The 72,089-nt window shown below is 33.1% G+C and overlaps 7 protein-coding genes across 9 annotated transcripts; 3 read left to right on the forward strand and 4 right to left on the reverse strand.

Moving 5' to 3' along the window:
- The first annotated feature begins 3,508 nt into the window (after positions 1-3,508).
- LOC112802567 (uncharacterized) lies at positions 3,509-5,913 on the forward strand. The gene is made up of 3 exons (XM_025845832.3): positions 3,509-3,912; positions 4,428-4,570; positions 5,387-5,913. The coding sequence occupies exons 1-3, from the start codon at positions 3,597-3,599 to the stop codon at positions 5,519-5,521; spliced, it is 594 nt and encodes a 197-aa protein (XP_025701617.1). The 5' UTR covers positions 3,509-3,596; the 3' UTR covers positions 5,522-5,913.
- Positions 5,914-7,438: 1,525 nt separating this feature from the next.
- LOC112802568 (uncharacterized) lies at positions 7,439-10,389 on the reverse strand (the record flags this gene model as incomplete). The annotated part of the gene is made up of 5 exons (XM_072196106.1): positions 7,439-7,681; positions 8,965-9,089; positions 9,726-9,794; positions 9,905-9,995; positions 10,254-10,389. Coding segments are annotated over 5 exons (480 nt in total), but the record flags the coding sequence as incomplete, so codon positions are not given.
- A 15,399-nt stretch (positions 10,390-25,788) lies between these two features.
- LOC140173274 (uncharacterized mitochondrial protein AtMg00860-like) lies at positions 25,789-26,570 on the forward strand. Its single transcript, XM_072196108.1, has 3 exons — positions 25,789-26,250; positions 26,362-26,430; positions 26,508-26,570. Exons 1-3 carry the CDS (start codon positions 25,789-25,791, stop codon positions 26,568-26,570), a joined length of 594 nt encoding a protein of 197 aa, XP_072052209.1.
- A 1,397-nt stretch (positions 26,571-27,967) lies between these two features.
- Positions 27,968-33,542, forward strand: LOC112802570 (uncharacterized protein At5g50100, chloroplastic). 3 transcript variants are annotated; one of them, XR_003202442.3, is made up of 9 exons: positions 27,968-28,371; positions 28,865-29,010; positions 29,120-29,227; positions 29,631-29,687; positions 30,218-30,283; positions 30,445-30,505; positions 31,873-31,916; positions 32,923-33,016; positions 33,083-33,542. XR_003202442.3 is itself a non-coding variant. In XM_025845835.3 (8 exons), the coding sequence occupies exons 1-8, from the start codon at positions 28,209-28,211 to the stop codon at positions 32,959-32,961; spliced, it is 684 nt and encodes a 227-aa protein (XP_025701620.1). In that variant the 5' UTR covers positions 27,968-28,208; the 3' UTR covers positions 32,962-33,542. The 3 variants fall into 3 exon arrangements, 1 of the variants encoding a protein (XP_025701620.1); XR_003202443.3 differs by having other exon boundaries at positions 33,089-33,542; XM_025845835.3 differs by having other exon boundaries at positions 32,923-33,542.
- Positions 33,543-33,792: 250 nt separating this feature from the next.
- On the reverse strand, positions 33,793-36,713 carry LOC112802569 (UDP-glycosyltransferase 74B1). Its single transcript, XM_025845834.3, has 2 exons — positions 35,922-36,713; positions 33,793-34,651 (listed from the first exon to the last, which is right to left on the reverse strand). The coding sequence occupies exons 1-2, from the start codon at positions 36,558-36,560 to the stop codon at positions 33,923-33,925; spliced, it is 1,368 nt and encodes a 455-aa protein (XP_025701619.1). The 5' UTR covers positions 36,561-36,713; the 3' UTR covers positions 33,793-33,922.
- A 6,135-nt stretch (positions 36,714-42,848) lies between these two features.
- LOC112802572 (U-box domain-containing protein 38) lies at positions 42,849-45,549 on the reverse strand. Its single transcript, XM_025845837.3, has one exon. It carries the CDS (start codon positions 45,078-45,080, stop codon positions 43,461-43,463), a length of 1,620 nt encoding a protein of 539 aa, XP_025701622.1. The 5' UTR covers positions 45,081-45,549; the 3' UTR covers positions 42,849-43,460.
- Positions 45,550-63,912: 18,363 nt separating this feature from the next.
- On the reverse strand, positions 63,913-66,107 carry LOC112802573 (protein JINGUBANG). Its single transcript, XM_025845838.3, has 3 exons — positions 65,729-66,107; positions 64,915-65,252; positions 63,913-64,591 (listed from the first exon to the last, which is right to left on the reverse strand). The coding sequence occupies exons 1-3, from the start codon at positions 66,054-66,056 to the stop codon at positions 64,004-64,006; spliced, it is 1,254 nt and encodes a 417-aa protein (XP_025701623.1). The 5' UTR covers positions 66,057-66,107; the 3' UTR covers positions 63,913-64,003.
- Between the last annotated feature and the right edge of the window lie 5,982 nt (positions 66,108-72,089).

A 72,089-nucleotide genomic window follows, 5' to 3' on the forward strand; every position in this document is an offset into this window, starting at 1 on the left:
GACAGTTGACTCTCCAAAATGGTGATTTCCATTCCCTCGTTAATACCTGCTGACCTGAGTTCCTCGAGTTTCTTGAGAAGGTCATCAATTCTCTTATGAAAATTAGTTTTGTTCTATTATTGCCATTTAATCAGTTTAGCTTCTAAGCGAGACAATACATAGGAGAACCTTCACATCTTGTGCTCCATGCTTCTATCACTAACTTTTAGAGCTCTTCCACCCCACACTACCATTCTTGGAACTTGAAGCAGCGCTTAGATCGCTCAATTTGGGGATGGAATCTAGCATTAAAGGCGAATAGTCTGGGCCATTTTTGTCAATCTAATAATTGAGATAGATGGGTAGAAATCAGACCATCCCTAATTAGTCAGCACTCTATCCAACTTCTCTGTTATTAACGTAGCTTCTCTCCTTCGATTTGTCCAAGTGAAAGAGTTGCTAACCATTCCCAAATCAATAAGGTTGTTTCGGTTTATGAAATTTGAGAAAGTGGTTATGGATGCGATTGATTTTAGGCTCTCTCTCCCTTTTCTTCTTGGCTGAATATGGCATTAAAATCCCTTGCAAACACAAACGTTTGACTATATTATTTATAAAATTTGATTATACATATAACTATTTAGTCATTCTATATTTCAATATGCACTTTTAATACGAAGAGTTGATTAATGACTAATTTTTTTTGAGAAAGTATAGGGAGTCAATCGCCTAAGCGTACAATGTGTACAATGGAGGTTTAGGAAGTATTAGAGATATGACCATTAGTGTTACATTGTCCTGTCATGTTATGCTTTTGGGATGAGTGAGTTCATGACATGATATTAGAGTTCTAGATCCGAAAGGTCAAGGGTTTGATCCTTGGTGAACTCCAAAATCAGCTTAAGTTTTTAGGATGAGTGATTTTATGACATGAGATGTTTATTATCCCTAATATCCGGATGGTTATTCTGGATAGTATGGGTGATGTTCATTTTATTGATGGACCAAAGATTTAGCCCATTGTACACGTTGTACGCTTAGGCATTTGACTCTCTAGTAGTACCTTTTTTTTTATGTCCAATGCAAGATGATGTTATTCTTAAATTGCGTAACGTGCCATGATGTTCTTGTAGCATGCATATTCGGATTCGAGGCATTATTATGAAAGAAGTTGGAAAATATTCTCACAAGTAGGAACAGGAGTGATGGATGAGATTCTCATGCAATTCAAGATTTGGTGATAATCATTGGGGCAGTGCATGGTGCTCGTGGTTGTCAAACATGGTGATGATGCAACTCACTACTAGTACCACCCATTATGCCTCTTTTGACCACTCTGTTGCACCCTCCTTCAGACCAAAAGCAACAAGCAATAATTGATGAGAAACCATATGATTTAATTCAAAAATTAACATGTCATAAAAAGGACCACTTAAGTCAAAATTTGCATGCCCAATACTGCGAGAGTCGCTATATTATAATTTATAAAGAAATGGAAAATAATTAGCTATCTTCTTTCATTTGGTTTTACAACCTTTCTTTAAAATAACCATCATTGGTGCTGCTGCCATGACTGCCACAATATCGACAAATAGCAGCCGTGTCAAAAAAATCGCCGCTATCTATCAATTTTTTTGTAGTAATTAATGAAAGGGGATAATTCATGATGACCGGGATGGAGATAAGAAAATAAAAACTAAAAGTCATAAGGTAAATATGATTAATATACTTAAATTGGTTTCTCACAATTTTTGTTTTTAATAAATTAGTTTCTAAGAAAAAATTGACAAATTATTCCTTAATCTTTTAAAATATGATTTGACAAATTAATCTCTAAAAAAATAAAATAAAAGTTTAATATCTTATTTTAAAATTTCAAAAAATTTAATTATTCTACCATATAACTTTTTAGAAAAAAAGATTACTTTGTTACGCTTTAAAGAATATTAAGGATTAATTAATCTTTTTATTTTATAATAAACAAAGTTGACTAATATTTTAAAAAATTAAAGGTCAAGTTGTAATATTACCCAATAAATAAAAAAAAAAAACTTCACATAGGAGATTATCTTTTCAGAACCTTAAAAAAAAAAAAAACTGAAATTCGAGTAAATTTTATATTAAAGTTTTCTTTGAATTTTGTTCTTTCAATTTTAAGTTTTAAACTTAAAACACCAGTTAATTAAGACATTAAGTTACCAACTAACCTATTTGACCAATCTTACAATTTATCTAGTCTTTGTCATAGAAAAATGATATGTTGGTCATCTTAAATTTTTGTCCATAGAGAGGTGTGAGGTAGTTGGGGTGATCAAATCCATGTAGTAGCACGTGAATATGAGGTATGAATGCCATTTACCCAATGCTTGAGGGAATTGTATTGAGTAAATGAGTTAGTGAGGGACAGAAAGTGTAATTCAACTATGTTGCCACACACTTGAGAACATCATTTAAAAAAACGAATTGAAATTATTAATTTCTCCATCCAATCACTTACTGCCACGTCAACCCTTGTTAGCTGTGGAAAAAATTAAGAACAACAAATTCAATAGTGTTTTTGAAATTTTAAATCTAACGTATATATAAAATAAAACAGTAACAATTTTTACATAAAAATTATTATAAAATGATATGGATTTCACTAGCTTATTGTGTTAGCAATAGGAAATTTTAAGAACGATTCTAATAAAATATTTTTGGAGTTTTAAATTTGATATATATATATATAAAGTGAAATGATTTTAATTTTTATTTTACGTTAAAGATTATTGATAAAATTTTTACAGATAATTTCATTTTGATGAAGAACTAATTAATTTTATCACTTTGTATAAAGTTTAAAATATATTGAAACTAAATATCAAAGTGATAAATTTTACATTTAGTCTTAAATCAATATTTACGATACACGATTTGACAAATGCTGATGTGATTTTTGTATGATGTAAAATGAAATTAAACTTAAAGTGAGCACTAGAGATGTTCTAAAATTTGGACAATTCTATGATAAAGAAACTTTTGTGTAGAGAGAATGAAAATGAGTGTATAATCTATTTTTAAAAATTAATAAAAATAAAATGATACATTTTTTAAAATAAGTATCTAATTATTTATGAAAGAGAATCTTCATCTCTTCACCATTTTTTCTTTTCATCTTAACATGCACCCTAGAATTTTATTTAACAATTCACTTAGTAGATTCTCTTATTGAAAAGTTTTTTAGAAGTTTTGCTATTCTTATCTCTTTAACAAGTGTACTTTTGATATTTTTAACTAATAAATCTTACATTTAATCATATATAAAAGATTAAAAAAATTTAATGCTAAATTAATTAAAAACTTTAAATATAATTTGAAGTTAATATTGTTCTCAAATGCATATTCCTTTCCGAAAGTGACTCATATTAAATAAAAAAAATAATAATAAAACTAAGAATACTAAATAATATTTGAAAAGAAGATGTATATGAAACATATTTCATTAACTATTGGCTTAACTTGCAGATGCAAATATAAATAGTCCTTCCAATAAGTGTCTTGTATTCAACAATCCACTTGAGTTGAACCTAATAGGCCTAGTGCATTTTCCTCTTCTTGATATAACTTCTTTTTCATTAATGGGGAATTGCCAAGCCATTGATAAAGCAACACTAGTGATACAACACCAAAGTGGGAAAATAGAAAGGTTTTATTCTTCTGTTAGTGCCACTCATGTTATGAAAACAAACCCTGGTCATTATGTTGCCCTTGTTGTCTCCACCACCTTGTGTGCAACAACAACAACAACCAAGCTCACTGACAAGAGTAGCAACAACAACAACAAAAACGTCAACAATAATAATAACAACCAAATTCGTGTAACTTGCATCAAGCTTCTCAAGCCCACAGATATGCTCCTTCTTGGCCATGTTTATAGGCTTGTTACTACTCAAGGTTAGATGCTATTCCTCTTCTCAATTTTTTCATTATTGAATTTTGCAACTTGTTAGAATATATTAAGATTAATTAGCATTGATTAGAATTATTTAACATATTTGAATATTTATTATAAAATATTACGTCTTTATTATTTTAATTCTTTTATTACTTGTAAATATTCTTCTGTATTGTATCATTATATACAACTTGAATATACATAAATCTTTTCTCTCCTATCCTTTCTAACACAACTAATCCCATTTGAACCGCTTAGAAAATTTTTTTATGATAAATATTGTCTTCCTCAGAGAAATTATTTATTCTTTAATGTCCATTCTAAGTTTAGGATCATATTATTTTTTGTTTCATTTGGTATTTGGGAGAATTTGTATGAAAATGTCTAAGATATCCATGATAAATATTAGTTATTTTAGTTGTTTAATGCTAGTGATTTTAATTTCAGAATTTCTTTTTAAAGTCCTTATTATGCATATTCCAAATTTGATGCACTAAATGCTTGTTGGATGCAGAGGTTATGAAGGGGCTAAGGGAAAGGAAGCACACAAAGAAGAAAAACAAGTCAGAATCAGCCCAGAAACTAGGTTGTGTTAGGAAAAAGAATAGGTTGGAAATGGAGAAAGCAGCAAGAATGTTTGACCCGGAAGACATCCAGGTAAGTCTCAACTCTCAACCAAAAATTATATATTTTTTTTCTTCCTTCTCTAAACTGTTTTTATCATTGTTCTTTTAATTTTTAACTTTCAAGTAATATTAGTTTGGTGCTTGATGTAGTTTTTTTCTGCATATTCAAAAGGAATATCATCGCACCCTAAAAAAAGTATAATGTCCAATAAAATTGTCCTAAATGAAAGAAGGGAAATGACGGTTTTATTCTCATTTTTTATATTATCACTCTTTATATGATTTTTTTTTTATTGTATCTTTGTATGAATTCGTAGAAAAGAAGAGTGACTATCAAAATAAGGAAACTGAATCCTCTCCAGTGAAAAAAAATTAGATGGTATCTAGTGTTTAATTTTACCTTTTATTGTTCTCTCTCCTATTTATTTTTGGTTCCACTTATAAAATTAAAGGTGAAAGATCACACTTTATTCTCTCCAATGTTAAAAAAAAATGGAGAGGATCCATTTCCCAAAATAGGAATGGCATTATCATGTTCTACAAAAGAATTACATTCATTATTTTGGAGTGTTATTGGAACTAAAATTATTTTAGTGTTAAATTTTGATTTTATTCAAATGTTATGAATGCTATGTATGGATATATACTATTAAGGCTTGATTTATTAGTTTCTTTAGGGTAATTGATATGTTCTTAGTAATAATCTTCCCTTCACATTGGAATGAGACATCTGCATAAAAAATCGTAGCTGACAAAAATCAAACAAATATTGGTTGTGAAAAATTATTGCAAGAAATTAGACATGATATATAAACTAATAAACTTCAGTTATATTTATTGTTTTCAGGGTACAGAACCTAAAATACATGGACCCAGGACAACAATCTCAAGTAATAATAATAATGGTGGTGGTGCCAGTGCCACAGCTAAGACAAGATTTTGGCAACCCTCTTTACAAAGTATTTCAGAAGTTGCCAGCTGATATGTGCTTTTCATTTTGCCCCACATAATAAGGTGTGAGGACAGTTGAGCAATTTTTTTTTTGAAAGAAAGAGTTCAACCCAATAAAATAAAGTTTATTACAATAGCTAAAAATAACAACAGCCAGTTGAGCAATTAGTATAAGGAAAAAAAAAAAAGAACTACATGATATATATTATATATATGGTAAAATTCTGCTTCAGGGATGCTAGAAATAATTTAGTAAAAAGGAAAAGAGATACAAAGAAAGAAATAGAAATAGACATTCTGTCTTTGTTGTAAAACAGAAAGAAATTTGTATCTCTATTTACAAATACCACTGTTTATTACTTTTGTGTCGGTAACAGAATCTAAACTCTGCCTACGAAATCATACAAGTGTTTGCTTCGGCCATGATTGGGTATAGTAAAATTTGACGGGTATCCAATATCCATGAATGCTACTATTCTCTAATTAAATCAAGTTCTACCGTTACAAATTCTTAGAGATGTCTACTTTATCTTAGGATCCATTTTAAGAGAATATGATCTAAAAAGTCTTACTGTTTTCAGAGAAAAAGAGGAAAACTATTCCACTACACCAAATGTGCATTTATATTGTGTATAAATAATTCAAAGATGGCCTAAAATATGACAAAAACAAAAGAGTAAAGTTTTTCTTACCGAACCAAATGGATGAAATAAAAGAATATCCTAACGAGTTGAATTTCTCTTTAAGTAGGAACTAAATTAGTAGAAATAGATTGGTTGAATTTGAAGTATAGAAAATGTCATCTAATTAAAAATAAACTAAACTAGATGTGTCTTTACTAATGTCACATATCATAAACCTAAAAAGACTATCATCTTCACCTCCGAGTGTCTTCTACCCTAGACTCGTCTTTCCCAAATGGCATTGCAGTTTGCAGAAAATACATCCTCTTTACCTCCATTTACCTCCAAGCACGGGAAGATTAAATTCAAAAAATAGAAAATAAAAGACACTAAAAATAAAAAGAAAAAATAAAAACACAAACCAAACAAACTCTTAAATACTCTTTAAAACTAATCTCTCTTTTAATTACTCCATCAAAACACATTCTAAGAACAATTTTGTGCTTGCCACTTTTTTCTATATTTGAAGTCATCTGTCATTGAATTTGTGTTAATAGTTACAACAAATCTCTTTCTTGGTATAAATAACTTTTTTTTTTGTTTCTCACGGTATCTTCCAATCCGACAAGTCAAAGATTAATCTGTCGCAGATCTGAGTTTCATTTAAAAGTTTGCCGCTGACCAATGGGTTGCTGTATGCACAAAGTGAAATTCAAACCCCCAACACTTGCTTAAGCAGACGACTGAACTTAAGAAACAACTTTTTATTTCTATGGAATCATTATACAAACTAAGAGGTCAAGAAACTCTTGTAATATAATAATCTAGACGTTTGTGAAATCTAATTAAGATGCCTAGTTTGGTATCATTATTAACACTCAAATCCATGCAACGAAAGTCGATTCACCGTATTATATATTTAAAAGATAAATAAATATAACAAAATAAAAAATTCATAAGAAAATCGTAAATTCACTTAAATTTATATAAAAAGAAAATAAAAAGAACATTATAAACTCACCTAAATTTATATAAAATGAAGATATCCATTTTATTTTAAAGTATTATTTTGACAATTCTCATGGCTAAATATTCTTTCCAATGGTACTGCGAATCAGTCTAATGAGCGAATGATATGTTCTTGATTTTCCTATTCCTATTGCTTTTGGTTTCGTTTAATTCAGATCAGTTCACGATGGTTCGGAAGAAAAGCCAAACCATGAGTAGCCAGGAGAACTAATCACCTTTGGTTAATTAATTCATCAGACCAAAACTATGTCGAGACTCTGGACTCTAGATACATTAAATTCAAGTTCATCAGAAAGTTTTAAATCTTGAACGATGAAGAAACTACTATTGATGCACAAGCATTTTGGGTTCAAATACATTTCTGCTTATTCCAACACGGCCAGGAATATAACCCAAATTGTTATTACCATAGAAAAACATTAAAATGGAACAGAAGCTAGTGTTCCAACAATATTCACTTCATTCTACAATTCTGGAATGTTACTGTCTCCGAGCTGCTTCTCTCATAGCTGCCTTGACATATATTTCATAGCAGCATCCTGAAACATCATAAAAGAATGCAAGACATCGATAATATGTCGGTATGCGGGGAAAAAATTCAGTGGAATTTGAATTGTCATTATCGATATTATCCGATATCTACTTGAGAAAATATTTCAAAGACATCACAAAAGGTATTCATGAATTTGAAACTAAACAATTTAAGAGATTCAACTATATGAGGGGAAAAAATTCAACGGAATTTGGATTGTCATTAATGATATTATCTGATATCTACTTGAGAAAATATTTCAAAGACATCATAAAAGGTATTCATGAATTTGAAACAAAACAATTTAAGAGATTCAACTACAAGCTAAATATTATCAAAATCTTTGGCTTTCGGAGCATCTTAACAACCAGAAAAATACTGCTGGAGGTTTTGTCTCAAGTAACTATAAGAATAGGTCTTAAAGGCCAGAGAGATGCAACTTCACAAGTTCAAATAATGTTAACTAGACTTCAAAGACAAGATAAGAGATGCTAAGATAGCTGAACATTTCTAGTATGAAAAAGCTAAGTGACTGTTGTTATTATCAAAGATGATAAGAATCGAAGAATGTAGAAACACACACATATTGCATAGTGAGTAAGACCTACCATCTTAATAACAAACAGACCTCAGAGAAATGACTATATGGAAATGCCCCAGACCACAAGGAAAAATAGAATAACATCTAAATTTTAGTGGCATTATTTATTGGACATTCCTTGATAGTATATTTTTCTCTTCTAACATCGAAATGTGAACGCAAATTTGAGGATTCTCAGAAAGGTGCTAAAGAACCCTGGAAATTAAGATTTTGTGTCTGATGAATCAAATACAATGAGGAGAGTTAGATCCCTCAACTCTATAAAACATTAAGACTACAAAAATGATTCTCTAGCTAACTAATCCTATGTTCTGCTATGTATCCCAACCACCCAGCAACAGACTTTCCCTCCCAAATTCTGCCCTTCCCTTTATTCTTATTCTGCCTATTAACTATTTCATAACGTGGGACTCCGACAGCAATGATATATGGAGTTGGCAGAGCTCATAACAATGACAACAACAAAGCCTTTTCTCACTATACAGGGTGAAAGGCAGGCTCATAAGCAACCATAAAATTTTCAACATATAGACAATTGCATTTTAAGCCTTAAGAGAGAACAAAGCATCCATGATGGTTCAATTAGTCAAAATCAAGGACATCAGAAAAAAAAAATGTTATTCTACTTCCACTCACGAATCAAAACAAAAACAGGAAAAAGAAAAAATAAAAAATAAAATACGACATACCTGCAACGACAACAATTGTTAGAATATCGCCAACCTTTTTGAGCTTCTTCACACTCTGCTTATATGACTTAAATGGCTTCAAAGCTGCATCTTCAGCCAAGAGCTGCAACAATTGAGTGCCATAACTATAAGCAAACATTAAAAAACAAAATTAAAAAAAAATCATAAAAACGACGACTGCCAAACCAAGGAAAATAAAGTTATCAGAAAGATCAGTGCATTAAATAAAGTTCTCTAATGTAGTCATAAAACTTTTGTGGGATTCCAGCAGTACTCCTATCAAATCGGGGGGTTCATACCCTTATATTGTGTGTCCAAGAAGTTGCCACTGGTTTTATTAACTAAAATGATTAAATTTTTAAAATTTATAAAATTTGTGATAAAATCTCAACCATTGATTAGATAAGAGGTACTGAAACCCTAGTTTTTATACATGAGCATTGCGCAGCAATACATCTACCCTAAGTCCCTAACGCTAACCCTATTCATTGAACCATTGGATTCAAGAGAACATTCCACACTTTGCTTTAATTCAGCCCAATAGCTTACTATATATTCAATTAATGAAACATTCGAGGGAAAATAGAAAACATTTCATTGATCAACATCGTTCAGTAATGAGGGAAAAGAAAGAAGAAGCAATTAATGAGTAAATTGAAGTAACTATAGATAAGTGAAATACATTACCTCAATTATTTGAAACCAGTACACTTTTCAAACATAAATAGAATAAGCAGAAAAACAGAGGGTCAAAAGCTTACCGCTTTTTCACGAGGCCCAGGTTCGATATGGTATTGACGGCGCGAGAGTGAAAGCAGATCTTGGGCTTTCTGCTCTCTCAAAAATGAAACGAAAAATCATAATCAGAAAGAAAATGATATTTTATATTAAATATTAATGAAAAAGAAAAGAAAAGAAAGAAAGAGGGGATTTGAGAAACCTGGGCCTGGGAGTGAGATCGGAAGTGGGAAGCAATGGTGGTTTTGTTAAGGAGGAAGGCCATTTGGTTGTGTTGGTCAAAGTTGAGAGTTCTGAGAAGATAGAAACGAGAGAGCTGAGTGAAAGTCGAAAGGAATCTTGTATATTTTTATTTTTCGTTCTAACTAGTTTCGACTAGTTTGTTAACAAATGTCTATTAAAATGCCAAGTTAATACCAAGGTTCCGAACAACAATTACAAAAAATAAGAGACAAAATAGCCATTACCGATAAGCAGTGAGCAGATTATGAATCTCAATAATCTAAGAAAGAAATTAAAAACAAAAATAAAATCAAGAAAACATAGATTACCTTCGGTCTCAGAAGTGAGCAGAGTATGAGGGAGAGGGAGCAAGAACGATGGCGGCGACGAACTGGAGCTGGCGATGCGACACGAAGAAGTTGGCGAATGAGCAGAGGCTTCAAATTCCTGTTTTTTTGTTTTTTTTATCAATTTTTAACCCCAAAACGACGCTGTTTGAGGCAGTGAGTGAAAACTGGACAGATTTCGGTTCGGTCCAATTAGCCGGTTTATTTCAATTTCTTTTCAAATGAAAACTCAGGTGAAGTCGACTTTACATGATGAAGTTGATATTTAAAAACCGTTAGACAAAAATTTAGTCAAATCAATTAAATCATCTAACAACTCTCAGATATAAACTTTACGTGAAGTCGACTGCAAATGAATTTTCATCTAATTTTCATATTTTAAATATGTTTATGACATATAGACACATAAAATATGAGTACACTAATTTAAAATATTTGTTAGACACAAAGATATGATATATATAAAAAAATATAAAAAATGTTGTCGATAAATTATACTCATATCTTGATAATTTTTTATCAATATACAAGTAAATATCTTAATGTATTTTTTATTTATATAAAACATTTTAGATATTTTTATATTAATAATTAATAATACATATTATTTTTAAATTTATTTAAAAATAAGGTCTAATAATAAAATTAAATGCGTAAACACATAATGATTAAAAAACATTAACTAAAAATTTAAATGAAGTCGGAATATTATAATTATTACCAGATTAATACTTGACAAAAAAATATATCTACCTCCATGTAAAAGAAATCTTTCATTAGTTATTGACTTATTGGTCTGTGCTGCAAGCAGACTGCAGACCCACAATAACGTCACAATCCAACAGATTGAAACGTATTTATTTATTAAAAAAAATGCTAAATATACCGTAAATTTTAATCACTATTATATAATATATATTTAAATATAAAATATACATTAATAAAAATAAGTTAAACAAATATATATATTTATATATGTATATATAGTGATTGATTTTAATATATAAATAATATTTTTAATATAAAAAAATAAGTTCAAATCTTAATTTTAAGTTCTTTTTATAGATAATTTGTATTAGTCCCGTCTCAAATAGAAGAGTAAAACTTTTTTATTTATAATTAATTCCTTTTGACATTATCATCTAGAAGTAACTATAAATTACAAGTTTTGTGAAACACAACTAACACATCACAAAGTCTCAACCACCAAAATATACAATAAAAAAACCTATATACAAATTAAATCAATCATCTCACGCATTATTCTTAGGATAATGCTCAAAGCGTTTTAACAATAATTTTCACATGAAAATAAAAGAGTAAGTAATTAATTCACATGGTTAATAATGCTCTAAAATTGAGTAATCTCAACAACAAGGTATTTCTAACTTCAATTTTCTAATAATCCGATCCAATCAAATAGAAAAACAAATTAAGAATTATATTCTATTTAAAATAATGTTAAAATTGCTCAAGTGTTGTGATAAAAATTATTGTAGATGTTCATTTATTATGGGAGGCTCACACATTCTCAAAACTGATTACATTAAAGAGATTTAAAAGTGTAAACACTTTACCTCTACAAATAATGAAATGTAATTGTATATTCTACACAAAAATAGCTTAAAATAAAAGTACTTCTCTCTCTTTTCTTTCCATATTCTACTAATACAATATCAATATATTATAATAGCATTGGTGAATATTAATATTAGTGTCTTCTATTTATACTTTGTTGTTTTTATTTTATTATCTCTTCCTCATTTATTTATTTTACAACACGTTATTAGTACGAGACTTTGATCAAATTTTAGGAAGATTCAGGTAACAAATTTTCATTATGTCGAAACTCTCTCATCTTGAATTTAATGCTCTTGATATATTTGGAAACAACTATTTATCATAAATACTAGATGCTGAAATCCATCTTGATTCAATGGGTCTTGGAAATACCATTAAGGCTGAAAATAATGTATCCCAAAAGGATAAAGCCAAGGCCATGATTTTCCTTCGTCGTCATCTTGACGAATGATTGAAAAATAAATATTTCACATTAAAAGATCTTGCAGATTTGTGGAAAGACCTTGAAGAGATGTATAATCATCAAAAGACAGTGATACTTCCTCAAGTCCGATATGAATGGACGCACTTGCGTCTGCAGGATTTTAAATCCATAAGTGAATATAATTCTGCAATATTTCAAATTACCTCACGAATAAAATTATGTGGCAAAAACATAACTGATAATTATATGTTGGAGAAGACTTTCTCAACCTTCCATGCCTCGAATGTGCTCCTGCAGCAGCAGTATCGAGAAAAAAGATTAAAAAAATATTCTGAATTAATTTCTTGCCTTCTTGTTACTGAACGTAACAATGAGTTACTCTTAAAAAATCGTGAAACGCGCCCAGTTGGTGCCGTCCCATTTCCTAAAGCAAATGTGGCAAATCATTACCCCAAAAGAGGTAAATGGCAAGGTTTTAGTGACAAGAACAATTATGGAAGGAAAAGAAATTATGTTCACAAGAAATGATCTCACCATAAGTGGGATAAAGAAAGAAACTCTGAACAAACAGAGGATAAGTGTTTCCGTTGTGGTGGAAAGGGTCATTGATCGCGTACCTGTCGTACCCCAAGGCACCTAGTCGATCTTTATCAAGCATCTTTGAATAAGGATGACAAAGGAAAGGAAACAAATTTTGTTTCAAATGATGCTAAAAATTCTACCACTCATTATGATGTATATGATTTCTTTGATGATTCTAAAAGAAATATTGGTCATTTGATCAATGATAAAATAGTTTAATATGTAAGATTGTTAAGTATTCATGTAAATAAATAATGTAAGAAACTTATTGTTAAGTTTTATTTTCTATGTATTTAATTTTCAAATATTATGTATATAAATAATAAAATATTAATGTTTATATTTAAGAATTTTGAAATAATTAAATGTGTCAAATTTTAAAAATAATAATAATAGTAATAATAATAAAATTTTAGTATATGAAATTATGTATAATGTTTCTTAGAAAAATAATTCTAATCAAGAATTTAATTTGACTGTGCATGTATTACTACTCATTTTATTATTATTTATCTTTGAAGAAAATAGCAAGGATATATAATGAAAATGTATGCCTTGCGGATAGTGCAAGTTCGCACACCATTCTTAAAAGCGATATATATATATATATATATATATATATATATATATATATATATATATATATATTATTCATCTTGTGCCAAAAGAAGAATATGTTAATACTATTATTGGCTCAAGTAATGTGATAGAAGGCTCCGAAAGAACTATAATTTTGTTTTCCGAAGGAAAAAATTTCATAATAAATAAGGCACTATTGTCTACGAAGTCTCTAAGAAACTTGTTGAATTTCAAAGATATTCGCTGAAATAGATATCATATTGAGACAATGAATGAGGAAAATCATGAGTACTTATGTATCACAACTCATGATTTAAATAAAAATGTTATATTAGAAAAGTTACCATCACTTTCATCTGAGTTATACTATACCAAAATTAGTGCAATTGAATCACATGCCATTGTAAACCAAAAGTTTACTAGCCCAAATGAATTCATAACTTGGCATGATAGATTAGGTCATCCGAGAGCAACCATGATGTAGAGAATTATTGAAAACTCCCATGGATATTCACTAAAGAACCAGAAGATTCTTACAACTAGTGAATTTTGTTGTGCTGCATGTTCTCAAGGAAAGTTAATTTTAAGGCCATCACCAATAAAGAATGGATTTAAGTCTCCTAAATTCCTAGAAAGGATTCAAGGAGATATATGTGGACCTATTCATCTACCATGTAGATCTTTTAGATATTTTATGGTCCTAATAGACACATCTTTGAGATGGTCACATGTGTGCTTATTGTCTTCTCGCAACCTGGCGTTTGCGAGATTACTTGCCCAAATTATTCGATTAAAAGCACAATTTTCAGAAAATTCAATCAAAGCAATTTGTCTTGATAAATGCTGGTGAATTTACTTTCTAAGCTTTTGATGCTTATTGTATGGCTAATGGAATAAGTGTTGAACATCCAGTAGCTCGTGTTCACACACAAAATGGGTTAGCAGAATCACTTATTAAACGCCTCCAGTTAATTGCTAGACCCTTACTTTTGAGAACAAATCTCCCAACCTGGGTTTGGGGCATGCTATTTTACATGCTACAACACTTATTCGTTTGAGACCAACGAGTTACCATCAGTTATCTCTTATGCAATTAGCTTTTGGCCAACAGGCAAATATTTTCCATTTAAGAATATTCGGGTGTGCGATATATGTTCCCATTACACCACCTTCTCACACCAAAATGGGACCCCAAAGAAAAATGGGGATATATGTTGGATATGATTCTCCTTTTATAGTAAGGTATCTTGAGATACAAACCGCGGATGTATTTAAAGCCCGATTTGCGGATTGTTAATTTGATGAATCAAAATTTCCAACATTAAGGGGGAGAGAATAAGCTTCCTGAAAAGGAACTTAATTGGAATGCATCATCCTTGATGCATTTGGATCCTCGATCAGAGCAGTGTGAACTAGAAGTTTAAAAGATTATACATTTACAAAGAATAGCAAATAAATTGCCTGATGCATTTTCCGATACAAAGAGGATAACCAAATCTTATATACCAGCGGAAGATGTCCCAATTCGAATTTATGTCCTAGTCGGATAAATTGCCACTGAAACAAATTCACGCCAGAAGCGTGGCAGGCCTGTCAGTTCTAAAGATAAAAATCCTCGAAAAAGAAAAAAGGTAAATATTATTCCCGTTGAGAAAGATATAAAGACACCTGCAATTGTCCAAAATTCTGATATAGTGTTAATGCCAGAAGACGTTCAAGTACCTGAAAATTCTGAAAATGATGAGATCTCGATAAATTATGTCTTTACAGGAGAGAAATGGGACCGAAATAAGATAATTGTCAATGAAATATTTGCATATAATGTGGCATAAAATATCATGCACGAAAGTAAGAATTTTGATCCAAGATCAGTCGAAGAATGTCGACAAAGAAATGATTGGCCAAAATGGGAAGAAGCCATGAAGGCTGAGTTAGACTCACTTGTAAAACGTAAAGTCTTTGGACTTGTAGTCCGTATACTAGAAGATGTAAAACCTGTTGGATACCGATGGGTATTTGTGAGAAAACGAAATGAGAAAAATGAAGTTGTGCGCTACAAAGCCTGACTTTTGGCACAAGGTTTGTCACAAAGGCCCGGTATAAATTATGAAGAAACATATTTTTCTGTAGTGGATGCGATAACATTGCGTTATTTGATCAGTTTATCTGCATGTCATAAACTGCATATGCATTTGATGGATGTGGTTTGATGGATGTGGTAACAGCCTATTTATACGACTCATTAGATCGGGATATCTATATGAAAGTGTTTGAAAGACTAAAGATATCTAAACCATCCAATGAATATTCACAGGGTTTATACTCAGTTAAATTGCAAAGATCTTTATATGGTCTAAAGCAATCTGGACGAATGTGTTATAATCGTCTTATTGAGTATCTGGCCAAAAATGGATTCAAGAATGATGATATATGCCCATATATTTTCATAAAGAAATATGCATCTGGGTTCATTATAATTGTTGTGTACGTTGATGATTTGAATATCATTGGGACTCTTAAAGAGATTCCAACAATTATAAAAACTCTAAAAGAAGAGTTTGAGATGAAAGATCTTGGACAGACTAAATTTTGTCTCGGCCTGCAGATCGAGCAAATAAAAAATGGGATCTTTATTCATCAAACAGCATACACAGAAAAGATCTTGAAAAGATTTTATATGGATAAGTCACATCCCTTGAGTACCCCAATGATTGTAAGATCTTTGGATGTGGAAAATGATCAATTCCGTCCTAAGGAAGAAAATGAAGATATCATTGGTCCTAAAGTACCATATCTTAGTGCCATTGGAGCGCTAATATATCTTGCTAATAATACACAACCCAATATGTCATTTGCTGTGAATTTACTAGCAAGATATAGTTCTTCTCCAACTAGAAGACATTGGAGTGGAATCAAACAAATCTTTCTATATCTTCATAGAACAGTTGACATGGGATTGTTTTATCCATATGGATCCAAGTCACAATTAGTTGGCTATGCAGATGCTGGATACTTGTCTGATCCACACAAAGGAAGATCTCAAACAGGATACCTGTTCACATATGGTGATACAGCTATATCATGGAGGTCCACAAAACAGACAATTGCAGCAACATCCTCTAATCATGCTGAAATACTAGCGATTCATGAAGCAAGTTGCGAGTGTTTTTGACTCAGGAGTTTGATCCAATATATTCTGTCATCATGTGGACTTATTGATCATAAGATAGCTCCAACTGTCCTGTTTGAGGATAATATAGCAGGTATTATACAACTTAAGGGTGGATACATCAAATGTGATAAAACAAAACATATTTCTCTCAAATTATTCTTCACTCATGATCTTCAAAATCAAGGGACAACTGATATCCAACAGATCTGCTCAAGTGACAATCTGGCATATTTGTTTACAAAGTCACTCCCAAAATCCTCTTTTGAAAAATTGGTACATCAAGTTGGGATGCGTTGATTTCGAGATATTAAATGATGTCGACAAGAAGGGGAGACTATACTCTTTTTTCCTTGGTCAGATTTTTTTTCCATTGGGTTTTTCTTGATAAGGTTTTTAACGAGGCAGTTTCCATCACAAAAGATATTGTACTCTTTTTCCTTCACTAAAATTTTTTTCTATTGAGTTTTTCTTTAGTAAGGTTTTAACGAATCATAATCCTAAATGGTCATCCAAGAGAGAGTGTTGTGATAAGGATTATGATGTAGATGCCCATTCATTATGGGCGGCTCACACATTCTCAAAACTGATTATATTAAAAAGGTTTGAAAGCGTAAACATTTAACCTCTATAAATAGTAAAATGTAATTGTACATTTGTACACAACAACAGCATAAAATAAAAGCACTTCTCTCTCTCTTTTTTCCATATTCTACTAATACAATATTAATATATTATAATAGCATTGGTAAATATTAATATTAGTGTCTTCTATTTATACTTTATTAATTTTATTTTATTATATCTTTCTCATTTATTTATTTCACAACATCAAGTATTTTTTTAAGAATTGTTGACTCTAATCAAAATATTTTTGGAAGTTTATAAAATTCATACTTCCCATTTTATTAACGGTCGCTAAATCTAACTTTTTAGTATAATTTATTCATTTGGAGGTAGTAGAACCTCGTTCAAAATTGTTATACTTTTTATATCCGTCAATAAATTAGTTATCTTATAATTTATGTATAAATATATGTATTATTTAATTTTGTTGATACCAACTTTTTTCATAATAAATTTAAGCCAATTTTTTTTGCTAATGATATCATATCAACAATTTTAATAACTTGACAAAAAATAAAAATCAATCCATCGTCTTTTAGTAAAAATTTTTAAAAATTTTAAAAAATCTTATACTTATATATTACTATTATTCAATTAACATATAAAATACTAATTAAATGCAACAAACCTACATTACAAGTACCATAATAATAATCATTATTATAAAAATATTTTAATTATAAATATTTAAATTCTATAACTTATATATATTAAGACTATTAAGACTTTTACAGTGACAAATACTTCTTTTTGAAGTTAAAAAATTATGGTTAAAACACAAGTTTATTATTAATTTTTAAAATTATTAAGTCTATATTTTAGTTTGCTTTATTGTCAAGGTTTATTAGAAAATTTAATTTAGTTTTGATTTGCTTAGTATTATTTTTAAGAATTTTAAATTTAAATAAAATATGATCTAATCTAATGAGATCAAATCTGATTTTAAATTAGTTATCCTATCTTTAGAATTTTAATATTTAAATAAAATCTGATCTAATCCAGTAAGATCAAATTTAATTTAAATTAGTTATCTTATCTTTAGAAAATTTAAATTAAGCTATCTTATCTTATCTTTTAGTTAATTTCTTACGAACCTATTTAAACATCTTTGGTGAGACAATTTAGACAACTTTGATGAATAAAATTTTCAGTTGCTTTATAAACGTTTTTTTAGTGTGAAAAAGTGAGGTGAGTGATTTGCTTCGCTTGTTGCATAAAGAAGACGGAAGGATCCAACACTAAGGTAATTTTGTGTGTTAGTCTCTTTCAATTTTCATCCTTCTTGTCTAAGTTGTCAAGGACAAATTTTTTGAAGGTATAATTTTTGTGTCGTTCTTTTTCTTATCCCCTTCCAACCCTTCCGTTGAGACTTTAATACTTCGAATTTATTAAATCCCCTAAACCTCCAATAACTTCTTATCATGCCTCCTATAAAATCTCATACACTCAGAACAAAATTGTTTCTGATATGAAAAGCTTACATATTAAATTGAAAAATAAAAAGTTTCCTCCAAAATTTACACAAAGAAAATTGTGTTCATAAATACATAATCACTTCATTCTTTGGCAAAGATATTGTTGTCACCTCTTCCTCTTGCGTCTAGTGTCACTTTTTCTTCTTTTTTATCTACCAATACAAAAAACTTCAATTTAATCCCAACTATTAACACAGGTATTGAATTAATTGATGATGTCGTTATTTCTTGTTCGTTGCTAGAGTTGTGTGTTTGTGTTAGTAAATTTAGGAGTTGTTAATGCTCAATATTACCGAAGTGTTGGAGACAAAATCCTTCTATTCAGTGAAATTGTTGTCGATTCTTTTAGACATAGCAACTTCTCTACAATTCAATCTGTAATTAATTCTATCCCTCCCAACAATGAGTATTAGATTTTAATCTTGATCAAACCTGGTATTTACAGGTAATAAATTTAATATTCTTTTTAAATAATTATTCACTTGAAATATTTTATATAAAAATAATAGTTAAAAAATAAAAATTCAAATATAATTAATTTTATGTTAAATTAACTATACATAAATTTTTACTTTTGAATTGTATTGAAATTGTGGCATGTAACTCATTTATTTGACTTAAGAAATTTGGTGGTACAGGAAGAAAGTGAGAATTTCAAATGATAAATCATATATAATATTGAAGGGAATTGGAAAGAAGAAAATGTGGGTTGAATGGGGTGACCATAATTCAACCGCTCAGAGCCCCCACGTTCCAATTCATGGTCGATAATATCATTGTCAAATTCATCTCTTTTAGGGTAACTAACTATAATTAATTAATTATACCATTCTCTGTCTATTTTTATTTCATCTCTTAAATATTATTTAATGTTTGAATATCTTCTGTCTCTAATATATATGACATAACATAAGTGACCTTCTTATTACGTTACGATGATAGATCTTAGTGGATAACAATCTCTTATTAAATTATTAAAAAAATATATTTTAATTCTTTTTATTTATTTAATTATATCTAATGTGGTTTTTGTTGTAAAATTCAGTTAATTAATAACTAATTAATTCATAAATTAAATTTTATTCTAGAAAATTAAAAATTGTTATTTTTATGGCTTAATATAATAGAAAAAATTAAAATGAGAATTTTAACACCAATTTTAAAGAAATCGACTCAAAATTGGGCCGAACGGACCAAACCGGACCAACCAGACCTATATTGGGCCCAAGACCCAGCCAAGCCACATTAGACAAAAGGGTTCAGCACCCTCTTCTTCTCCACATAAACAAAACATGCTGAAAAGGGGAAGGGGGAGCATGAAACCCTTGCCTTCATTCACTTCAATCTTCATTTGATCATAAATTCTGATTCGGAGCTCTCATTGGTGCACCGTTTGCGGTCACGCGATCAGGTTGCCGAACTCTACAAATATAACTTTGTTTCTGAGGTAAACTACGTTTTCATCTCAGTTCTTCCAGTCTTGATTTTCAAAATTTATGGGTAAAAATGTTGAGATTTGTGAGCTTTTGATGTTATAGGATCCAACTAGCTTGAAGTAGAGGTTTAATCTTGTCTCCTTAATCCTTGGGTGTAGTAAGATTCTCAACCCTAGTAAAATTTATTAGGTTATTATGTTTAGATATTGAGTGGGTATGTTTGGATGTGATAATTGTGGTTTAGGTAACGTGTATGTGAATATTGAAGCTTGATTGAAGTCTTGGAGAGCTTGGAATAAGCTTTTGGTGCTGAAAATCTGTTCTTGGAGGTGTCAAAACCTTGAGAGCTTGTGAAAAAGTGAAATTGGAGGTGTTCCGGGTTGAACGGGAAATCAGCCAAGGTATGGTTTCAGTTTCCTGTATCTAAAATGCAATATGGTGTGAAAAATTAGGCTAGAGACCCTAAGATAGGATTTGAGCTATTGATGTTGTTGATTGGTTGAGATGAATTATGTTGTTATGTATGTGATTAGTAGATTTTGGATGTTTTGATGGTATGATGTATGAGAGACATGCATGTTTTGATATATGCTTAATGATTGGTTGAGATTGAATTGTGGGTGAAACCATGTTGATGGTGAGGATGATATTGATTGTATGTATTGATGGTTGATAGATTGGTATTGTTGAAACTTGGGATGAGGAAAGATATATGATATGATATTTTATTTGAAATTGAATTATTTGATTGAGATTGGTTAAAATGGTGGATTGTGAATTTAATAAAAATGTTAACATATGAGTTGAGGAGGCTTGAGGTTGATTTTTGGCAAGTTTTGGTTGGTTTTGAAAGGGGGTTGAAATTAGTTTGTTTTGAAATGGAATTTTGTGGGTTTGTATGAAATTGTGGTTTTTGGTCTATTTTGACGGAGCATAACTTAGTCTCCGAATCCTCGATTTGTGTCAAATTTGTTTAGAAACAAAAACTGGAGCTGAGATGTTTATGCCCTTCGAAGAACAAATGGAAAATGATTTGAAACGAAAAAGTTATGCCCGTTGGAAGTTTGGGGTTTGAAAATGTAATCCTGCAGTTTTTTAAACTTAGTAAAATATTTGGTAAATCGTACTCCCACGCACACACGTGGCCAACGCGTGCACGTCACTTACAATTTTACTCCCCTACGCGTGTGCCTGGCCGACGCGTACGCGTCGCTGTATTGATGCAGGTGCATAGTAGAAAAACCAGAGAGTTGTGATGGTACAGTGCCAGTTTTGTGCGAGGAGCACAAAATGCACCCACGCGTACGCGTGACTGACGCACACATGTCACTCTACCTCTCTACTTCCCATGCGTGCGCATGGGCAACGCTCATGCGTCACTCTACTTTTTCCACTTTCCACGCGTGCGCATAGGCGACACGCACGCGTGATCCTGTTTTCACCAAAAACTTATTTTTGTGTTTTTAAAGCCAAATTTCAGACTTCTAAACCTCCATTTTCACTCTTTATGTCCTATATCGTTATAGTATGCCTAGTGATAAGAAGAGGCTAGGAAATGTGGTAGTTTTTGGATGAAGTAAGGGGAGAATTAATGATGAGTGATGATTAAAGATAATTGTATGAGATCCGGAGGATGATGGTGGAAGTGTTGTATATGCCATGACCTGAAGGGCTGTAATTGTTAATAAATTGTGGCTGGTTATGGATTGTTAATATATGCTTATTGAATGAAATGAATGTTGCACTTCCACTATCTAAGGTACAAGTTTTCCTGGGTGAAAGTAGTAGCTATCCACCCCGTGCTCCAGGTGGAGACTCGATACTCTGCTGACCCTATGTCGTAAGTGTGGCCGGACACTGTGAAAGTTCCAGATGAGCTCGCCCCCGTGGATAAACACTAGTGTGGGTGTTGTGTACATGTATTGATGATTATGATTGAGAATAAGTCGAGTTGGGGATGCACGATAGAGGGACAAGAATGGTTAGCTACCAGGACTTGTCGTGTTGGCTTTATAACCGACAGATGAGACTCATCAGCCACTAGAACAGGCATACATCATATGCATTATATGTGATTTGTTTGGAATGCCTAATTGACTGCATATTTACTTGCTAATCGTCTAACTGCCGTATCTGCTTCCTATTTGTGCATTTCGTTGTTTGATATAATTGTGTTTGCGATATCAAATTACTGATGGCGGTTGGGAGGTTTAAAGGATTTGGAAAGGGGAGTTTTAGTTAGACTGAAGATCCTTAGTTAGTTGCCTATTTTTGTTTCTCATTGTTTAGTTATGCTTATACGCTTTAATTATGAATTTGGGAGTTCTAGGATTGCTTTCGGCTTTTCCAAGACATTATATGTTAGATATTTAGGTACTGTTACCATGCTGAGAACCTCCGGTTATCACCCATGCAGATTTTGTTACAGGCATGCTGGAGACTTCTGTTTTAGTGAAGATCCTTAGCTCTCGGGACTCTATTTTGGTTTTATATACTTACTTAGATACTTATTATCTCCATTATGTATATGTGTGTGTATATATATATATATATATGTATGTATACTTCTATGCTCGGATTGGTTATCTTCGCAAACCGAGTCTTGAGTTTTGATATCCGTATTTTTTGCACTCTCTTGTATATATACTCGCATTAGCTTATCCTTTATCTGTTTCGTTACGTTATCGATCGGAGTGTTGCGCTTTTCAATTTAATGATTTTGTTTTACCCCTTTTTCTTCAAAGGCTCCTAGTTTTATAAACATTTTTCACCCTACTATATATATTAAATTTTATTTTTAGAGGTCGTAATGCCTCGCCACCTCTGTTTTATGACTTAAGCATAGGACTCTGTGTGGTAGGATGTTACATTATAGTATCAGAGCAGTTCGTTCTTGTAATAGTCCAGACTACCCGCTAGCATGATATTGTCCATTTTGGCACACAAGGCCTCACGATTTTGCCTTTGACGATAGGGATGATAGCCGAAACCCCCCACAATCACTCGTCAAAATGCGTCATGCTAGGGATAGGTATCCACACCCTTATAAGGCATGCTTCGTTCCCCTCTCCAACCGATGTGGGACCTTACAATCCACCCCCCTAAGGGAGCCTAGCACCCTCGCTGGCACATCGATCTGGGTTCCAGCTCTGATACCATCTGTAACAGCCCAGATCACCCGCTAGCACGATATTGTCCGCTTTGGCACACAAGGCCTCACGGTTTTGCCTTTGACGATAGGGATGATAGCTGAAGCCCCCCACACTCACTCGTCAAAACGCGTCATGCTAGGGAGAGGTATCCACACCCTTATAAGGCATGCTTCGTTCCCCTCTCCAACCGATGTGGGACCTTACAGTTCTTGTAGGGCCTGAGGGACGGACTGACTATGTTTCTGTGCATTATCTGTATGTGTGTTTATGTGCTATTAGGATATCTAACTGATATAACTGGCATAAACATTCATGAGCATGCATTTGGGACTTTGAGGTACTAGACTTTCGGTCTTGAGACTGATCAACTTGATATCGATTGTTTGGTGTGTATAGGAACCAGATGGCGCCTCGTGGACGCGATAGAGGCCGTGGGAGAGGTCGTACTAGTACTCGGAGACCGGAAACTAACCCGAATAACTTGGTAAACTTTATGGCGGTATTGGAGAACATGGCTGCTGCTATGAAGGTCACTGCGGATGCTCTTGGGTAACAGATAAACAGTAATAGCAATGGCGGAAGTGGAGCTCATGGCCCGATGACACTGGCAACCTTCTTAAAGGTTAATCTACCTAAGTTCAAGGGAACCACCAATCCGACTGAAGCCGATACCTGGTTTTAGGCTATAGAGCGAGCACTACAAGCGCAGTTGGTACCTAAAGAGTAGTGTGTTGAATTTGCTACCTATCTGTTAACTGGAGAAGCATCGCATTGGTGGCAGGGTGCCTAACGTCTCTTGTAGTAGGGTGATGACCCTATCACCTGGGATGCCTTCCAGGTGGAATTTTATAAAAAGTACTTTCTGAATTCTACCAAGACGGCCAAGGAACTTGAGTTACTGCAGCTAAAGCAGGTGCTATGTCTGTATCTGAGTATACCGACAAATTTGAGGAGCGATTCAGATTTTCCCGCATGTGTCAGGGAGCTCCGGGAGACTTCGAGAAATGGAAGTGCATTAAGTATGAAGGAGGGCTCCAGAGCGATATCTTAAGTTTAGTGGGACCAATGGAAATCAGAAATTTCTCAGAGTTGGTGAATAAGAGCAGGGTTGCTGAAGAGTGTGTGAAAAAGGTGGCTGTAGAGAAAGGAAGTCATAGGAGACCTTTTCAACAGAACCGAGGGGGAAACTTTGCTCCTAGGGGTCAGACTTTTAAGCGTGGAGGCTTTGCACCACGACAGACTCAGGGTCAGAATAATTTCAGAAGGTCCAACAACAACAACTTCCAAGGAAGAAGATTTGGGAAGCAACCTCATAACGAGCAAGCTTGTGCTAGGTGCTGGAGTTACCATCCAGGAGTCCCATGCAAGGCTGGATGGGGCTTGTACTTTTCTTGTGGTAAGGCGGGACATAAAGCCTCAAACTGTTTGGAGAAGCAGAAGCAAGGTGCCGGGAGAGCACAGCAGTCTGGTCGGGTGTTTACCACCTCAACTGTAGGTGCCGAGGGGTCCGATACACTTATTCGAGGTAAATGTGAAATGGCTGGTCAAAATTTAAATGCTTTATTTGATTCGGGAGCAACACATTCATTCATTGCATTTGAAAAAGCTAGTGAGTTAGGATTGAAGATTGTGGTTTTGGCTACGATCTTAAGGTGTATAATGCCACCCATGAAGCCATGGTGACTAGGTTAGGATGTCCGCAAGTTTCATTTAGGGTTAAACAACGTGATTTTGTTCATAATTTGATTTGCTTGCCATTGACCGGTCTTGATCTTATCTTGGGGTTGGACTAGTTGTCTAAGAATCATGTCTTGTTGAACTATTTTGAAAAATCATTGTATTTCATGCCTGAAGGGTCGGAAGGACCGGTTGTAGTGAATGGTTGTTATTTAAACTACGTGGTAGTAAACTGTTCAGGGTAGGAATGTTAGTGTGTTATGTTGTTAGCTGCGAGCGTGTCAGGTGAAGAATAGAGATTAGAGCAAATTCCAATTATTCACAAATTTCCTGAGGTGTTTCCAGATGACATTGAGAAATTCCCTCATAACCGAGAGGTTGAATTTGCGATTGAGTTGGTGCCGGGGGCGAGACCAATCTCAATTACCCCTTATAGGATGTCGCCTTTAAAAATAGCCGAACTCAAGGCTCAACTGGAAGATTTAATGAGTAAACGCTTCATTCGATCAAGTGTTTCTCTGTGGGGAGCACCGGTATTACTGATAAAGAAGAAGGATGGGAGTATGCGCCTTTGTGTAGATTACAGGCAACTGAATAAGGTCACAATAAAGAATAAGTACCCACTGCCACGAATTGACGATCTCATAGATAAGTTATAAGGAGCCGGGGTTTTCTCCAAGATTGATTTGTGATCCGGTTATCACCAGATAAGGGTGAGAGATGAAGACATCCCTAAGACTGCTTTCAGGACTCGTTATGGTCATTACAAGTACACTGTAATGTCTTTCGGGTTGACAACCGCTCCTGCAGTGTTTATGGATTATATGAACATAATCTTCCGCCCGTTTTTGGATAAGTTTGTTGTCGTCTTTATTGATTATATACTAATTTATTCTAAGACTGAAGAAGAACATGCGGAACACCTGAGGATCGTGTTGCAAATACTAAAAGAAAGGAAACTTTATGTGAAACTGTCCAAATGTGAATTTTGGAAGGACGAAGTGAAGTTTCTTGGCCATGTAATGAGTAAACAGGAGATAGCCGTAGATCCTGCTAAGGTGAAAGTGGTGATGGAATGGGGGCGACCGGCCTCAGTAACTCAGATAAGGAGTTTTTTGGGCTTAGCTAGCTACTACCAAAAATTCATCAAAGGCTTTTCGCAAATAGCTTTGCCACCGACAAGGTTAACCCGCAAGGACGCGCCATTTGTTTGGACTTCTGAGTGTGAGGAGAGCTTTCAAGCGTTGAAGCAAAAGTTGACCACCGCGCCTGTGTTGGTGTTACCTGAGCTAAATGAACCATTTGAGGTGTACTGTGATGCCTCACTAAAGGGTCTAGGGTGTGTGCTGATGCATCATCATAATGTGGTGGCGTATGTCTCACGGCAGTTAAGATCTCTTGAAGTTAATTACCCGATGCACGACTTGGAACTTGCTGTGGTTGTGTTTGCCTTGAAGGTATGGAGACATTACCTTTATGAGTTAAGTTCTGAGTTTTCTCTGATCATAAGAGTTTGAAATACCTCTTTGATCAGAAAGAGCTTAATATGCGGCAGAGGAAGTGGATGGAATTACTGAAGGACTACGACTTTGAATAGAATTACCATCTAGAAAAAGCGAATGTTGTGGTGGATGCGCTAAGTCAGAAGTCGTTGTATACTGCTTGGATGATGCTTCGAGAAGAGCGTTAATGTAATTCAAATGTATTTTGGAACAAAAAATACATCAATTTGTTACAAATGACACAAGAATGACTATACCTCTTATATATGAGTTCAATACGACTGAATTAGTTCAATGATATGAAAATTTGGTTAAGAAATTTTCTATGTTACAATTAATAAAATTTGGTGTCAAAATTAAAAAACTTCCTGTGTCACGATTAAAAATTTTTTGTGCTATTTTTTTAATAAGTTCTACATAATTCAAAACTCATCATCATCATCATCCTTATCCTTTTTCTTCTTCTTATTTCACATTTTCATAATTCTTTTTTTTCACCCTCTTAATAAAAAATTATATCACAATAAAAAAATTTTGGTGTAAAAATTAAGAAATTTCTCACGTTAGGATTAAAATGTTTTGGTTCTATTTCTCATAAATTCTGCACATTTCAAAACACTCTTTCTCCTCTTTTTCTTCCTTCTCCTCCTTCTCTTAACAAAAAATTGAATCATGGTTAATAATTTTTTGTGTCAAAATTAAAAAAATTTTCATATCAAGATTAAAATATTTTGGCTCTATTTCTAATAAATGCAGCATATTTCAAAACACTCCACCACCACTATCACCACCACCACCATTCTTCTTCTTCCACCACTCTTAATAAAATGTTACTTAAGAAATTTTAATACCAATATTAAGAAAATTTTGGTGTCAAAGTTAAAATATTTTAGTATTATTTTTTTGAAAAATTCTGTATAATTTAAAATTTTTTTCTTTTATTCTTTATCATCATCATCTTCTTTTTCTTGATCTTCTCATAATTCTTCTTATTTTATCATCTTAACAAGAATAAAAAAAAAGAAAAAAATCAAACAAAAAAATGCACAATTTGCGTATACGTTGTGTGAGACACTGTGAGTTGTTTTGTTGGATTTGGATCAATTTGATTAGATTTGATTGACAAAAATACTTAGATATGTAACGAAATTTTCAAGAATTGCTGGTTCTAAAATTTTTCTATTTAACATATTTGATAAATTAGTTTGTAACTATAAATGTTTTTTATATTTTAAAGAGGAATATTAGAATTTATTTATTTGGCCAATTACAATATTTTAAAGTGTCAGCTAAAAATATATTATTAAATCGCTAAATTAAAAAAATTAAGTTGATGACTAAAATTATTAATAAAAATAATAAATTCTGTGGAGGTATCACTTATTTTTAAATTTTCAGATAATTAATTTCTTCATTGTATTACTTTTAAAAGGTAAGACTTCCTTTATTACTTTTTTTAATTTTAAGGGCTAGATAATTTAAAATATTAATAAGTAATTTGTTAAATTTTTTTTAAATTAGATTTGGTATGGAGTTGGATGAAGCTTCCAAAGTCTAAACGGGTAGATCGAAGGCGAAGCAGAATCTCAACCTCAAAATCCGTGTCATTCTCATGAGTTTGGGTGATCCCCAAGCTTCCACGTTTCTGGAAAGAAAAATGTTTGGTTTTTCCTTTCAACACAAACCTTCTCAATTCTCATTCTCCAACTTGAGTGCTCTAACCAAATCACAATATGGCAATGAGAGTCGCAGCAGCGTATGCTGCTTCTGCTTTTGGGAGCATTGCAACGGTTAAAAAACCGTCACTTCTCTTTTCACTTCCACACCATAATCTTTCTCCCAAGTTCCATAACATTATCAATCTTCCTTCGCACTCCAATCCTATTACTAAACCTGGTACGCCCCTTTTTTTTTCTCTTACCTTTCGAATTTCATCATTATTATTATTATTTATTATTATTCTTCTTTACTACACATAATTTGAAATTGATGTATTTCTATAAAATTATAATGTTTTACTACCGCTGATTGACAATCTCGGTTACTTTCATCATTTGCGTACTTATTAAGAAACCTAAAATCAAGAATTTGATTATAAGATTGTAGAGAGATTAAAAAATGGAAAATGCTCAAGGTGAGAATGACAAATATATTGTTCCGAGCAAACTAGCTGAATCTCGATTTAACTTAAAATTTTTCGATATTACAATTTGAAATGAGTGAACCGATTTTGCAAAATTTTTACTAGGTCTGAGAATTTCACTATTTAAATATTCATGTTTTCCGTATTTAATGTACTTTTCCAATTTCGCATCAAATCTTGATTTTCTCTACTCTTCCGGGAATGTAACAATGAGTGCACATGAATTGATGACAAACTTACTTGCAGGATTTCAATGGCACATTCGAGCTATTAGTGAGGCAGCTATGGAGGCTGCAAGTTCCAAGAAAGAAGGGGAAGGTCAATCACCCAATAACAAGGATTGGAAGATTAAAATGCTCTATGATGGAGACTGCCCTCTCTGTATGCGCGAGGTTTCAACTTAATTTAAAACATTAGACAAGTGTTGTTGGTCGTAGTTCTTTTCGGCATTTTAGATTATTGATGAGTATTTTGCATGTTCTGCTGCCTATGTCTTTTCAGGTGGATATGCTAAGGGAGAGGAATAAGAGCTATGGAACAATCAAATTTGTTGATATAAGCTCAGTTGATTACTCTCCAGAGGAAAATCAAAACCTTGACTATGAAACGGTTAGTTTATTCTACTGCCTACTCTCTCGCAATTGTTAAGTTATGCTCTTTTCCGTAACCCGTTTTAGTAGGTTATGAACTCCATTGGCTCCTTTGTTTTTTTCTTTTTTTGTTATTAGTATAATGACTTTTTTCTTTCATGGTTTATTTTGATTGATGATAGATCTTTCCAAACATTTGAACTTATTGAATATTTTATTTTATTTTTTATATTTTGTTTAGTCTTTTGCCACTTCAATGACAAGACCCTTGTTTTTTTATTAATTTCTAGCAAAGGTGGTGTTGTTATTTTGTTTGAGGATTCTTGATGAATATTGAACATGCTTTTCACAGGTAGTATGTGCCAAAATAATTCAATGATTTTTGTTTTTTGTTTTTTGTTGTTTTTTTTTAACACTTGTAGGTTATGGGAAGAATTCATGCTATTCTCTCTGATGGAACTGTGGTTAAGGATGTTGAAGTATTGCTTCTTACCTCATCTTCGTTACCAACATAATTATTATTACCATTACTCAGACTCTTGTGTTAGTTCTATACTGTGAATATGAGTATATGAAAGGCTTTAAAATATCTGCACATAGGTTCTAAGCTCAGAATCTTTATTAAATTGTTGAAAATTTAGAAATTAGAATAATCACATATAGGTATATAACCCTAGTTCATTCTCAATACCAAGAAAACAATATAATAGTACTAACAATAACATGTTTATAATAAAGTCCTGTTTTAAATTTGTGCAAAGTTATGAATCCTTGTCCAATCAATGACTGATCATCATTATTGGATAAAAATTACATTCATAAAGAAACCACAATAACTATTTAAGAGTTAAACAAACAAGTTTGAGTTAAAAAGTTTGTTGTCTGTTCAAATGTGAAAATCTATTCTCCACCCCACCCAGCTTTTTCTTTTTCTCTTTATTGCAAGAAATTTTATATGTATATTTCATATATGCATCTGTTTCATGCTTGTGAGAAACACTATTTACAGGCGTTTCGGAGATTATATGAACAAGTTGGTCTTGGTTGGGTTTATGCTATTACAAAATATGAACCAGTAAGTCTTCCTATCAAATACTGTTATATGATTTATTTGTCTTGTTGCTTTGAAACATGGAGAAATCCTCACTTCCTTTTCTAATTTTTTAACTTGAGCACATACTAGATAGCCTGTTTTTATATATTATATTTTACGATGGAGGAAATCATGTTTCACAGATTGGCACAATTGCTGACTCCATATATGGTGTTTGGGCTAAATATCGTCTTCAGATTACAGGTAAGTGCAACTTACATTGACAATTTTGCACTGGAAGTTCCTTGTTATTATTATTATTATGTAGCTGACAAATTGTTGGTTGCTCCTAGAGTATATTTAGTGTTTGCACTAAGTAGCCTTTACAACCACACCTTTCTATTTTTAATTGTTATATAAGTTAAATATAAAGAATAAAATGACTGTAAAAGCTCTTTGAGCGTGCACTAAATCTGCTCCACCAGCACCAAATATTTTCTCACTCTGTAGGTTAAATTAAAACCTTAGATGATCTTTTTCTCCGTTAGGTTGGCTGATTTGATTAGCTGGAATGACATAGACTGCATAGTTTTTCTTAGGAGAGCCTAATTCTGCTAATGACAATTAGTGGTAGTTACTTGTTGCTGCAATATGATTAGTTGCATTAGTTGTTGCCAGATGACACTAGCATTCCTATAAAGTATTTTTCGAATTCCTCCCAAAATGATTTCAGTTCATCAGGATATTCTGCAACTGACAAGTTACCTTGCTTGAAAGTGTGAAATTCTTGCAATATCTCTGTGATATTGTTCTTGGAGAATCAAAGAGAACGGTTCATAGATCTAGACCAGTTATGATAATTGGAACCAGTATCAGATAGTCATTGTGACAATATCTTATGTAGGATTTTCATTTGGATTTGGATAGTAAGGGTTCTATGACAAATCTGCACTGCATGGATTGTGATTTTCATGATCCTGCTGAGTTTCACAAAACTCTGCTTCACTGAGATTTTATTTCCTTTCATTATGAGAGGGATGATTGTGCAGCAGAGCTCTAATACCTTCTAAGAGATGGTATGAGTAGAGAGGAAATGAGAAAACAGAGATGCGAGTAGTTTGAGAAACTGAGAAAATGAGCTTCTAGCTTGATTATTCTGCAGAATTCGGTTTATCTAAATTGGATGAAATGAATAGTGTAACTGTGTAACTGCCAAAACTACTCTATACAAGTGCAAGTGTCAGCTGACAACAATTAACATAACTAACAATTTCTGCGAATATAGCTAGATAACTACCATCAACTATCATTAGCAAAATTAGGCTCTGTTACCATTATTTATTTATTTATTTATTTATTTTTTCTTGAGTCAGCCGCTGTTAACGTTCAAAATCATTGAATTATTGTCATAGGTTGTTCAGTCTCTCATGATCACAAAATTCATTGATCATTAATTATAGGCTATAAATTGAGTTTCATTTTTTTTCCATTATTATGTTATATTAGTGAAATGATAACTTCGATTAATTGTGAGCTGGACATGCCCTATGGTTATTCTCCAGTATGATTATGCTAACATCCTTTCATCCTTTCATTCAATTCATATGCTTTATGTCCTTTGTGGTTTCCAGGAAGGCCACCTATAGAAGAAATTTTAGAAGCTCGAAAAAAGAAGGTAGGCTGATTAAACTGCACAAAACTTCATGTTAAATTCAGCAGAGAATGTTTCTGCAGAATAAAGCAAGCACAAACAAAATTGAAAGAGAATAAACTTTGAGAGTTGGTGACAGGTTTGAATCTCAAAAGATTGGGATTTTTCGACGTATTATGCATTTCATAAATTGTTTTAAAAAACCAAGACTGGGACTTGGACATTGTCCGTCATGGTGAACAGAAATGGAACTTAGTATTTTATCAAATGCTATCTAAGGCTTCATAGATTAGGGGTGTACATGGCCTGACCCGACCGGCCTAAAGACCCAGCTCGGACCCGAACATTTTCGAGACTAATTTGGTGTGATTTCACTGGGTTAAGGGCCGAGTAAGGGTCTCAAAAATAGACCCGTCACTATTTAGTGCCGGGTCCGGGTCCGGGTCAAGACGAACCCGGCTTCACCCGTCCATGTGCATCCTAAGGGGATTAAAAAAGGTATATATGTTTTAAATTAATTCTAATATTATGTTTTATTTTTAATCACACTTGTTGAATTAAAAAATAGATCAAAGCATGAAATTAGAATTTATGAAAAAATTCAAGTTCAAATATCAACTTCACGATAACAAGTATATTTTTTTTCTTCTTTATAAATAAGTGCATCATATTTTGACATAAAGTTTATCAAGATCCGGACTTCACCGGTTTAGACCCGGTTTTAGTATGACCTGAAAGTAGTAAGATTTTACCAGGTCTAGGGCTGGGTAAGGGTCTCAAAAAATAGACTTGGTCATTATTTATGGTCGGGTTCGGATCAAGGCGAATCCGGCTTCACCCGGTACACACACCATGGCAAACGTTCTATTATGTTATTTGTCAATTAGCACAATCTTGAACTACCCTTAATAATTTGACTCCATTTGATTAGTTTCCTGTGGCATAAATGTTAATCTTTAATATCAAAGCGATATAAAGAATGAGCAGTGATGATGCTGATCCATATTTCCTTTTTTGGTATTCCGGACAGGGCGAAGTATGCAAAGATAGCAGTGCTTGCAAGATGTAAATTTCCACAAGGCTGCATTTGGATGCTGTTTCTGAAACAGAAATAGAGAGACATGGTAAATTTATATATTTTATGTAACTTCTTATAACATCTTTTCCTTATTTCTGTATTTCTGAATCAGATACAGAATCCAAATGCAACCTAATAGTTGACCATGGTAAACACTTGAAGAGGCTCGCCATATATATATGATCTTATATATGTATCATGTAGATCAGCATCACAAGTATACATCTTCATCAGCATACATTTGATACTCTCTTGTAAAGCAATTGATCAGGCTCAAAAGAATGGTAGTGTATAGTGACTATAGTCTACTTCAGCAGATTCTTCAGCATTGTCTCACACAAACGTTTTATGATATCAGCAGTAGCTGAATTAACGGTATACGTAGATTGTTACACATGACATTAAAAAGTTTATTTTCATATATACAACTAAGATTGAAAGCTTATGCTTAGTGCATCCATGTACCACGTGAGGGTGATAAGTATGTATAGTAGTAATAGTATACAGGTTTAAGTATCCTGTGAATCTCTATGATTTTACTTAATTTTCAGTTAACTTCTGGTTTGTTGGTCCCTCTATGGTATAAAAATTGTCAATTAGGTCCTTGTACTTTAACCGTTTTAGATAAGTCCTTGTATTGTACAACTTTTTCTAATCAGGTTCTTGTGGTTTAATAACATTTTGGGATCAAATCTTTATATAATAATATACAATATATATATTTTTTAAAGGAAAACAGGGGCTTAATATCCCATGTTGGGTTTGATTAAAAAAATCAGAATGGATTTGAATAAAAAGTATTTGTACAATGCAAGAACTTAATTAGTAACGTTTAAATTATAGGAATTTGATTAATAAATTTTGTATAATAAGGGATTTGATTATAAAACTACAAGGATTCAATTGAAGACTTAATGAACCTATAGTACCTAGAAAGTAATCAAACCTTACATTAATTATTTTCCCCTTTAGGTAACATTAAGATCTTTACAAACTCATTGATATTTTTGTCTGAAGTCCCACCTACACTAGCTGCTCTTGAAGCACTTTGACTCCACTTAGAAGCATTTCTTTTTAAATCTTCACTTTTTTCAGCGTCCATAACTTCTCCTATACACTTCTCCAATTCTTTGCCTGATAAAACATCATCTGAATCCTTCTCAGCTCTTGTTCCCACTCCCCACACCACTTCAACAAGCTTAGCATTTGTAGGTTGATCACTCCATTGAGCCACCGTGACCATCGGCACCCCTATACTCAGTGCCTCCAATACTGAGTTCCATCCACAATGCGTTACAAAGCAGCCGACGGCCGGGTGAGCCAGCACCTCCAATTGGTTGCACCACGTCACCACCAACCCTGCATCACCGAGTCCACTCATAAACCCCTTTGGTAATATCTCCCAAGATTCTTTCACCACCCATATGAAATTCTTCTTGCTGGCCTTTAAGCCGTTTGCGATTTCTTCGGCTTGTTTAGCTGTTGTTGTTGCCATGCTTCCGAATGATACATAAACTACAGACCTTGGCGGCTTTGTACCTAACCATGTCATGTAACTTTTATTTATAGTTGGATTCCACAGTGTGGCTCCATAAGCTGTGTCTTCTGAATTTTGTTGGTGTAGATATGCTGATGGAACCATTGGTCCTACTGGTACAACTGGCCATGTACCATCTAAAGCCTTCAGTAAGACATAAGACATGAGATTATTGTGCAATCAAAAATTGAAAAGGTCTCTTATCGAATTTTTATTTGCAGTTTTTACCTTAATATATCTTAATAGAACTATTTCCCACTAGGTAAGGTTAACTACATGAATCAAAGATGTCATTGTATTGTGTCCATTCGCAAGCTTAACACAACACTACATGGATCCAAAGACGACAATGCATCGTGCCATGCTCTGGGATAAGACATGGTTTTTATGTTCTCATTTGTATAAAAACATAAAAGAGTTATATCTGAGGTTGTTAACTTCCTCTATAGGGTGGATTCTTTTATGATAGTCAAGATGTCATGCAACTTATGTCTAGGGGGCAACAACTTTATCAAATTCTGGCTAGCATGTAATCAGCAAAGAAAAGTGAGTCATTGGATGAAATCTCATACCATTAAAAGCCTCATTGATAGCTATTTGATGGCTATAAATCCCAAAAATTGTTGGCACCTAGCATTCCTCTTAATTCAATACAACTTGTTCTCTGCATTAACTTTTCAGAGAAGCGAAGAATTTCACATATAAATTTATTCCCATAATGTTCATACTTATTCTAAATTTTCATGGAGTTCTAACTAAATTATATGCCCATTATCTGATAAAATGATACAGAAAGGAACACAAAACAACAAAAATTGTTATAGAAAAAATCGTTGAATTTCATTCATATGTCTTAAGATTTCATGTAGTTTATTAACTATCACCCATTTGGCCTTTATGTTTAAGCTCTACTAACCAAACCTTTTATATTTTTCACATCTCACAATCATATAATGATGCGAGGAATCAAAAAATAACATCTTATAAATGATATTCTTTATTGTGATTATCATTATGGTAATTGCGATGGTAATACAACATTCGCAACACTTAAAAAAAATTTTCTAAAATTAAGATTACATTTTTTAAATATTTTTGCAATACCTTTTACTTTTCTTGTTCACATTAAAAAGTGTTTTTAGATATTAAAAAAGTATCACTATTAAAATTTATTACAACAATAATAAATATATATTTTGTATTATTATTTAAATCAACTAAATAATAATTATTGATAAATATTTTGATAAAATAAACTAAAATGTGCGCTATTTTAATCTTAAAAAATCATTTTGATATTTTACATAAATATTGTCATTGTAAAAAACTATGATCCTTATACACCTAAATTGGTTAGTAATGAATTGGATTTATAAAAGTAAAACAAGGGGGACGAAAAACAAAAAACACTTGCCTCACTTTCGAGTTCCTGAAAACTGTTGCAGAATACCCAGTCATTGTTCTTCAAAGTCTCAAATATTCCCATGATAGCATCCAGATAAGCTTTGTGATCATCAGGTCTTGCAACAAAGCTAGGCAAATCAGAAACCCCTAGAGGAGGAAGCCCAGGAATTGAAATCGGAAACACCCATTTCTCCAAAGGAAAAACCAAGTTTCCCAGTTTCATTTCCCAATAAATAGAACAAACAGAAGCAGAATTCGTCAAGAACACAGCACCATAGATACCAAACTGTTTTGCCACATCAAGTGCCCAAGTAAGCATAGAGTCATATACAATACAGTTCACGGCACATGACGAGTGTCTCAACTTAATTATAAGCTCTGATAATGTTTTGGAACCAGCTGATCTAAAGGACTCAATGTAGGATTCAACGCTTGGAGCATGGGTGAAGCCACCCTCATCATAGCCATCTGAGATGGGTTCAATAGCCACGGTTGGTTCATGTATGTGGTTGATTGTGTATGGGGTTGTGGCTAATGTGGCCTTGAGGCCTTTGGTGACTAAAACTTTTGCGAATTGGAGGAGCGGGTTGATGTGCCCTTGGGCTGGATACGGAAGAACTATCACATGGCCTTTGGGTTTGTTCTTCATCTTCCCATTTTAGGATAGCTATTGATTTTATTACTTTCTTTATTTTATAGGCCATGCTTGTCGCGGTAAGATTATCATTATGTAAGCAATGACGCTATTTCAAGTTTTCAACAACTTAAATGGACCTTTTTTAATGAACAAAAAATAAAAAAGACCTTTTTTAAAATAAAATAAAATAATTATTTTCACATATATGTTTTTTATAATTCATTATTTATCTTATTTACAGTAAGAGCGAGATAATTAAGGGTTTTGTTCAGGGATGGACCCACGTGAGTGTGTTTAGAAAAAAAAATTAAGTATATATATATATATATATATATATATATATATATATATATATATATATATATATATAAATAAAGTAAAATGTACTATTAAACCAAACCCAATTTAATATTACACAATTCACTTAAATCTGAAAACGTTACATAGATCTATTAAATGCACGTTTCTATATAAATCGAATGAAATGTTTCATTCGATTTGCCAATTTTCATAGTAAATTGAAGCTGTCCAATTCGAATTACCAAGAAAAATGCAAATCGAAGCTGCTTGAGTCGATTTATGCATCCATATAATGTTCTATAGTAAATCGAATCATGTTGATTCGATTTATGCCTGCATGTAACGTCCGTAGTAATTCGAAACAAGCTGTTTTGATTTACTCCTGGTTTTGTTCTTATATAATTCGAATGGAATTGATTCGAATTACTATGCATTCATAAATCGAATTAAGCAAATTCGATTTAGTGTGAGGCCAACCTATCTAAATATGATATGAACATGAATTTCTTATGAGAGTGAAACACAATGATTAGTGAAGATAGTTTTTTAGTATTGGTGCACTATAGAGGGTCGATTAAGAAAAAAATACGTTATAGAATTAAGTTTATTGATAAAGATCCCCTTAGTATTCTCCTGAAACCTTCAACAAGCTTTGCTGAGTTCCTGAATTCTATAATCCAAAAACTAGGGTTATAAGGCATGAAACGGGTTGAGAAGTTATTCTATAGAATTCTAATTTCAGTTTTGCGGGATGATGTGAAATACGATTTGTTTGTCATAGGAAGTGACGATGATTTGTAAATTCTATTTCATTGTCATCGGTAGTTTTCTGAAGTTAGAACCCCTAAACTGTTGGCCAAGTTTGTAGATGTAGTCTCTAGCTCAGGAGGTTTGAACCGGAATTATCAACCTCCAGCAACGGCAACCTATTCTAGTTCGAGGCCTATTTGTGCCTCTTCATCCGTGCCTGTGATTGCACCTAAGGCAATGTTGGTTGCCTCCCTGTCATTCGCAGCTGATCTAAACCGCAGTGGTGACGAAGAAGTAGGTATTACTGATACGACACCGGTTTCATTACAAGGTGGAGCACGGGAAGGTATAGATGATGTACTGTGGGATGATGATGACGATGATGATGTAGAGTCAGACATAATTTCTTATGATAGTGGTGATGACGTAATTGACGTAATGTCCATCGATTAGCAGCTCTAACTAGTACGTCACGTCCTGCAGTGTAATCATACACTCTCCAAACGACGTATGAAACGTGTGCGTCTTTGGACGCCAACGCTCCACGAATGCACTCACCAACGGCTCATCCAACCTAAACCAAGTCTTGTTCAGCCTCACAAGATGGTATAAACTAGCCATTTGGAAACCACATTGGACACCACACTTTTTCCTCCAAGAATGACGCAATTTGGTCTCTGTTTTGCTTTGTCGTGCCACGCCATTTGAAGGACGTGGATGCCTGCAACTATCTTCCAAATTTGGCCCAAAATATGCTTTTGTATTGCTTTAGTGTAGGATGCCAATAAACTAGCGTGGGACTTGAAATGGGGGTCATGCGTACACATGGGTCATGCGTACGCATGATTTTACTTATTTCACCACTTGCGCGTACGCATGAGGGATGCGTATGGGCAACACCCATTTTCGTACCAAAACATGCGTATGCATAATGCATGCATACGCATGATTTCTCTTTTAGCTCTAATTGTGCATACGCATGATCTCCGTTGGACGCTACTTCCACCACATTGGACGGCAAAGCTTCCAGATTAAATTTTGTTGATTTTGGTATTGGAAAAGTGTGTCCTAAGGCTTTAAAATGTGGCCAAGAGCTTCAAAGTATTTCTTAAGCTTCCTTCTTTGTTCTTGCTTAGCATCCTTAAATCAATTCCTAAACTTGAAAGCCCAAAGCAACTCCAAAAAGTATTGATCAAAGCACCCAACAAATTTTAATTAAAGAAAATCTCTAACTTAATTCAAGAAAAGAAATTCTAAGACCATTGATTTAAAGCATGAAAGTCCTAATAAAAAAATAGATCACTACCCTTATTTAAAGAAATAACAACTAAAAACTACTAAAGATGCGCATGCATCATACCTCCTATCACCCTCAGACAAGTGGACAGATGGAGGTCTCTAACAGAGAGCTCAAACAGATTCTAGAGAAGACTATCAGCTTCAAGGAAGGACTGGGCTAGGAATATTGATGATGTTCTCTGAATTTACCGTACAGCCTTCAAGACTCCTACCGGAATGTTCCCATATCGGTTAATCTATGGAAAAGCCTGTCACTTTCTAGTAGAGTTGGAGCACAAAGCTTACTGGGCTACTAAGTTCCTGAACTTTGATGCAAAAGCTGTAGGAGAGAAGAGGCTCCTCCGACTCATTGAGCTTGATGAATTATGAACAATAGATGATGAAAATACCAAGCTCTACAAGGAGAAAACAAAGGTGTGGCATGATAAGAAGATAGCCACCAGAAAATTTGAGCCAGGCCAGAAAGTCCTTCTTTTTAATTTAAGGCTCAAGATATTTCTCGAAAAGCTGAAATCTCAGTGGTCTGAACCGTTTTTGGTAAATAAAGTGTCTCCCTACGATCATGTGAAAATTAACGAAGAGAATTCCGACAAGAGGTTCATTGTTAATGGCCAGCGGTTGAAGTCTTACCTTGGTGGCGAAGTTGATCACCAGAGAATTACTCATCTACTGACATAGCAGAGTTGAACCGTCAAGCTAGTGACGTTAAAGAAGCACTTTGGGGGGCAACCCAATATTTAATATCCTTCGATTTCAATATTGTTTTATTTATTTTCTTTTCTTTGTTCATAGTTTTCCCTATTTTTATCTCTATTTAGGTCATGCAAATTGATTGAAACAGAAGCAAGTGCGCTCAGAAAAAACTGGGGAGCATATTAAAGTTGGAATCCAATTCTAGTGCCTTGGTGCTAGACGCCGGGACCTGGCGCTAACGCATTCTAAGGGAATTTGCCACTGCCATGGTGGTGTTTAGCGCAGCTCCTGGCATTTAGCGCCAGGAAGGAGAACATGCTTGGTTTGTCTCAGGAGGGGTGGCGCTAAATGCCACCAACCCAGCAAATACTGAGCATCCGAGATACATGCAAACTCGAAACGGGGTCTCAGTGCCCGAAATACCTACTTAAATTAAAATTAATTATAAAAATATTAAAACATACTATACCTACCTAAGTTAATATAAAACTTCTAACTTACCTTACTCAAAATACCTAGCGCATTAACTAAATTAATAAAACCTAAACATCTAAACTAATTATTTACTGAAAATAAAAGAGGAAAAAAAACTAACCTCAAAATCCAAAGTTCCAACTATGTGTCAAGTCGGATTTAGTCTGTTGATGTCACCATCACGAACATATTGTCAAGGGCCATATGCACTTCAGGAACTTGAATTTAAGATGTTATAAAATCATAACATGCTTAGAAACTATTCAAATGAATGAAAATTTCGGCTGTTGTGGCCTTACATATGCCTCTGAGCATATCTCGGATGTTGAGACCCAAATTATGCATTTCACACGTATCTCAGATATTGAGATCTTATTACGAGTTTAGGTGTATCTCAAATGCTTAATATTCGTTCTCCCACTTAACACGTATCTTATGTGTACTTTAAATACATCACGGCGTCATATAGTGATAAAACAGGATTTCAGTATCCGAAATATGCCTATTTTCTACTTCACCCTTCAGTATCCGAGATGTGATATGTTGTGCATATAGATAAGTACTTAATATTTTATGTATTTTAGTAATTTTCATATTTATTTAATTTAAATAAAAAATTCTCATAGCTAGCAACTAGCAAGCACCGCATGTACCAAAGTTTTCGTGACAGAAGGGCCTTGATTGGAAAGTCAAAGCATTCGGTACTAATTAAGAGTTAAGTCTCAAAGTAGTCCCTAAAATTGCACTCAAATCTTAAAGTAATTCCTAAAATTAATAATTACTCAAATTTATCCCCAAACTTATACTTTGGGACTCATAGTAGTCCCTACAATATTTTTCGTTCATCGGAACTTTAAAATGATGTTGTTTTGAAGAAAAAACAAAAAAAAAAGAAAAAAGAAGCATAGCGTAAAATCCCCTCTCCCCTCCCCCCAAAACCAAAAAAAAAAGAAAAAAGAAAGAAGCGTAGCGTAGAACCCCCACCCCCTCCCAATTCCCAATATGTTCCCTTCCTCATCCCCCGTCCCCAACCCCTTTCCCTCCCCCAACTTTCCCCTTCCCCTTCTCCATTCCCAACCTGTCTCCTTTTTCTCCTCCAACCCTTCTCCTTCCCCTTCTTCTTCTGCTTTTCCAACCTGAGATTCTTTCCCTTTCCCTTCTCCTTTCTAATCTGATGCCCTCCCCCTCCGCAACCATACTCTCACACTCACAAGAGCTTTCTTCAACCTTCGCTGCCACCGCCATCACCTCTCGCCGGCCTCCGTTTCGCTGTCGCCACCACTTGATAGCCTACATCATCTCCACTCAATCTCCCTCGTCTCTCCTCTAGCACGGTTCTCTCTCAGCCATGGTGATTTTTTTTCTTTAATTTTTTTAGTTATTCAATCATTGTTCTTTAATGTCCTGGGTGATTATTGTTGCTAATCCTGTTTTAATATAAAAACAATGAATAATTTTTGTTGTTTTCTATTATGTAATTATTACTTTTTTTTACTGTTGCTATTTTTGTGTTTGTTATTTTTTTAGGTTGATTGATACTTGCTATTTAAGTTGATTGGTCTTTTCTGATTAATGCTAATTTTTTTGTGATATTTTGTGTTGTCAATTTTTATTTTTGTGATCTGTTGAAGAAGAAGAAGAACAGAGTTGAAGAAGAAAAAAAAGAGAATTTTTTTTAATATAAAACGACCACGTTTTTCTACGCTTCATTTTTCTTTTTTATTCAAAACGACATCGTTTTAAGGTTTCGATGAACGAAAAATGCTTCAGGGACTATTATAAGTTATGGAGTATAAGTTTGGAGACGAATTTGAGTAATTATTAAATTTAGAAATTACTTTGAAACTTAAGAATGTAAATTTATGGACTATTTTGAGACTTAATTCACTGATTAGTAAAAAAAACTGTTTTGACCTATGTTAGACCAGAGTCTAGTTTGTAAGATTTTTTTAAATAAAATAAAAAAATTATTATTTTTCCAAACCCATATTTCAGCTTTAATTTAAGGAATTAGATTTATTTTTTCAAACTTTTAACTTTATATTATAAATTCTAAATTTTAAATATTCCAACAAATGAAAGTTTTTACAATTTAAAAAGAAAAAATTGATTTATACTGATTAATTAAAAATTAATTCTTTATACTTGTTTTAAAATAAATACTTAAATTGTAAAGATAAAAAATTAGTTATTGGAAAATTCAATATTTCATTGCCACTAATAACAACAGTTATCAAAAGAAGCTGCCTTACGCCGAACAGGAGAGTAATGTGATTCTTGCACTCTTGCTAGTTTTTCCTTGTATATTTTGTCTTTCTCGGGCTAGCATGGTCTTTCTATGATTCTGACCATTTTAATTAGACCATTAGCTAAAAAACAAATGAGAAGCATCCAAACACGACCGCACACCTTACACTATCTCAATCAATTGGACTTTTGATTATTAAATAACTCAGATTTAACTCAAATTGAAAATGCTGCATCTTTCAGACATGATACGAACTTAACCAATAAGTTAAGATAAAAACAATTTAGCAAAATTCGCTCTTCCTCCACACACAATGGCCTACGGAAGAAGAAAATAAAAATAGCTAACTGATGATTCCATGATTAAAATAACTGTTATGTTCGACTGAAATCCTGAGGCCTTTTGAATTTTGATATTGAAACAACAATATTATAAAGAAAACTAACGTGAATGAAACTGCTGTATTAACAACCCTGACACATGAACCATTTCCTAAGCCACCAATACCAAATAATCCCACAGCTACGCTGTGTATATATCATCAAAGTAAACAATGTATTGTAAGTTTATAACTATGTAGTATACTAGTATGTACACATTGGCGTACAACCATTAACCTAAACCTGATTACATACTAAAATTAGTCACCATAAGCTAAAACCAAATCATAATAATAATTAAAAAAAAAACACCAGAATAGTAGGTATATGAAAATGACCACCATGATTTCACCACAAACCAAACCCAGCAAGGGCACCACCACAAACTATTGCTACCAATCCAAAAACCAATCCCTCCTCCAATCCTTTCTAGCTACTTACAATTTTTCATCAACTAATAATTTACTCCTTTTTCCTACTGAAACCTGAACCAACAAATTTAACTGTCCAGAATAAATGCGAAAAAATATATATAAAATAAAATAAACTAATGGATTCCTAGTGAGAAATAAGTAAATAAGGAAAATGCAGGCCTAATACAACCATCATATATTCACATGACTCCTCCAATCTAATTGAACACTTGCATTGATTCATATTGCTTTCCATTAATCCACAATTAGCAACGGACACTTACATTATACCTGCAAGATCATCAACCAATGAATTTGAACTCGAAGGCCGATCACTCGAGTCAACTCTATTAATCTAGAACGTCGTGGTGTTGGCATTGTTCCTGCCACCACTGCCGCGGTACCTCATCCGAGTCAACCCGCCGGATTCCAAAACCCCATCATGCTCCGACCCATCATCATCCCCATCACCGGCAGCCCTCATCATCTGCAAAATCCTCTTGGCCTTCTCCCTCGCCCTCTCGGTCCCCGTCACCTCCGCCACCTCCTTCAGCACCTCCATGGCCCTCGCCTCCCTAGCCAGCCCCTTGAATCTCAGGCTCCTGTGACTCAGCGCATACAGCGCCGCCACACAGTTCTCCCGAGTTGACTCCGAGTCCAACTCGTTCTCCCTCAACAATCCCACAAAACACTCCACCGCATCAGCATCCAACATCGCCGTCCTCCCTTCCATGCAAACCGCAAGGTTACAAAGAATCAACAGAACCCTACTCGCTAAGGTTCCAGATTTCACCATCGACAGCAAGGTGGAGACCACGCCGAGTTTCACAAGCTTGACCCGGTTGCTCTGAACCAGGGTCAAGTGGTACAGCGCGAGTGCCGAGTCATGCCGAGTTCGCTCGGACTCGGATCGGAGCGCGTGCATAAGAGGCTGCAACGCGCCGAGGACCCCAATCGCCATCTTATTATCATCATCCAACGCTAAACTGAAAAGCGCACCTGCAGCGTGTTCCTGCGTCTCAGAGGATCCACCCTTGAGCGCGTCGATCAGGTACGGAACGAATCCTGACCGCACGATCCTCACCTTATTTTGTCTCTCAAGCGAAAGGTTGACCAGTGAGGCAACAGCGTTGACCTGCACGACGCCGTACCTCGATGCTACGAGAGAACGCAGAGGGGAGAGGACTCGATGCGTGCAGAGTGAAACCCTTGCTTCCTCGCTGCTCCGCGTGAGGTTCCGAAGCGAGATCGCTCCTTCTTCCTGCTCGAAGACCTCGTTGCTCTTCATCTTCGCCACGAGCTTTTCTTCTTCCTCTGAAAGAGGTCCGCTAGGGTTTTGCCCTTGGATCTCGACCTCCGTAATTTCAACGGAGGAGACGGAGGACGACGAGAAGCACGTCGGCCGAACCGTGAACGGAAGCGGAGTACCCGGACTCGCGCCACCGATGACGACGGACTCCTCGGAGGATCCCGAGTTGAAGTGGTTGACTCGGGGACCTAACTCAGTGGCGGCGTGGGAGAATATCACCGGCGGATTGTCCGGCACCGCCTTCAGGAGCTCCTTTTCAGAAACCCTAAGGTCAGGCTCCGACGGAGGGGGCGGAGGAGCTGCAGCGGCCATTGCGTCCTTGACGATGCGCTCGAGTGAGGAGTAATCCGGTGCGGGCGGGTGTACGGTCTTGGTTTTACGGCACCAGTTTTGGATGCTGGTCCTGATGTTAAGATTGGGGATAATGGTTGAGAAATCGGGTCGGGTTCCGTCGGGTAGGGTGGGGGAGAAGGAGAGGTCGTTGCAGACTTGGATGGAAAGGCGCTCGAAGGTTTGTCCGGAAGCGACGACGACCGGGTCGGACATTAATGAACCGGAAATGGGGCATATGAATTCGTTCGGAGGGGGATGCTTGGGCTGCTGTTGCTCCAGCTTCGAATTACGATGGAACGAAATTCTCCAACGGTGCTTGCCGTTGCCGCCCATTATGTATGGTGATGGCTTTAAGGGTGGGGACTTGTTTATTGTTGTTGCTGGTGTTGTGGGGAATATAGTAATAGTGGTGAACGCGTGGGTTTGCAGGGATTTGAGTTGAGCATGTTGTTGCTGAGGTAAAGGGGGGTGTGTGTGAGCCCAGAGTAGTTTGGGTGAGGGGTGAGACCGAGTCAGTGAAGGGCGTGAAAGAAGTAATCAGTAAAGCAATAAAAGTATATTAGGCTAGTACTGGCAGTACTGCCAACACGAATAGAGAGATAAGACGGGGCCACGGAGGAAGGGAGGATGGGAAGTAGAAAACAGGGGTTATTTAATTTTATTTTATTTAAACAAAAAAAAACCTACTTTAGGACTTTAAGGCGTTTTGTTAGTTGTTTTATTGTTTTTAAATAAATATAATATATAATATTTTTGTAAATGTGAGAGTTTGTATTTTTATGGATTTTTTTTAAATAAAATAAATATTTTATTTATTAAAATACGTAATTTTTAGTATTTTTATGAAAATGTATTTTATTTCGTATTTTATTTACAGTGTAAATGAAAAAAAGTATATATATTGAGAAAATGTACGAAATAAAATATTTACAGTGTAAACGAGATACGTGTACTCTTATAGTGTGACGTTTACGGTGTAAATAAGATACGTTATGACAAATTTTCAGTAGTTATAAAAAGATATGCAATCTTTTGTATTATCCACAAGTATTTCACTTCTTTTTCTATACCTTTTTTCTTTCGAAAAATAAGCTAAAATGTCTAATAGTATTGGTTATCTGGTTGTAAGTGTGTATCTCAATTTCCATACGAGAAATAGTGATACTAGGATGATATTTGAGTGTGAGAATCCCATTCTATTGCGTATCTAGTGAGTAAGTTCTTTGTCAGATCTAAAGAGCCTGATATTGAGTAGTGTCGGTGGAAGCGGGAGAAAAGAGATCAGAAGGGTGGGGTATAGGTGACTAGCACCGATGGGAAATGAAACTTTTCGGTTTCATCTGTTTTGCCTCCATGGTGATGAGCATGTGCGTCTGATGTTTAACATACATGAGAAAATCATGGCGGAACAAGTAATGGAACTTTTTGCAGAGGTTGGTGATGTCGGTGGTGGTGGATCTGGCCAGTCAGACTTTGTGCAGGATGACCCACCTTTCGCACTAAAACTGCTACACATTGCTAGTCCAGTGGAAGACATGAACGTTGACGGTGAGGACTCTGACGAGGAGTATGTTGCGGATAGCAACGAGAGCTCTTCTGAAGATGATAATGAGGAGGAGTTTGTACCAGAGACCCAAGTCGAGGCATCACGTCGGTATCTTCTGCCTGTCTCACACCCAATTCCGGCCTTATCATCTGTACCCAGTCACTATCATACATCAGATCTAGATGCGATGCAAGAGAAAAATCTATTTTCTAACACGGGTGAAGACGATTACAACTTAGACGGTGGTGTGGACTTTTGGGTTGGGCACATATTCAAAAGTAGAGATATAGTAATGTAGGCTATGAAGAATTATAGCATTCGTAGAAGTGTTCAGTACCGAGTCGTGGAGTCAGATCGATTAAAGTACCATGTGCATTGTCGGCAATCTAAAGCAAGCTGTCCTTGGCGTATCCGTGTTTCTCTTCGACAGAATCTCAGATATTGGAAAGTTCAAATTTAAGTGTGTTCTATATTCTCATTTATCATTGTTATGCTTGTTATACATCTCAACCATGATTGTTCTTGTTATACATCTCAACCATGGTTGTTCTATTTCTTTAGGAAGGTGCATAGAGTTGGAAGAGTGCACACATGTTTAGCACCCACCATGTCTCAAGACTACCAACAGTTGGACAGTAGTCTCATCTGTCATGTCATCCTCTCGTTGATACAATCCTCGCCATCCGTCAGTATCTCTATCCTACAAGGTGCAGTTAGGCAAAGCTAGCACTTCAAACCCTCGTACAGAAAGGTTTGGATGGTGAAGCAAAAGGCAATTGTCCAGATATACGATGATTGGGAGGAGTCATACAATAAGGTGCCGAAGTTGCTACAAGCACTACAGAGTCGTTAACCCGGAATGATAGGTGAGATCATGGCTATACCATACTATGATGGGCACCTTATGGTGCATGATTGCAGCATATTTGATAAGGTATTTTGGTTCTTCCCTGCCTGTGTAGAGGCTTTCGAGAATTGCAAGCCGTTCGTCTCCGTCGATGACACGCATCTGTATGGTAAAATGGCGGTGGTTTGCTTATTGTAGTGGCACAAGACGATACCAACAATATCCTTCTTGTAACCTTTGCAATTGTTGAGTTTGAGACCACAGAGTCATGTTCTTTCTTTCTTACCAATCTGAGGCGACATGTGACCTCACAGGAAGGCCTATTTTGATTATTTCTGACAGATCCCAAGCGATTAAGGCTGCATTGAGAGTTGATGATAGTGGGTGGCAGTCTCCTATAGCGTGTCATGCTTATTGTGTCTAGCACATGGCGGCGAACTTTATGTCTCGTTTCAAGTCTGCCGAGGAAAAGCGGTATCTTATAAATGTTGGTTACAGTCCAAGCAAGGCTGGATACAAGTGGTACATAGATGCATTGAAGGATTTGTCCGAGAGATGGCAGATTGGGCTAGTAGGTTAAACAAAGAGATCTGGCTACAACACTGTGACAACGGTCGCAAGTTTAGGCACATGACGATGAACCTCTCCGAGTGCATGAATGCTGTGTTAAGGATAAATGCTATTTACCGATTTCAGCCATCATGTGATGCACCTACGAGATGCTGCAGCAGTTGTTCGTTAGGAAGGGACATGAGGCACACGCACAACTAGTGGCGGGTAATCAATTTTTCCAATGGCTGATAGATGTTATTCAGAAGAACAGAGAGGGAATCTCAAAGATGAGCGTCACCCACTGCGACAGACGGGCTTCAATGTTCCTAGTTGAGGAGTTAGAGCCTTTCGAAGGTTGGTCGCACGGGTCATTCTGTGTTCACTTGAGGGCGGGCATGTACGATTGTGGCCTTTTCCAGTCACTACATTTTTCATGTCGTCATGCGCTAGCATCCTATGCTGTCGCGAGTGTCAAATGGGGTTTGTACGTCCATCTAGTGTACATGTAGCAAGTTGTGTTCAAAGTGTATATGGTGGAGTTTCCCCCGATACCACATGAGAAGCTTTGGCTGGAGTGGTACGGGATATAGCTTCGCCTTAATCTTGCCATGCGCAGCAAGTCTACTAGCTGACCTGTTTCCAGCAGGTTTCAACTTCATAATGAGATGGACGAGGGCGAGTGCCAAGAGAAAAGGTGTGATCTCTGCAGGCAAATCAATCATACTCGAAAAAGGATGTCCAAACCAGCTAACGGACGAAGTTTAGTTTACAGTTGCTACTTTGTTTGCATTTGTTGAGGTTGTTGTTTTTGTAGCTCATGTGTTTGTGTGGTTTAGTTTATTGTTCACTTGTTATATTTTGAATAAAAAATGTTGTACTTAAGCTTTATGCGATTTAAGTTATCCATATTTATCGCATTTGTGTTGTGTAGAAATTCTAAAGTTTAAAATACAACATATAACGAAGTTTGTATAAGAATTCCAAAAAAAGAGCTCAATAATTTAACCCCAAACTAAATACAATTGATATTAAAAAATCACAAATAGTGAACTAAAATGCAACATAAATAGTGTACCAAAATATAACAAAAATAGTGTATCAAAATAGATCAATAGTAACATATGAAATTACAACATACAACAGTAATAATGATATCATCGATGGTGATCACTCGGGTAATGCAACTAATGTCTGGTGCCACATAGCAGAGGCTAAGCCTATCGCTGAGGTCTGCTAGGACGTGGGTCCTAAGGAAGCTGTGGGTGACATGAGTGATTTTGTGGTTGATGAGACAGCTGTGAGGGCATAGGATGATGTGCGACAACATAACTCTCGGAGTATGTCACTGGCTGATACTGTGGTTGGTAAGGTGGATGAATTGGTGGTGCATACATCGGCTAGAATGCCGTCATCAATAGGCCGTAGTCCACCGAAGGCGGTGTCGCACACTGAGCACCAGGCCTGACATGTGTGCCGTATGACGTGCCAGAACCCAGAGAAATGTATGAAACCCAAACAGTGGTGGACATAAGGAGAGACAAATGTTGCTGTGGTTGTCCCATTTTCTGCTCCCTACCTGTGCGAAATTGCTCCACAATGCGCTACATAGTGGGCTAGTCGGTGGTATGAATGTGGAATGCCTTCTTGAAATCTATCCCGTCGACCATCGATGCCTCCTGACGACTACTGAATGCCTCAAGGTCATGCCACCAAAGCGGGGCAACATCCCAATCGTCTTGAAATGTCTGTTTGAGATAAATGCATTTATAATATCATTTATTAGGTATGTTTAATTTTAACCATTAAAACCAATCCAATGACTAGAAGACTGCATTTGTTTTTGAGACCAAGACACTGAGAATAAGACAAAAAGGACAGAGACACAAAATTTTATTTTCTTGTATTCTGTTTGGTGATAAACTAGAACAAATTATGAAAATCTAATTTATTCTCATTTTTTCATTCAAAAATTTTGAGAAGAAAAATATAATAATAAAAAATATAATTATGAAAAATTAATAAGAATAATAAAAGAAAAATAAAAAATAAGTCTTATCCCTTGTTAGTGTCCATGTCCTTCCTATCAGGATGGACACAAAATACTCTAATTCAGTGTCTTTGAACACAATGTCTCTGTCCATGTCTCATCTGTCAAACACGATTTTGTGTTTTTTTGTCTCTATTTCAGTGTCTTATCTCTATAAACAAACACAGCCTAAATACATTCTCACATTGTCATTCCTAAATGATACATTCCATATATATATATATATATATATATATATATATATATGAACCTTATTTTAGTTGTAAAAATTTTCATTTTCTTTTCTGATAAAACTAATCCCTGCTCTTTTATAATATCCATAAATTTTTCTAGATGATATATGTGCTGCTTTATTCCTTTTGAGTATACTAATACGTCATCAAGATATACTATAGTAAATTCTATATGTGGGTAAAATATATTATTCATTATTTTTTGAAATTCGCTTAGAGCATTTTTTAATCCTTGAGGCATTACATTCCATTCATAATGTCCAAAAGGTACTATAAAGGCTGTTTTATATCTATCTTCCTCTTTTACTGCAATTTGATAATATCCTGATTTTAAATCAAATTTTGAAAAGATATTTGCTTTATTTAATCTTTTAATTAAATCACTTTTATTTGGTAAAGGATATCTAATCCATTTTAATACCTTGTTTAGAGGTTTATAATTGATAACTAATCTTGGAGCACCTCTTTCTATTTCAGATGCTTTCATCACATAGAAGCCTGTACAACTCCAGGGTGATTTTGAAGGCCTTATTAGTCCCTTATCTAGATATTCTTGTATTTCTTTTTTACAGTATTCTAGATACTCTTTGTTCATATGTATCGGTTTTGCTTTTGTTGTTATATCTTTTTCATTAAACCCATCTTCATATGGTAAAGCTATTTCATGTAATTTTCTATGTTGAAAAGCTGTGGGATTTAAACTACATAATTCTTTTTTAATTTTTTCTTCAATTGTTTTTATTTTATCTTGTATTTCTGGAGTTTGTAATTGTTCTTCTATTCTTTTATGTGTAACTTCTTGGTTTAAATAGTTAATTTGTCTTGTCTTTCTTTCTATAATATTAACTTGACGCGGTAAGTGTTGTAAAATTTTCTCTAGGCTCAAACAGTTAATTTGTCTTTCTTCTGTTTCCGTTACACTAACCTGTGTAGATAGGTGTTGTAACATATTGAGTTCATGCTGTTTTGGTCTTGTGAGAAATTCAAAATGGACAGGATGATTGGGGATTCTTGTACAAGTTATTCCGTCGATGTCGACATTAAAGGGATATAATAATAAAGTAAAAGGATTTTCTAATATAACTTGATGAGATATATTTCTTGCTAAAAAGAATGTAGTGGCAAAACATACCCTATTTTTACAAATTTTTGCTTTAGATAACTTATAGTCTATAGTCATTTTGTCATTTTCTGCCATTAAGACTCTTTCTGTAGTTTTCTCATAATATTTTATGGGTATTAATCCTTCTTGTATACAATTAACATCAGCTCCTGAATCTACCATAGCTATTAAATCAAATTTTTCTTCTCCTACTATCAAAGTTATCGTAGTGAACCATTTTTGACTTACTAATAATGTTAAAATATTTATATAATTTTCTGTACCTAGGTTAATATAATTCTCGGGAATTGTTATATTACTAGTCCCTTCATTATTTTGCAAAGATTGTTCTTGGATTTTTATTATGTTTTCTCCTTCTATTTTTAGTAATCTGTAGTCCATATTAATATTTTGTTGTTTTAATTCTGAAACTTCTCTTTTTAACTTTTTTATCTCTTCTTTGAGAGAATTAAGGGAAACTTCTTCTTGTGGGTTTTTAAAACGATTATAAATTTCTTTTATTTCTATTGGTCTTATTTCTTGCTTACTTTCTTCTTCTTTTTTAACTAATTCAGCTAATTGTCTTATAAACTCATCCCTTAATGGTGTATCTTCTAACTTGTCAATTATTTTGACTAGTGTAGAGGTTTGTTCTTTAGTTAAAACATTTACAGTTTTTTCACAGTTTCTACAATTACATAATTCTATTCCTAAACAATTATTATTATCCTGTTCCTCCTTTCCACTATTTTCTCCTGAGCTCTCTTCTTCTGACATAAAGTCTAATTGTTGTATAAAATAGTCTTCAGTTTCAGAAGAACCCTCATAACTTGATTCTTCTTCTGACTCTGAATTGATTAGTATAGCTGTCAAAGCATGCTTAATTTCTTTATTTTCTATTTTATTTATTTTTTGTTCTGTCGTACACTTATTAGCATAATGTCCTTGTTTTTTACATTTCCAGCATGTTACTGGTTTTTTCTTATTAGAAAATTTAGGTTTTCCTTTAGGGGTTTTATGAAATTTTTTATAATATTTCTGTTCATAATAAAGGGGTTTGTCTATATTATATTTAGGTTTTTTATAAAAAATTTTCTTTTTAACTTTATGCTGTCCACTAGATGCTTTTTCAGGAGTTATTCCATATTGATAGCAGAAAGTGCCAAGCTCTCTTTTTTCCGTGATACTTTCTTGTTTTATTTTCTGTTGTATCTTGGTATCTGTACATATTTCTATACCTGTTTGTACTATTATATTATGCAATTGTCCAAAAGTTAATGAATTATAAGGAATCTGGGTCCCAAACTGTGTTTGTAATTTTTGTAATACTTTTTCAGAGAATAATTTTGGTAAGGCTGCTACGAACCTTTCTTTCCAGAAAGGTGCATGTGCATCATCTCTTATCATAACTTTTGACATAAAAACATCTTTATACCATCTATAATCAGACATAGTTGGACATCTTAAATTCATTAATTGAGTATGTATCCTATCTTTAAAAATACTGGGATCTCCTACAAAAATTTTAATAATGGTATATATTAACGTGGATGTAGCGTCTGGTGACTGATCTTCTTGTTTAATACTGTTAATAATTAATTCTTTTTCTTGGAGGTTGAGAAAATTATCCCACCAACCTTTTAATTGTCCTGTAAATCCTTGGGTTATCATAATTGCTGCTTCTTTATCAGACGCTTTTCTCATCTTATAGGCAGTTGCAGCCATAGTCATATTACACATTTGATCTAAAATGGCTTGTTCACTTAATCCATCTATATTCCATTCTACTAAGTCTGATCCTGAAAAATTATTTTGTACTAATTGTGTTCGCTCTTCTAGACCTACATCTACTGGTGATGGTCTAGGATAATAATTTCTGGTTTTGGGATAATCTCTTTTATAGGATATTTTATTTAGTTCTAATTCTTCTTCCTTTTGTAATGTATTAATTGTCAATTTTCCTAGACTAATACTTCTGAGTTTTTCTTTTAGTTCTTCAACTTCTGTTTCTACTTTGGATTTTAAGCTAATATTATCTAAACTTTGTAATTTATATATAGGTTTTTCTATGGGTTTTTCCACCTTAAGGACTTTTTCTATATTTTTCATTCTTCCTAATTGATTTTTCATTATATCTAACATGGTATTAGTAAAGTTTAATTGTTGATGTAATTTCTTAATATCTCTTTTTTCTATATTTCCATCTGCATTGCTATCTTTATAGGGTGTTGCTTCAACTTCTAGGTCTTTTTCAATTGGTATTTTAATAGTTTCTTTATGAGGGTATTCAGATTCTATTACTGATCCTGAGCTTGTTTTCCAAACAACAATTGGTTTTGTTAAAGGACATAATTTCTTATCGGGTTTGGAGTAATAATTAACGTACCAGTCAAAGAAGTATAAGCTAATTCTATTTTCTTTCATAAAATCATAAAATAGTTCTCTTAGTCTAATAACTTCATTTTCTGAATGGTTGGTAAAATACCAATCTCTTAGTGGTTTATTATAATCAGCATCAAAATCTTGTCTTATCCACTCTTTATCAATCTCAAGTGGTTCTTTCTTTAGAATTCCTGATAATGTTGAAACTATTAGCCATAGAAATTCTATAGATAATTCATCAATAGGAAATATTGATGATATTGTAGGAATTGACAACAGAAGGCCACATATAGCCACTGCTGTATATAAATCTATTACTTTAGCCTATGTCAACCCTAATTTCACATTTCACCATTTCAACGCTGCAACAATTCACTCTCAACCACACTAAAAAATGAGAGACACCAATCAACCACTCCTTCTTTCTTAACCACCACTGGAAACTACTCGTTGGATATCGCTCGTTGTTCCTTTCTCTTTGTCGCGTTCTTCCTCTTGTAGTCTTGCCGTTGTTTCTCGCGTAGTCATGTTCATCCCACTTCATCACATTCTCACCGCTCCTCTTTAGTGAATGTGGTTCGTGGTTCAGACGTTGTCGCCGCCTCGCGTTCTATTCGTCAGTCGTACTCTACTACATTGTTGTCCTCCTTTTTAGTTCCACTATCAGTTAGTAGTCTTCTGTTCTTGCCACCTTGATGTCCTCCATTCTCACTGCCTTGCCGTACTTAGTTCTTGTTGCATCTCCATCCTCCGTTCTTGCCGATTTGCCATCTTCCGTTGCCATCGATTTGTCTCTCTCATTTATAATTAGATATTATGAATTATGTTGTTGTTATCGTTTATATTAGTATTGTTGATTTATTTTAAGTATTTGCGGCTATTTTAGACTTTTAGTGTGTTTTAATGTTATTGTTTTGGGAACAAATAAGTTTAAAACTGTGAAAAAAATTATTGCATTTTTTATATAAAAATATTCTTTTAAATAAGTTTATGTCCTGTGGATATATCTGATATTTGATCCGATCTGTAAATATGTGAATTAAGTTGGATCAGATCGAATACGATGTTTAAAAATACAGATATCATATCTGATTTGATCCAATAAGAATTGTGCGGATCAGATAAAAATTTTGACCATATTCAATTTGATCCACGTACACCTCTACTAGAGTAGTTATTACTTAGAGGTAGTAACTGAAATAGTAGAAGAAGCGCTTAACTTGCCTCTTAAATCGAATTGGGTTTAGATTTTAAGGACCTGTATCTACCCCAATTCAACCCTAATAGCTAGACTGGGCCTTCTGTAATGATAATTGGGCCGACCTTGTCATGCCCAATTTTATGCATAATATGTATACTAAAAAACGGAGTAGACTAAGCTTGTGACATGTAGGTCCATGCATGAACAATATATATGCACCATTAACTACATAGTTTAAAAATATTACATAACTTACAACATAATTTACATCCTATGATTGTACTACATTTCAACAAACTAACTTAATTTAGGTATTAATGCAATGACCAATACTATTTTAAATCTTAACAAATATTCTCCACGTACAAGTCATTATTTCATACAAGTCTATACAAGTCTCTTTAACCTAATTTACCTTATACGCCTCTATCTAACCAACCTTTCAATCCACGCGCCAATATATAACTGCCTTTTTTGAAAATATTTCGTTTTCATTTTTTGAATTTTCTCAACGTTTTCGATCTACGTTCTCTTTCATCTCTGCGTTCTCTATGTTTCTCTTCGTTCGTTCTCTACGTTTTTTAAATTAAGCTCTAAAATTAGTTTTGAACAGTTATCTTGTTGTTGAAGATAATAAATAATTCAAGTTCAAATTGTCAATTGAACCAGAACGAAGTTGATTATTATTTTGAATCCAATCAAGTGGTTGAGGTGTGGTTCGATTCTAGTTAATGTTTTCGTTAGTAGTTTATGATTCTGTAGGTGAATAATGTTATTTTTGTTTATAAAAATTGTTGTTCATCGTTGATGGTTTGAATTGAATGTAATGTAAGAGTTCTGCATTAAAGAAAATATTTTTCTGTATTTGCAATAAATTTCGGTATAACACGAAGATATTTAAGTGTATTGTTTAATAATTTTTGGTGTATGTGTGCTGATAAGTTCTGCATAATTCTCAACTATTTTTCTCCCTTTTCCTCATCTTCTGCTTCTTTTTTCTTCTTCTTTTTCATCATCATCATCTTCTTCTTTTTTTTTTCTTATTCATCTTTTTTTCTTGTTTTATCTTCTCAAGTTCCTTCTTACTTTACTCTCTTAACAAGAATAAAAACAAAAAAAATAAAACAAAGAAAAAGAAGAAACACATAATACTACAAAATTACTTGGAAGATAATGAACTTATATTCATTAAACTAAAAGAAAGAAAGAAATAAGAAAAAGAAGAAGAAGAAAAAAATACAGCATTAGAGGTAACATTTTTCTATGTTTGTAGCAAATTTCGGTATAACACGAAGATATTTAAGTGTATTGTTTAAGAATTTTTGGTATTTTTGTACTGATAAGTTCTGCATAATTCAAAACTCTTCCTCTTCCTCCTCCTCATCTTCTGCTGCTTCTTCTTCTTTTTCATCATCATCATCATCATCATCTTCTTCTTCTTCTTTTTCTTATTCATTTTTTTCTTTTTGTTTTACCTTATCAAGTTTCTTCTTGTTTTACTCTCTTAACAAGAATAAAAATAAAAAAATCAAACAAAGAAGAAGAAGAAACACATAAGGCTGCAAAATTACTTGGAAGAGGATGAACTTAGATTCATTTAACTAAAAGAAAGAAATTAATAAGAAAAAGAATAAGAAAAAAATGCAGCATTAGAGGAAACATTTTTCTGTATTTGCAGCAAAATTCGGTGTAACACAAAGATATTTAAGTGTATTGTTAAAAAATTTTCGATGTATATATACTGATAAGTTCTGCATAATTCAAAACCCTTCGTCTTCCTTCTCCTCATCTTCTGCTGCTTCTTTTTCTTCATCTTCTTATTTCATTTTCTCATAATTCTTTTCGAATTCAACTTTGCAACTTCCTTCACTTTTCGCGATGGTTTTAAGAAATTTTTGAGAGAATTTGATCCTTGTTTTAATTTTGAACGTTGCGGTTTTGATTGAAAGAGAAGAATCCTTTGTGCTATTCAAGAGTTAGGAAAGCGCATGTTTACACGCAGTCTAAATTAAGAATTATTTTTGTTGAATTTGAACTAATTTGTATAAATTTGTATATCAAAAACACTTGTATACATAGCAACTCTCTAAACTTAAACTATAATATGATATTAAAACTGTTCTTAAATAAAATCCTAAAATTAAATTAAAAACTGATAACCTCCACCAATGTGTTACCTCTTGTTTAGTCGTTGATATTTACCAAATATGCACCATAAAAAAATTTCTATTACAAAAATCTGATAAGAAATCCAGAGAATGCTAAAAATTTTTAAATTATCCTCAAACTCAAACTTTTTTACTTTTTTTCTGTTCTAATGTCATATGCGATTTATACATATTTCGTTTATACTACATCGAGATAATTTACAAACAAAACATGTGTGTGTGTCATTTTTACTGTAAATGGGTTGTATAGGTGGGATAAAAACAGAAAAAAAACTCTTATGTTGACATATATTGGTAGATATTATATTTATTCTTTATTTATCTTTTTAAATATTAATTTTTAGAGAGTTCAAACTTTTATTAACCAAATAATAATTGTAAAATGCTCTATATAATAGGCTAAAATAGAGAATTTCAATAGCATAGAACTTTGTCCAAAGTTCGGGAGTTTATGGATCCGATCAAACTTACGTGTAATTATGACTCGAACCTCATTTAAAAGATGAAATAAAATCAAATTGGATATTGAGATTTTTTACCTCAAAATCCTATTAGATTGATCTGATCCGATCCTACTATTTTCGGATTAGATGAGATCCTCAAATCTTTTTTTTCCTTTTTGTAATTGAGCTTTCTTAAAGAAAAAATAAAAGAAAAAAAACCTAACACAACCCACTTACACAGTAGCAACCCAAACCAACAGCCACCCTAATTCACAAACAAAGAAGTAAACCCAAAAAAAAAAAAGGAACAAAACTCAACATAGTAGTAGCCAACAGGAAGTAGATGCAAGAAAAGCAGGACCAGATTTGTGATGAATGAGCATTGATATAGGAGGAGAGGCGAGGAGCACGATTAGAGAAAATGAAGATGAAGTTGCTAGAAGACTCATTATTACCACCACCCACCTCAAAATATTATATAATGACAATTCTAAGAAGAAGAGGTCTTGGTATGCATAGAATGAAGAAGAACACTTAATTTTATTTTAGAAAGAGTAATTATTTAAACGAGTCTTTGAGATGTTTTAAAATAAGATATTTTAGTTTTCATACCAGTTTTTTAAATACACAGCAGTCTCCCAATATTTATTTTATTAGACTATACCATTTTTCTCTAACTCAATTTAAAGAATAAAATATAAATTAGTTCTTGAAAAATTTTAAAAATATTTAAACAGTCTCTAATAAATATTTTAAAACAGTCATTTCAATTAAATAAATTAAATTAAAAGAGATTGTATTATCTAATAAAGATAAACACTAAAAATTATTTTATATATTTTAAAATTTAAAAATTAAAATATTCAATATTAAAAATTTTAAAAACTAATTTGAATAATTACTCTTTTAACATTTAATAAAAATAAAATAATATATTTCATATGATAATTATCTAACCACTCAATAAAAAGAATTTTCATCCTTGCTATTTTTCCTGTACACCATAATTAATATGCACCATATATATATAATAGTCCATAATTTTTAAGGATTAATTAATAGGATAAAATTGAAATGAATATGACTATGTAAGGAATGACATTAATCTCGAGGTGAATACAAAATTTGTTATCCGAAAGCACAAAAAGAAATTATTTTCTGGACTAATAATAAAAATAAAAAATAATTAAAATAGTCATCAAATTTGAATAATTGAGTTGATAACGAATGAAGGAAGAAAATTTTCCTAAGGTAGAAGGAAATGAAAGAAGTCGTGTGTCTGAGGCTGCCATTGTGATGTGATTTGCACAGAAATCTACTTTGCATGCTTTTGTAAAGTTTAGAAGGCCACTACATGTATGTATATACTTTTTTATTCTACGGCAAATATAGCTAGCTCTTTCATTAGATTGCTTGAACAATTTAAAGACTGCAACATATTCCATTTGATGGATGGTAGTGGGTCATAATTAAAAAAGTGTTTTGTCCTCCTTTGTTCCACAATACATCGATTTATTTATTTATTTATAATGTCCATGCATGCATGCACCAATAGTTTATGTAAAGTAGTGTTAGAATACCATCAAAATTTATTATTTTTAGTTATTAATATTTAAAAATATGAACAAAATATATCATTAGATTATTAAACTAAAAAATTAGATTAAAGAATCGAAATTGAATTGATGGATAAGTGATGATAAAAATTAATAAATTTTAATAATTTTTTATGTATAATAAATATAATCTTTAATTTATTAGTGCCATAGACGGAAGTCTCTCATGCCAAATTTGCACTTAGAAATTATCTAAACTACTTTTATTTGGATAAGATCATGAGTTGGCTTACATTTTTTATGAAAAAAAAGAAAGAAATTATTATTAGTTTCAATTCGTACTTATAAGTTATGTAAAGTATACTACAATGTTTTTCGAGCAAGTGAAGTTTGATTACATCATATTCATTACACTTAAGATAATAATATTTCTTTTAATAATAATAATAATAATAATAATAATAATAATAATAATAATAATAATAATAATAATAATAATTCTTTATTTTAAAAATCTTTGCACATATTTGCACCTAAATAATAGATGGTATAAGGATGAAGAGGTGAGGATTAGAGTAGTATGAGGAGTGGCGTAAAAGAGTGATGGATAATAAGCTCAAAAGAGACCAGGCAAAAAACGGCTACAAGATATACGACTGCTTTTGCTCCTAACAACACGATAAAACATAAAAAAAAATAAAAATATAAAAATTAATATTTTTATATTTTTATATTTTATTTAGTAATAAATTAAAATAACTTATAAAAATTTAATTTATTATTTTTTTTCATTCAAAAAATTAAAAAAATATATATAATAAAAAAATATAATTATAAAAAATAATAATAAAATAAAAAATAAATTGTATTCTTTGTTAGTATTTTTTATTAGTGTCTCTATATTTTTTATGTTAGAATAAATATGAAATACATTAATTCTGTGTCTTTGAATACAATGTTTTTATCTCTATTTTATATGTCAAATATAATTTTGTGTGTTTGTATTTTTATTTTAATATCCTGTGCCTATAAACAAACATAAGTTATAGGAACAATGTTAAAAGTGGATAGATTGATGTTCATTCACTCCCGACTCAAGTATGCAAAGATTTTTGTTCTTGGGCAGAATCAACATTGAGTAAGAATGGTTACGAATTACGATGCAACCATATCTATTTCAATCGCAGCATGTATGGCCATCACATATAGAATAATGCAGCGAAGGCAAAACGCGAAAACTAAGATTCGATATTGGTGGAAAAGCCAATAAACGCTTCCCAGGGAGCCATTATTATTGGCTGGCCAAAACCAATTATGGAGACACTGGTATGGATTTGGATCCTTTAGGGGAGAGAACATATCAGAGCTACACCAATATGGGTTTAGAGAAGTGACCCTTACAATGCCGAAAAGAAAAATTAATTCCAAAACAAAAAGGAAATAATACATTAACCAAGGAGACTTAAAGACTATGGAGGAAAAAATATCGATGAGTATGGAGATGGCTAAAAGAGAGCATGGATCAAGATTCTTTTTTTTGTTTTATTATTGATCAAGATTTTCTATTATGGATAAAACTATAGAGGGTGATATTTCAACCGGTCAACCCAATGCAACAAATCCTATCAAAATTGAGCCAACAAAAACAAGGCAAGCCCATCAAAGAGTTTTCGGCCAAAACATTTTCAACAATCAACAAGTTTTGCAAAATAAAGAAGGGGCTAAACCTAGTCTAAGTAATTACCAGTAACCAACAAAAGGGGTTACCTAGGAATTTTTAACCTTAACACTACAAAAACTTTTGAAATCCCTCAAAGCCCAAACAACATTATAAAAAAAAACAACATTTTGTTTTGTCTTCTTAACCTTCACATCACTCACACCATCACCCATATAATTGGGTGGGTACTCAAAGCCAAATCCAAGACACCCCAGTGATTAAAACAATGGTAATGAAAACAGTCCAAGCACCAATGAGCCTTGGCTCTAGTGGCATTTCTCCCCCCTCCCCACCTCAAGGTCTAGGATTTAAATCTTAAAGGATGCAATTGAGAAAAAAATGTGATAAATACGTGAGGAGTGTGTGGGTGTGTTGTGTACTTAGGATTGGAGGTTGTCCAATCCATTGGGGTACCTAAAATTGGGGGTTGTCCAATCTACCGACAAAAAAAAAAAAGAAAACAGTCCAAGCAGATAAGGAGATGGATGAACCACCTGACCCAAAGTCGCCTAACCTATATTTGGATATGAGATTAACCACCGATCCTAAGTACGACGAGATCATCAATGCATTTGCGTACTGGGAACTTCATGGATACGTGATCGTCATGGGAATCTAAACCAACTCAAGAGAGGTGACCTCATTCTGAATTTGTGAGGATGTCAATTTGTCTCACCTCCAATGGGTCCGAAGTACCCATAGAGAGAGACCATTTTGGTTCATGCTATTATGATAGGAGAGATAGTAGAAGTTGAAGAGATCATACCTCCAAACATTCAAAGAATAGTAGAGAGTGTGACAAAAGACACAATGCTTGGATATCCAAGCCTCATTCATCGTCTCTGCCAACAAGCAGGGGTTATTTTTGAAGATGATGATGACAACAGAGTGCAAGTAGCCAAACCAATCACTCTAGAAAAAAATAGAAAAAGTAATGTTGAGCCAAGTCCAGAGAAGACCACCAAGGACGGTAATTACACAAGTTCCACAAGGACCACAAGCTTCACCTCCTCAACAAGAAGGAACAAGTCAAGACCATGTACTACCATAACAAGTTCAAGATGGGAATCAATTCAATTGGAGCCAGATTCAAAGAGTTTTGCAAGGCATTTCCGAATAATAATTGAAATTCCAAGAACGACAACTCCAATACCGAAGACCAACAAGCACAAATTCAACAGTGCTTGAGTTGCAAAATCAACAACACAGAGAGTTTAGAGAGTTTAGGCATTTAGAGGAATGCAGACATGGAAACCGAGTGGAAGGTGAGTTGAATGTTCAAGCAAAGCTGGGCTACTTATGTGTAGGGCTTCAGGAAGTGCATCCAACTTTACTACCATACCCAAGAATAGCAAAGAAACTTGTACATGAAATGGGAGAGGTTCAACTCATCCATGAAGAGAGAGTGTGGAAAAGTATGGAGGGGCAAGGGTTCTGGGAATCAAGGACCCATGCAGATGCCACTAAACGTGTGGGGACCAAGAGACAATGAAGCCAACAATGAAGAAAATAGTGACAATTGAAGCAAGGTGGTTAAGTTCTTGTTATTTTGAAATGTCTTCTTTGTTTTCAACTTCATGCATGAGTGTTTTCTATTTCTAGTCTATGCATGTATTTTATATTTTTTGTGTATGAATGTGTGGTTTTTCCTTGCTAGTAAGAACATATTTGAGTTATTTACTCAAATTGGGCCTTAATCATTGATACACATTTATGTTTGGTGAAGGGACTAGTTTGGTGCACGACATTCAATTTCAGGAACTAAAATGAGTCACTTAATGCAAAGTGAGGGACTAATTTGGTGCATATACAACGATGACATAATGGATGACACATGGACGAATATTGTTGCAACACGTGGCACAACTAGACACGTGGCCAAATAACATTGTGACACATGACACAACTATCCACGTCAGCATGCCACGTATCACTGGTCACCACATCATCCTACCATTACACGTGGTCAAATCATGAAGTGACACGTGTCACTTACAGTCCACGTCATCATGCCATGTCATCACGTCGTTAATGAAAAATGGGTCAGGGACTACTATGGTGCATTTTTTTCAATCTCAGGGACGTAATTGATGCAATTGAAATCTCAGGGACGATTTCAGTGCAAAACGTCAATCTCAGAGACCATTTTGGGGTTTAACTCCACAAAATACTGCATACAAAACCATTCATGGATTAACACAAGCACTACATAGGCCTAATTTAGCTTATTAGTTGCAAGAAAGTTGTCCTGGTCTTAGCTATATGATACTCAATTGTACATGTTAGTATATACTAAACACAATTCTACATTTGTTCATTTCTCTCTAATTTCGTCTTCTTTTTTAAAGTATTAGCCATTCTAGTTTGCATGATAACTTAAGAATTCTGGTTTGAGCTACACAAAAACTCCTAGATATTTAAATTGGGAAATATGAACAGTTTTATTTAAAACAAAAAAGCCAATTTTTCTATATCAAGTTTAAGGTTTCTTTTTAATTATTTTGGCTAGCAACTGCAGGAAGATAGTCATAATAAGAGAAATGTTGTTGGAAGAGTTATGTGTAAGGTATGATTTTGAGAACTGAATTAAATCGATTGATTTGACTCGGTTAATTAAGAATCGGTCACCAGATTGGTTTCATTTAAAGTAAAAATTATTTGACAATAAACTAATTAAAATCTAATTAATTGGTCGAACTAATATTATTTGTTAGCAATTATTTAAGATAACAAGAAAATCATTTTTTTTAATTATATATTGAATATATAAATATATATTATTTATTATATTTGATTTAATTTCAGTTAACTATTGGTTAATCTTTGAACTTTTAATTTGAATTTCTAATTCTACTGATTCAATAATTGTTGGTGTAAAAACTAATTTAAATAATAATTCTGAGTTAGGTGTAAAGAAATAAAATACAATACAATATTGTGTTGCGCATTAACGTGCTGAACACATAAAATCATATTAGGCTATCAGTGTAGTAAACAAGTGAACATCTAGAATCGTCTGTCATCTGCTTGGTTAATTCATTTCCACGCACAGTTTTCCAGTCAAAAGAGATAAAATTACCAGTAAAATTGCTATACACTATACACTCAAAGTTAGTTCCTGCATCTACATATTCTCTATTCTTTCGAATACAAATTTCGAGATTTTCTTTTTCCGTTTCTTATTATTATTCTGTTCATTTTGCTTTCCTTCATCTCTGATCCTTCTTTAAAGTTGGTTTCTAGGAGTATTGAATCAGGCACCTTCAATCAATGCAATGAATGAGAATTAAACTCTGCTAAACTCTTAAAAGACAAATAAAGGGTTAGGACTGGGAACATAAGCAGATAAAATAAAATAAAATAAAGAATTGAAAGAAAAAGGGAGGGAGCTCAAAATCATACATTTAATGTACCAAAAAGTCAGAAAAGGAAGAATTACATGTCCTATTATAGAATAATTTAGAGTGGAGGAACAAAAATCTTCCACACCTTAACATCACAATCCAAGCTGCCACTATAGACTAGAAAAGAAGAACCTTCATCACATGGATCACCATCATCAACGACCGTAGTCAAGCACTTAACTGGACCATTATGCCCTTCCAGAACAGCCAAACAAGAATATTCATTGTTATTATTACCCTTCCTCCACACCCTAATTGTTTTGTCAGCAGAACCACTACACACCAAATCAGATACCACAGCAAGGCACAATATGGACTTGGTGTGCCCTTTCAGTTTACCAACCACTACCATTTTACCATTATACCCTCCTCCTTCTTCTTCTTCTTCTTCCACCGCCTCTCTTTTCTCCCAAACCAATATTGACCTGTCACATGCACCTGAATACAAGAGAGTTTCATCACAGCTGAGAGCCAAGGCATTTATCCCTGAGTTGTGCTTCTCTAAGATGTCCACTAGAATGTGTTTCTTTTCTCCTTCCACTCTCTTCCACACCTTGATCTTCTTATCCGCTGAACCACTGTAAACAAGTCCATCTGTGGAAACCGCCATTGCGTTTATGGCGTCCTCGTGTGCGTTGTTCACCTATCAATATAAAAGTTTAGTAATTTATCAATATATTTAACTATCAATTCAATTTTTTTAGTTTAGTAATTTATCAATATGTTTTATTTTATATTTTTAAATATTAATATTTAATTAATAACAAAAAATAATAAATTTTAATAACTCTAACATTTTTTTATCGAATAAGAAAATGATAGGTTTTCACATGATGATAATCATTAAATCTTCCTTGGAGTAGCCAAACTGAAAATGAATATGATGCGACACACGAGTTTTGCATACACGAGTGATGATAAAAAATTCAAAATGAAATATTTTTGTATGAGAGTGACGTTGCTAACCGATTCCAAACATGTAAAGTCCCTTGTTCTCCAGATTTTGATTGTCCTGTCCCACGAAACAGAGTAAAGCAGGGCGCCGTCGCCGGACAAGGCGAGGACAGAAACGGTGTCGACGTGGTGAACCCAAGTGGACTTCTTGTGCCTCCGTATCTGGACATGGTTCTTGGGAATCAGCACCTTGGTGGCGCGGTCCCCGAGCGTGGGGAGCGTCGCTACTCGAGTACATTTCTGATTATGCGCTTCATTGTCGTGGCTTCTTATCTTCCAGACCCGGATTTTGTGGTCTTGATGAGCGCTAAAGAGCATGTCTGATTGAACTACTAGTGACTTCACAGCTCCTGTGTTGTAAAATTAATATATGAAAAAAAATATAAACCAACTTTAAACAACTATAATTAATAATGATTGATTTTATATTTTTTAAAAAATACAATTTGAATAATCACTAATTAGTGAAAATTTGAAATATCAAGATATACGAATTATAGTATTAGATAACAAGTTGTGGCAATTTAAGAAAGCATTGTTCACAAAAAGAGGATTAATTAGAGTCACACCTTGCTTACTAAGCCCCAAATGATCTTTTGAAGCCGACTGCCTTGTAAAGATCTTATAAAATGAGGAGAATTATAAAGTGATAGAGTAAGGCTTTAATCACTATTAAATTTATAATTTACACTATAGGTGGATCCTATTATCTTAATTAATTCAAGGTTAACATTCTCATTTTTTCACTTTACAAATTTGATGAAAGATAACATTGTCTGGTTCGTGAAGATAATTAAGTGTTGCTTCATAATATATAGCAGTGTACCTTTTCCGGCAAGTACCATGTTGGCGGCTGAACTTGAGTGGTGGTCAAATTCGGATTGGAGAAGGGAGCGGTCCCATGATCTGATTTCACGATCCGAAGAGCCAGTATAGAGGAAGTTTCCAGAAAGAGTTAGGGAGGAGACGTAGGAAGAAGTGTGGCCTTTGAGCGTGGCGAGGCAGTGGTGGTATGCGGCTGTGGAAGGGTGATAATGGGATTGTGAGTAATTAAGAGAAGTAACTGAGTTTAGTCTCTCTTCTTCTTCTTGAAGATGGTTGTTGAAATAATGAGAAGATGAGGAAGAGCTACTATAAGATCGCGGGTATTCCATGATTCATCATCACATGGTCAAGGTTATTAAGAGAAAAATAATAGTATGCATAGAAAGCGAAATGAGCTTTTATATATATATAAGCTAGGCAGAAACAAGTAACAACAACGTGTGGCCTACTTGTGTAATTGGTGCTTATGTATTTTACAGAAATTATACTTAGTGCATACTAAAAATTAATTATTAAATTAGTTATTTATATAGGATGTATATTAAAAATAAGTTAAATAATATATGTATTTATAAATAAATATATAATAATTAATTTAATGATTAGTTTTTCGTATAAGAATAATATTATATATTTAAATTTTTTATAAATTAAATCTAAATAAATTAAATAATAAAATTTAAAATAATATTAGTTATAGTTAATTTCTGTTATGTTAGATTAATTTAATTAAGAAAAAGTCTAGGAATCAGAAGTTGCTGTCCCTAACACTCTTTTTTTTTTACCAAAGATAGGAGATTCGAACCCGCAACCTCTTAATTGAGTATGGAGAGAATATGCCATTTGAGCTATTACTCATTGCTCTTAGCACACTTCTTTAATTAATCTTAATTAACAAAAAAAATTGAAATGTGTATGTAGCATTATTTTTAGTATAAATATAATATTTTTTTTATTTTATTACATGAAGTTTGAATTTCTATTTTAGGGTGTGTTAGATTTGTTACATAAATGATTTTGCTTTGAACTTTTTTCTTTTTAAATTGCAAGTCTTTCTCGGGATAAACAAAAAAACAAAAGAAACCGAGTTCTTAGAGTAAAATAATAGAGTACAAATAAATTTCGTAAATTTATATGGTTTGGATTGACAAAGTTAAGACAGAATATATTTGATCTAATTTCGTCAAAATTTTAAAGAATTTGAAAGAATCATGTTGTTACTCAAACAACAAAAAAGGAAAATAATTCCTCTTCTTAAGGTTTCATTCTTCAATCTTAAAATACCTCTCTCAAAAAAGTTTATTGGGATCTTCTACTTTTTCATGTAATTTCAATTAAGCCTTAACTATAATAGGACAAGATACGAGTAATTCAATTGGGATATATATATTTGATAGGAGAGCTAGATACTAAGAGTAGTTAAGCAACAAAAATAAGAGTAGGATAAAGCAACAGCAGTTAGCTAGATAGTGCCTAGTGATATTGATGATCCAGTAAAATCGGAGTTGGGTGTGTATGTGGGGCATGGAGGAGAAGCTAGATTGGTCCTGAATGTGTCAAAAGGTAAAAACTCACGTCCACGTGAATTTATTTTTATATAAAAATTATTTGATAATAATTCTCCATATCAACTTTAAACGAAAATAATTACATATCCATCTCTCTACTAAATAAAAAAGCCATTATAGAAAATGAGAACAACTTTGAACGCATTAGACGGGCAAACAAGTCACAAGGGAGTGTTGGGGAGGGTGGGTATAATGAAGGCACATACATACATATCTTTCTTAATAATGATGATAATAATAATAATAATAATAATATAATGGGTCGTCACTCTCAAAATCTCTGTTGTCCTTCCTATAATCCTTTTCGCCCATTGGAAAGTAGTGTTGGCAGAAATCTTATTTGTTCTCTTGTTTGATAGGTAAATTCCAAATTAAAAGAATAGTAAACCTTCAATTAGTTTCTCACAGTTGTCATATAGAATAATTTTATTTTTACTATTTTTTACATACCATATAAGTATAGGAAAACAATTTTCTTCACAATTTAATTTGAAAAATTTACTTTAATTCAATTGAAAAAAAAAAATAATATATTATTCATCATTTTGTATATTAAGGGATTAGATGACGTATATATGATGAAAAAATAACTTTGTCTATTATTAGAAAAATGGTAAATACTAAATTTATCATTTAAAATAAATAATATTCATTTATAATATGTAACAATTACAATAAAAATTATTATAACAAAATTTATATCTAACAGAAAAAATAACTAAAAGTTATTTACATTTTATACAGGAAGTTTGAACCTAAAAAAAAGTAAAAGTAAAATATATATCCAACAGAAAAATTGTCGCAGACCAACTTGATATTTAAAACAAATAAGAAAAAGAAAAACATACACACGCACACACGGGGACAAAGTTCTCAAAGCAAATATATTTTCAAAAAAGTAATGAATCCAACTAATTACAATTTGTTATTATCCATTATATCTATTATATATTTTAAAATTAAATTTCTTTAATTAATAACATAATTAATATAAAATATTCTTAAAAAAATTTAATTGATTTGATTTGATTTATTTAAATATATTAGTTAATTATTTGATATAACTAAAATAAATATTAAATTATTTAATATTTTGTTCGATCGTATTAAATTATAGCTAATCAATTATTTGATTTGAACTGAAATAAATAAAATAATTTTGTTTTAATTTATATTAATATTTTTGTCTTATGTATTTTAATTAATAATTTTTAAAAGTATCATAATTAATTAATTATTTATTTAATTTAATTAAGATAAATATCAATTATTTAATATTTTATTTTATAATATTAATTATTTGTAATTAATTATTTAATTTAACTATAATAAATAAATTAATTTTATCTCAATTTGTATTAATTTATTCGCTTTATGTATTTTGATTAACAATTTTTAAAAATATTATAATTTTTACATGATATATTTATACGATATTTTTATTTATTTAACTTATTTTATTAAGCTAAACAATTGTAATTAATTTATTATATCAATTATTTAATTTAATTATTGAGTTTTTTTAATGTTTAGATTATATTCTTTATGTACTTAATTTTATTTTTAATTTGAGAAATTAAGTGTTAAAATAACATCGATAAATACTGTTTTGTGTCTTTTTTTTTTGACAAGATAAAAGTAAGCATATATTATATCCTATTTTCTCTTAATAAAATTTTTATTATCTATCTTAAAATAAAAAAATATTATAAATTACTTTAAACAAATAAATCAGTCATTATTTTGAGAATATATTATGTATTTAATTATATATTCATATTATTTTTAATCGTTTTACTAGATGTTTAAACTTAAAAAAAATATAAAACTGTTTCTAAACACAAATACAATTATTTTAATTTAAAAATAAACAAAATATATTAGTGAGTTCTACCAGATAATAACATTTTGTCATATTATTTTAATTTTAAAAATGAATATGATATGTCGTATCAGCAGGTCCTGGCTCAGTAATCAGTACAGAAGTAATGCTATACCTAATTTGGCGTTCAAAGTTTGTCGGAGGACAATTTTAGAAACCATATTATCGAAAAGATTAATTTGCTTAATGATGTCAATGAAGAAAGCAATAGGGTAGATTACTAGGGGGAATAAAGCACGCTTATCGCTAAAAGTTGAAAATTGTAAAATAGGTATAGGCTCCACGGTATATATGCACAAGTAGTGGAGGACATTTTCGTTTCTATTAGGTGACAAACTTTTGGATCATATAATCCTAACTTATACCTCTATTATGTTGTAAGATAGCATGTAGCTAGGCTTTATTTTGAATATAAGCTTACATTTTATTCTATAATAATTAAAATGACGAATAAATAATGTTTTTTGTTTATCTTTTGTTGGCTTCTAAATTAAAGGGCCCTCTTTCTCCATGGTGCTTAGGGCTCTCCTAAGGAGTCGATCTAGCATTCAATCAATTTTCTTCTCTTCGGTTACATCCAGATCAATAAATAATTAAATATGGCTAATATAAGTGACGATCAAACTTCACTGAAAGAAAAGGACAAAGAACTAGAAGCGAAGAAGATGATGTCTTAACCATATTTATGAGAAGGACAACATTAGGTGTAACACCCTAAATTTGTCGACAATTTTAATGTTTAATAAATTTCATCAGTTGAAAATTTTAATGTTTAATAAATTTCAATTATTAAATTAATTTTTGAATTTTTATTTTATTAGATAAATTAATCTTTCCGTAATATTATTTATTTATATAAAAAATATAATAATTTTATAACTTTTTAGGGATTATTATGCTTTTATTAGTGTTTTACTAATTTTTGGCAAGTCGTCGATGTAAATGATTGATTATCAAATGTATAGAAAAATTAAAGATGGACAAAAAAAAAAAGAAATGCTGAAATATATAAATATATTAACTTTGTAGAATTTAAAGTTAAATGTTACAATAAAAATAGAAGAAAAAAAAATAAATATCCTGTCATACTTAGGTAATTCTCAACTCAAATTTATTAAACCTACTTAAAATTTTTGCTAACTTAAACATCAGAGTTTTTTACTGGTACTATCTCCTATTCTCACTCAAAGACCTTGGATAGCTTTGCCTTGCTAGAAAAGACATCAGAATCCTCATCAGAAGGAGTCTAGACTTCACGCCTATCACACCAATTTCAAGTATTCCTTGAAACATTAGTGTCAATTTCAGGGATCTGGAAGTCAACACCAAACCATCGGAAGCTCATCCAGAAGATGGACGTACTACATCCGATTTAGAATCTCACAGTGAAGACAGGAATCGAACACTCTTTATACCCCAATATTCAGAGAGGGGTAAGGATACTACTGAAGACAGGGGTAGAAGCGACTTAGGAAGACAAAGGCTAGGTTCTCAGGTCCACATTCTTGAAGGATCAAGAAACAGAAAAGCAATAGAGATTATGGAATTGGTTCATGGTCATCAAGGTTGTTTAAAACAGCTGGAAATCGAGCTAGAGAGACAATGCAAATCTAAACAACTGCTATGGAAGGAACTGTGAATTGAAAGAGAGCTTGAAGAAAAATTAAAGAGATTGGAGTCTAACCTGAAGGGAAAAATCTCGGAGTGATCGGGATACAACCCCTTTGGGAAATGATGACACATTCTCAAAAGAAATCATGCAGGTTAGAGTAACAAAGAGCTTCAAGAGTCTGGACATGGATCTTTATGATGGCACCTCGGACCCATGACACTATCTAAGCAATTTTAAAAGTCACATATACTTGATAGATGCGTCTAATGTAACAAGGTGCAAAAACTTTTCAACTAATGAAGGGGTTTGACAACCTACTCCCTAGCTCAATCACTTGTTTTGACAACTTGGCCAAAAATTTCTTCATGTGATTTTTCATTCGAAAAGAAAAGGTCAAACATGCTTCGAGTCTCTTGGGTGTTAAATAAGAGGTCAGAGAGTCCCTTCAGGCCTACATAGAGAGGTTTAACAAAGCATCTTTTGAAATTTAAAAATTTACCTACTACAACAGCTCTCATGGAACTTGTCAATAGTCTTAAAGATCCTTTCTCACAATCAATATCAAAGAGACATTCGACCTCTTTGTATGAAGTCCAACAACGAGTTGAGAAGTATATCAACATAGAGAAAACTACTCAAATAAAAAACTTGCAATAGGAAAAGGCAACCAAAATCAAACCCGCAACTAAGAAAATGAGCAAAAAAAGAAAGAAGAATATAATTCGTAAAGACTTTGAAGGTATTACTCATACACTGTTGCGAGTTTCGTTAGTCGATGTTTACGTAAAAATATGCCACACTGAAAAGATACCACTTCCAAGGCCAATTCAAATTATGAAAGGAGTAAATTGGTAAAAATACTGCAAATACTACAAAATCTATTACCACTCTACCAATGATTGTTATCATTTGAAAAATATGATAGAGAAATTAGTTAGAGAAGGACAATTGGACAAATACCTTATTGGAAGGCTGGGTGAATCCAACAAAAGGAAAAGGGATGAGGAAGAAGATAGAGAAAAGCAAAGGCGACCAACAAGACCACCTGAGAAACATGTTCATGTAATCGCAAATGGGTTCGTAAGAGGAGAGATAACCAAGTCCTCTCACAAGAGACATTTGAAAGAAGTCTACCAAGTTGAGGAGAATGAAAAGATGCCCGACCTACCCACAATAACTTTCATGAAGGAACATGCAAATGGTATAATCCCTAGTTATGATGATCCAATAGTGATAATGATAATTCTAGCCAACGCCAATCTACACAGAACATTGGTAGATTTAGGAAGTTCAACAGACA

This window comes from Arachis hypogaea, chromosome 5 (genome assembly GCF_003086295.3).
Source record: "Arachis hypogaea cultivar Tifrunner chromosome 5, arahy.Tifrunner.gnm2.J5K5, whole genome shotgun sequence".
In the NCBI taxonomy this organism is placed as follows: domain Eukaryota; kingdom Viridiplantae; phylum Streptophyta; class Magnoliopsida; order Fabales; family Fabaceae; genus Arachis; species Arachis hypogaea.

Excerpts from the sequence above, each read along its gene's own strand:
- LOC112802567 (XM_025845832.3), top strand. The coding sequence starts at position 3,597 with ATGGGGAATTGCCAAGCCATTGATAAAGCAACACTAGTGATACAACAC. Across the intron at positions 3,913-4,427 it reads TAGGCTTGTTACTACTCAAG|AGGTTATGAAGGGGCTAAGG; the intron begins GTTAGATGCTAT and ends TGTTGGATGCAG. Across the intron at positions 4,571-5,386 it reads TTGACCCGGAAGACATCCAG|GGTACAGAACCTAAAATACA; the intron begins GTAAGTCTCAAC and ends TATTGTTTTCAG.
- LOC140173274 (XM_072196108.1), top strand. The coding sequence starts at position 25,789 with ATGGATTATATGAACATAATCTTCCGCCCGTTTTTGGATAAGTTTGTT. Across the intron at positions 26,251-26,361 it reads TGACCACCGCGCCTGTGTTG|TTAAGATCTCTTGAAGTTAA; the intron begins GTGTTACCTGAG and ends GTCTCACGGCAG. Across the intron at positions 26,431-26,507 it reads TGGTTGTGTTTGCCTTGAAG|AAAGAGCTTAATATGCGGCA; the intron begins GTATGGAGACAT and ends CTCTTTGATCAG.
- LOC112802570 (XM_025845835.3), top strand. The coding sequence starts at position 28,209 with ATGGCAATGAGAGTCGCAGCAGCGTATGCTGCTTCTGCTTTTGGGAGC. Across the intron at positions 30,284-30,444 it reads CTATTACAAAATATGAACCA|ATTGGCACAATTGCTGACTC; the intron begins GTAAGTCTTCCT and ends CATGTTTCACAG. Across the intron at positions 30,506-31,872 it reads ATATCGTCTTCAGATTACAG|GAAGGCCACCTATAGAAGAA; the intron begins GTAAGTGCAACT and ends TGTGGTTTCCAG.
- LOC112802569 (XM_025845834.3), bottom strand. The coding sequence starts at position 36,560 with ATGAAGAACAAACCCAAAGGCCATGTGATAGTTCTTCCGTATCCAGCC. Across the intron at positions 34,652-35,921 it reads TTCAGGAACTCGAAAGTGAG|GCTTTAGATGGTACATGGCC; the intron begins GCAAGTGTTTTT and ends GTCTTACTGAAG.
- LOC112802572 (XM_025845837.3), bottom strand. The coding sequence starts at position 45,080 with ATGGGCGGCAACGGCAAGCACCGTTGGAGAATTTCGTTCCATCGTAAT.
- LOC112802573 (XM_025845838.3), bottom strand. The coding sequence starts at position 66,056 with ATGGAATACCCGCGATCTTATAGTAGCTCTTCCTCATCTTCTCATTAT. Across the intron at positions 65,253-65,728 it reads CATGGTACTTGCCGGAAAAG|GAGCTGTGAAGTCACTAGTA; the intron begins GTACACTGCTAT and ends TTTACAACACAG. Across the intron at positions 64,592-64,914 it reads ACTTTACATGTTTGGAATCG|GTGAACAACGCACACGAGGA; the intron begins GTTAGCAACGTC and ends TTATATTGATAG.